We start from the raw sequence: 72,089 nt of genomic DNA, 5'->3' as shown, positions 1-72,089 counted from the left end.
AGATGTTATGGGATCTGGCAATTGTCACAGACTGAACAGTGTAGGCAAACAGGATGGACATAGTTAAAGAAAAGACAACAAGACCATGTTAATTAATATTGCCATACCAGTAGACAGAAACTTTAAAAAGGAACAAAAAGATAAGATTGCAAACTATGAAGAACTCTGCCACAAAGTGCAATGATTGTGTAAAACTAGAACAAAGAAAATCCCAGTAATTATTGGAGCACTTGGAGTGATCCCTAAGGGTATGAATGAGCAGCTCAAGAACACTTGAGGAGTACAAGACATCATGATCCTTTAGAACAGTGTTTCTCAATAACCAATCCATGAACTGGCACCGGTCCCTGAGATCTTCCTGTTACCTGTCAGCTCTGTGTTCTTGGGGAACCAGGGCACAGTGCCCAGCCTGTCTGACTCATGAAAGACCTTTCCCCCCACCCCGCAGCCTCTGCTTAAACCAAAACCGATCAGAAGAAAGACTTACAAAAAGCAATGAAAAGGCAGTGGGAGACACACCTAAACCCCTGGGATAAGCATGACAGGATTAAGGAAACTTCCCTAGCCTCATTTGCATCGAAGATGGGACAAGGAGGCATCTCCATTAGTATACAGAATGGAGAACAGAGATTCCAAGGCAAGAACCGCACTGAACTCTGGGACCAGAAAAGCAGGAAAGCACTGCATGATGGGGGATCTCTGCTCCAGATGCTAGTGAACTCACGTCTGCACACACCCAGCTCAGTAGTTATCAGACTAATTCTAGTAATAAATCCTTTATTGGTATCCAAAGTAGTGAAGCTCTCTAATTGCATTGTGAGCTCCCTCCAAGGAACACTGCCCAAAGCCAGGAATGATCAGCTCCCATTGTCTAGCCCAGGCCTGCACAACTCGTAAAGTGGTGAGCGCCATATTACTCCAAAGAAAATAGCTGAGGGCTGAAACCCCCCGGCCCTGCCGAACCCCCCCCCAGCACCACCCAGTCCCCCTGAAACACCCCCCCCAGCGCCGCTCGCCCCGTGGAAACAAACCCTCCTTCCCAGCGCCGCCCCACCAAAACAGCAGTATTGAACCTTTGTAATATGTTATAGCGGGCTCCTAAGGTAGTATAATTAAGGTAAAAGAAAAATGTCTTTTTGCTAGAAGTAGAATAAGATCTTCCCCCCACTTTGTAATCAATTGCCCTGTTGAATGAATGAGGTGTGAACGAGGAAGGCGTGGAAAGCAGGCACCTCCAGACAGCTGCAACCCTTGGAGAGGGGATGGGAGCCAGACCAGATCAGTAGACCAGGTCAGCCACCAAATCACCGCTCGCCTCCTCAACCTCCCCACCCCCCTGCCACCGGCTCACCTGCCCCCCTGCCACTGCCCGCCTGCTCGCCGCCTCAGCCCCCCCCCCCCGGCTTGCCTACTCACCCCCCCCCCCCACCGCTTGCCTCCGCTTGCCTACTCACCCCCCGCGGGCCGCACAGTGAGCCCATGCGGGCCGCATGCGGCCCCTGGGCCGCATGTTGTGCAGGCATGGTCTGGCCTGAACAAAACAATTTGGTATACTCCCTTATTTAAACATAAACAAATTTAGTGTTCTCCCTTGAACCATTGTTGTTTCTCTACAAAAACCCCTACCCAGGCTCAAGTAAGTGTTCTGATGCCTGGATCCAAAATCTGCATCAGTTCCATTGGGACTTCACCTTCTCCTGACTGATCATACTGAGGGCTCTGCCTGTCTCCAGAACTCTGGACCCCCAGCCACCTGGGACCCCTGATCAATTTAAGCTTCATGGAGTGGTGAGAACCCATCTCTCTCTCTTTCTCTCTCTCTCTCTCTCTCAAGTATAGCCTTCTGACCCTGACTTGTGTGATCAGTTATAGTTTTCTAAACGTGGCTTTTATAATCAAGTTTAAGTTAGATTTAATATTATAACTGTTTTGTTTGTTTAGCTCCCCTATGGTTATTACCTGGCAATAAATAACTTTCATGATTAAGCTGGTTGCTTCTCTCTCTCTCTCTCTCCCCCTCATGGGTGTTTTTTGACTTTCTCATTCACTGTGCAGCAACTCTCCTCGTACCTAAACTAAAAGATCTCTGCAGTGCCCAAAAATCCTGCAGGGTTTGCTGATTAAGTGGGTTACTACCAGAACAATTGTAATGTGAAAGTGGGGATAGAGACGTGCTGAACCTGGGACATATGAGAGTGGCAGCTTGGAAGTGCTGCTCGACCCAGCCTGCTCAGGCATGCTCTATTCCAGTGTGGTACCCATGGCGTATGAGGGTGACAGCTTGGAGGTGCTGTTTGACTCAGCCTGTAGTGTCTAAGGGCATATGAGGGTGACAGCTTGCAAGTGCTGCTTGACCGACCTACTGAGTCCAGGGACATATAAGGGATCAGCTTGGGTGTGCTGATTAACCCAGTCCTCTCAGATGCGCTCTGTTCATATGTGTGTGTGTTCGTCTGATTCTGGAGCTGGAAGAACCCAGCCCTGGGCAACCTAGGTCCTGCAGGATAGCTCCATTGGGAGGGAACTTGCAGCAGGGAGAAGTAGTGCTCCGTATGAGAACACAAGTGACACAAGCAGTACATTGATAGAAGTACAGAACTCCCCCTCCCCCAGAAGAGTAACCCTAATAAATGAGCATACCCCAAAGTAACGGGCAAAGCTGGTAACATTCTTGACACAGTTTAGGGAGGCGGCAAGCCAGTCCCAAGTATCAAAAAGCTTGAGAAACACTGACCTAGAAGATAGTTCTCTTATGCACTGCGAGAATTTTAAGGATAATCAAAGGACAATCAGTACGTTTGAGCACCTAAAATGCATGAATTCTGCAGAGGGTTTAACAAAACATTTGACACCCAAACGTATGGAGTTGCTTTGTGGTCAAGATTTATTGGTAAGTTATGGGGATACATTTTAGACACTAGTTTTGCCCTTTTTATGCTTAAAATTCTTGTATGTTCTGAAGGTTGTTTGTTAAAAAAATCCCCATAATGTAATACTGAGGGTTGATAATTAATACCTAGCTCTCATATAGTGCTTTTCCATTCAGGAATGGTGAGATACTCAGTGACTATTAATAATGTTTTGTGAAGTTTATAATCATAGAATCACAGAAATGTAAGGCTGGAAGGGACCTCAAGAGTTCATCTAGTCCATCCCCCTTCACTGAGGTCAGAGTAAATATACCTAGACCATGCTACTTCAGATCTCATGGAAATAATTGGGAGACTGATGTCATAAGACTACAGCTACTTTTCAGCAGGTGGGACTGCACTTTAAGAGCACTTTTTAGAAAAGGTAAATCTGCATGGGCTGACAAGATCTCTTGAGGCACAGTCATGGGAGGTACCAGTACTGATTGAAGAAAATGGGAATTAAAAGTCATTTGCTCAAGATCAAGCCCTTGGTTCTGCCACTGATCCAGTAGGCAGAAGAACATTTTATTATCAGAGGGAAGAAGGAAGGTTCTCAAGGAAGGTAGTAGATCATTAAAAAAAAATGCTGATCCAATACAAAATGATAAGACTCAATGAGGGGGAAAGACAATAACAGAAAATGTGGAAATGGCAGAAGTGCTAAATGATTTTTTTGTTTCAGTTTTCACCAAAAAGTTTAGTAGCGATTGGATATCTAGCACAGTGAACTCCAGAGAAAATGAGGTAGGAGCTGAGGCTAAAACAGGGAAAAAACAAGTTAAAAATTACTTAGACAAGTTAGATGTCTTCAAGTTGAAAGACATCCTAGAATACTCAAAGAGCTGACTGAGGAGATATCTGAGCCATTAGCGATTATCTTAAAAACATACGGAAGACAGGAGAGGTTCCACAGGACTGGAAGAGGGCAAATATAGTGCCAATCTATAAGAAGGGGAATAAAGACAACCCAGGGAACTACAGACAAGTCAGCTTAACTTCAGTACACAGAAAGATAATGAGCAAATAACCAGGCAATGTACACCTCTACCCCGATATAACATGACCCAATATAACACGAATTTGGATATAACGCGGGAAAGCAGTGCTCCGGGGGATCAAAGCAAGTTCGATATAACGTGGTTTCACCTATAACATGGTAAGATTTTTTGGCTCCCGAGGACAGCATTATATCGGGATAGAGGTGTATTTGCAAACATCTAGAAGATAATAAGGCGATAAATAACACTTAATATGGATTTGTCAAGAACAAATCATGTCAAACCAACTTAATGCTTTCTTTGACAGGGTAACAAGCTTTGTGGATGAGGCGAAGCGGTAGATATGATATATTTTGATTTTAGTAAGGCTTTTGATACTGTTTCACATGAGCTTCTCAGAAACAAACTAGGGAAATACAACCTTTGGAGCTACTACAAGGTGGTGCATAACTGCTTGGAAAACCATTCCCAGAGAGTAATTATCTGTGGTTCACACTCAAGTTGGAAGGGCATATCAAGCGGGGTCCCACAGGGATTGGTCTTGTGTCCAATTCTGTTCAATATCTTCATCAATGATTTAACCAATGGCATAGAGAGAACACTGATAAAGTTTACAGATGATACCAAGCTGGGAAGGGTTGCAAGTGCTTTGGAGAATATGATTAAAATTCAAATGATTTGGACAAACTGGATAAATGGCCTGAAGTAAATAGTGCCGCAGAAAGGGATCTGGGGGTTATAGTGGATCACAAACAAAATATGAGTCAACAGTTTAACACTGTTGCAAAAAAAGTGAACAGTGTTCTAAGCAAGACACAAGAAGTAATTCTTCCGCTCTACTTCATGCTGATTAGGCCTCAACTGGAGTATTGTGTCCAGTTCTGGGCACCACATTTCAGGAAAGATGTAGACAAATTGGAGAAAGTCCAGAGGAGAGCAACAAAAATGATTAAAGGTCTAGAAAACATGACCTATGAGGAAAGATTGAAAAAAATGGGTTTGTTTAATCCAGAGAAGAGAAGACTGAGAGGGGATATAACAATTTTCAAGTACATAAAAGGTTGTTACAAGGAGGAGGGAGAAAAATTGTTCTCCTTGACCTCTGAGGACAGGACAAGACGCAATGGGCTTAACTTGCAGCAAGGGAGTTTTAGGTTGGACATTAGGAAAAACTTCCTAACTGTCAGGGTAATTAAGCACTGGAATAAATTGCCTAGGGAGGTTGTGGAATCTCCATCATTTGAGGTTGTTAAGAACAGCTTAAACAAATACCTGTCAGGAATGGTCTTGATAATACTTAGTCCTGCCATGAGTGCAAAGGATTGGACTAGATGAGCTCTTGAGGATCCTTCCAATCCTACAGTTCTATGATTCTGTGATTTACTCTTTTTATGATTTTGAGTCCTGCCTACTGTATAAAATCAGAGGAGATACTGAAGTCAATGAATCAGAGGAAGTTGGCTCAAACCTGCCAGGACTGAAGACATTGTCTGTTGACTAGATGTATATTGGATAATGTGCTATCATAGAACTGCTAGAGACAATGCTTCCTATAGCGTTTTCCTCTGTTGTTACCTTAAGATCACATTTCCAAAAAAATCCCTGATTCTGCACACCTAACACAGACAGACACCTAATTGGACACACAGTTGTATATGTATGCATTTTAACATTTTCAGCAGATGATGCTTTAGCACATAAAGATATTGTATACCTTAATGAAATCTCCCAAACCACTGTGTGAGAGAAGGAGTTCCCTGTAAGCAAATGCAAATTTTTCGTATTTAAAATTAAAGAACAGGAAAAAAATGTTTAGAATAAAAATTTGATTTTTTTATCCTCAAATATCTCAAAATGGTTTCAATGGTTGCAACCAGTAGCTTGAAAAAAATGATATTTTCTGACGAAATATATGCCCATTTTTATTATGTTGCTAAAGTAACAGGCATGTTACAAAATCCCTGGCCACAGAGTTTATAATAATAATATTTACTGACCTTTAATTATTCCACTTCCAAAAGTAGCTTTTGCCACTTCAATAAATACTGCATGAGTGATGACCAGCTAACTAGAGAGGAATGGCTGATCATTCATCAGCTTTGTATAGTACTTTGTCTCTTCAATCACATCAGAGTACACACTGAATAGGGGAGTGATACCAAAATATGGTTGATAGATGAAGTAAAAGTGTGTTTGATACTAGAAAATATCTTTACGTTCTTTCTCAGTTCAGGTAGATTTTGTTAATAATTATGTTTAATCAGCCAATTCTAAAGGCAGAAGATGTTTAAATGTGACAGAGGGATGGAAGAAGTATTTAAGAATGTTGAACATTGGATTTGAGTGCTGTAATTAATATATCATTTATCAGGTGTTGGGTGCAAAAGGTAGGAATTTTATTTATCATGGCAACATTGCTGGTTTTAAATGGAAGCTGTCACAAATTCAGAATCAACTATGCATCAATCACAGGGCACTAGGGTTTAATTTCTATGCAAAACCCCATCACATCTGTCCTCTCATCTGCACTATACATGAGTCGTTGGTTTTTCCAATTTATGAAATGAAGAAACCCATTAATGTTTTGCAGTCAGACAATAGGTAAATACTAAAAGTCCTTTAAAAACCATCTCAACTACTTCTACCAGTATATCCCCATTATTTACAGGTTATTTGAGCGAAGCTGCTACAGGAAACGCATCAAATTTCTGTCAGCTAAAAAACAACTGTTATGTGAATGGAAAGTGATGAAATTTCCCTGGGGGACTAAGACAATTTAGAAATAGAGTTGCACTGAATACCAAGATTGACAAATGAGAAGACACATCTTATATTCTAGCCAATTTCTACAGATAACAGCATCCCAACATCAAAGTCCCATATAATGAATTAATACAGATTTTGTCACCAAGTAAATAAGAGTAAAGTAGCATCTTGAAGAGCTTTATCTGCTTAAAGTGGCATTAAGAATCCATCATTAAACTCTGATATTCACTGTCCACTACAAGAACAGCTTTTTAAATCAACACCAATAAAAAGAGAGACACTACATTTATATTTAGGAATCAATATATATCTAATTTAAGGTATAACATAATTAATGTATATTATTTTTATAATGACCTAATGAAAAATGCCCCCAAGGTAAAATCCCCCCCCCCCCAATACTGTTGATCCAGAGTTGAAAATATATATCTTAAAAACAAGTAGAAACTCAGTAGAATGTAGCCATTTGAAAAACTGAAGGTTTAAATATCACTAAATTGAGGTTAAGATTCCAAAACCAAACTTAACTCCACTTCTACATGCCACTACACTGTGCAGTATCTACAGAATGCAGATATGGGCCAAGGCACTTCTCAAATGTTTTATAGTCTTAAAAGTAAAAAAAAAAAATTATTTCGTGTGCACATGTTAACTCCCACCTGTAATGTTCCACCACAGACTCTTGGGTGCTTAATCATTCATCTTACAGTATCTCTGAGAGATGGAAAAATCCTGTGAAGGTTCTCGTAGCAATGTATCTACTGGGAGCTTTTAGGGCTGGGTGCAGAGAAGATTTTAAACAAGTTGGCTTTTCCAGCACAATTTGCAAATGTTTTGAACTGGACTAATGGGTCTAGCAGAGCGTAATGTGTCAATAGCGTGGGAGTGTCTTGAGATAAATTTCTCTGTCTGAGGAAATGGGCAACCAGAGCAATTTGGCTTACAGTGATAGACTCAAGGAACTCAATCTATGTAGCTTAACAAAGAGAAGTTGAAGGAGTCTGATTATAGTCTGTAAGTACCTACATGGGGAACAAATATTTGATAATGGGATCTTTAGTCTAGCACAGAAAGGTGTAATAGAAGTCTAGCTTCAGAAGTTGAAAGTATAAAGCTAGACAAATTCAGACTGGAAATAAGGCATACATTGTTAACAGTGAAGATAATTAACCATTGGAACAATTTACCAAGGGTCATGGTGCATTCTCCATCACTTACAATTTTTAAACCAAGATTGGATGTTTTTTTCTAAAAGCTATGCTATAGGAATTATTTTGGTGGAATTATGAATGGCGCAAGCTATATTTATTATAGTAATGATTATAACGTGTTGCAAAATGTAATGTATATTGGGAGACTGGCAACTGAAACAGGAAAGGACGCAGATGCTAAACTACATAATCCTAACTCCCTAAATCTATGGAGTGAAGCCTTCAATAAATTCAAAACTAACTTACTCCAAAAACTTTAGACTTGTTCTACATTGGTCTAGGTGAGCTCTAGTGCTTATGGCTATTGTTTATATGATTGGCTGAAAAATGCTGGAATTATTCACTATGGATTGTGACTTGCACTCACTATGGATTGTGACTTGCACTATGCTCCCATTTAGGGGAGCAAGAGGGAGTCAGAAGCAGGGGTGAAAGTAGGCCAGTCAGGTTGGTATGGCATACCAGTAAGAGTTGGTAAGAAGCCTATTCTTTCCCCCTCCCCAGGGCAGATGGATAGGGAATGGACAAAGTCTTGGCTCCACAGTGGCCAATGTAGCTGATGTGTGTATGTGTGTGTGGGGGGAGGAGCTCAAATTACTTTTCTTCTCTCCACCACCACCCTGGAGCAAGGACAAAGCAGAGAAGGATTTGTGACTCAGATGTGAGGCAAAGTGACTCCTGTATATTCAGACCTTTGAAAACTTATCTGAGTTCCAGTGAAATTTATATTCAGTTCCAGGTGAAGTTTTTTACACACTGAGCCAAGACACACAGGTTTATTAATCCAGACCTTTATTTGAACCAAAAGCATACCTTGCCGTTACAATTCTATAAAAGCAATGAATGACAGATAACGACCAGTTACATTCTCCTGTGGCATAGGCAGGTCATGATGGTTTTATCCTATGATGCTCTGTTTAGTCCCTCACATTCTGACATATTTATGCCCATACTAATTCCATATTCATTAGTTCTCTTCTAATCATCATTAAGCATTATGCGTCTTATATACAGACGCTCCCCAACTTACGCAAGTGTTCCATTCCGGAATGCCTTGCATAACTCGAATTTTGTGTAAGTCGGAAATGTATACCTGACAATTATGCAAAAAAAACCAAAAAACAAAAAAACCACCCTCCTATTTCTAGCTTATGGCACTTTTTCCGTAAGCGCGGATTTGCGTGAGTTGGGTTTGCGTAACCCGGGGGGCATCTGTAACTCATACACTACGTATGCGCAGACTTCAGTTTACATAAAAATAGCTGTCCACACTATTTTCATGTTATCATATTGTCTCTTTTCCGTTTGGTTTATTTTCATTGATCCCATGCTGACGATGCATGCTGACTAGGCCAGTTCCCCTTACTCAGTATAGGGACTTTCCTGTTTTTCTTTAATTGCCTTTTAGGAGTACATTCTGTATATCTGTTATCCTGATAATTTCCTCTGATCTATGTAATATCCTCCAACTTGAGTACATGCTGTGTTTAAAACATCACCTTTATCCTACACAGCAGTTGTAATAATCATTCAGCAAGTTTACATAAGGACAAGTCTGAAAGGCAACCCCCATGTCAAGCAAAGACTAGGCCAAGGGCAGACAGCTTAGCATAAATATCATCTAACCTGTCCAAACCCATAATTCAGAAGTATGGGTTTGGACAGGCTAGATGATATTTATACACAGCCCTGCCCCTTGCCCTTCCATAGAGCTGCGTCTCCGTCTGTACAGCAGCAGCCCCATTGGAGGAGGGGGTTGGGGGGGTGGGGCTGGGGGTTCTGCTCCTTTCCTCGCTGGGAGGGGCAGCGGGGAAAGGAGCAGAATGCCGGCAGCTCCTCCTGCGGCTGTACCGCCCCCAGCCCCGCCTCCCCAGTTCTGTCCTCCGGTGTTCTCGCTGCTGTACTGCTCCTCTCCCTGCTCCAGTTCCAGAGAGCCCTGTGTTGAAGCAGACACCGATTTCTACCTGCAGATATCCACATCCGCAGTTAGAAATTTGTATCCGCACAGGGCTATGCATGCTTTTGGAAGTAACTCTGGATGTTCAGTTGATCAAAGTCTAGTTGATTTCAGATGCTCAGCAAAATCCAGTTAAGTAAGTAGAGACCAAGGAATCAAAACTTCTCCTTTCCATGATGAGATACATATAGTTTCATGAATTTAAACTTTTATTTTTACCTTTAGCCTATATGAAAAATAATGAAATCTTTTCCCTTCCAAAGAATTTTAATTATAGCTCTTATCCAAAACATTTCAGGAACATAAAGAACATTCAGGTAGCCAGGTTTCATTTGACCAGGTAGAGCAGGGGTGGCCAACCTGTGGCTCCGGAGCCACATGTGGCTCTTCAGAGTTTAATACGTGGCTCCTTGCATAGACGCTGACTCCGGGGCTGGAGCTACAGACGCTAACTTTCCAATGTGCCAGGGGGTGCTCACTGCTCAACCCCTGGCTCTGCCACAGGCCCTGCCCCCACTCCACCCCTTCCTCCAAGCAGTGCATGGGATTCTTCCGTCCTAAGTGCGGGACTCTGCACTTGTCCTTGTTGAACCTCATCAGATTTCTTTTGGCCCAATCCTCTAATTTGTCTAGGTCCCTCTGTATGCTATCCCTACCTTCCAGTGTATCTACCACTCCTCCCAGTTTAGTGTCATCTGCAAACTTGCTGAGGGTGCAGTCCACGCCATCCTCTAGATCATTAATGAAGATATTGAACAAAACCGGCCCCAGGACCGACCCTTGGGGCACTCCGCTTGATACTGGCTGCCAACTAGACATGGAGCCATTAATCACTACCTGTTGAGCCCGACGATCTAACCAGCTTTCTATCCACCTTATAGTCCATTCATCCAGCCCATACTTCTTTAACTTGCCGGCAAGAATACTGTGGGAGACCATATCAAAAGCTTTGCTAAAGTCAAGGAATAACACATCCACTGCTTTCCCCTCATCCACAGAGCCAGTTATCTCGTCATAGAAGGCAATTAGGTTAGTCAGGCATGACTTGCCCTTGGTGAATCCATGCTGACTGTTCCTGATCACTTTCCTCTCGTCTAAGTGCTTCAGAATTGATTCCTTGAGGACCTGCTCCATGATTTTTCCAGGGACTGAGGTGAGACTGACTGGCCTGTAGGACCCCGGATCCTCCTTCTTCCCTTTTTTAAAGATGGGCACTACATTAGCCTTTTTCCAGTCATCCGGGACCACCCCGGATTGCCATGAGTTTTCAAAGATAATGGCCAATGGCTCTGCAATCACATCAGCCAACTCCCTCAGCACCCTCAGATGACTTGCATCTGGCCCCATGGACTTGTGCTCATCCAGCTTTTCTAAATAGTCCTGAACCACTTCTTTTTCCACAGAGGGCTGGTCACCTCCTCCCCATGCTGTGCTGCTCAGTGCAGCAGTCTGGGAGCTGACCTTGTTCATGAAGACCGAGGCAAAAAAAGCATTGAGTACATTAGCTTTTTCCACTGTCACTAGGTTGCCTCCCTCATTCAGTAAGGGGCCCACATTTTCCTTGACTTTCTTCTTGTTGCTAACATACCTGAAGAAACCCTTCTTGTTACTCTTAACATCCCTTGCTAGTTGCAACTCCAAGTGTGATTTGGTCTTCCTGATTTCACTCCTGCATGCCTGAGCAATATTTTTATACTCCTCCCTGGTCATTTGTCCAATCTTCCACTTCTTGTAAGCTTCTTTTTTGTGTTTAAAATCAGCAAGGATTTCACTGTTAAGCCAAGCTGGTCGCCTGCCATATTTACTATTCTTTCTACACATCGGGATAGTTTGTTCCTGCAACCTCAATAAGGATTCTTTAAAATACAGCCAGTAATTCCATAATGAATCCATAGCATAGTAAGCATTTGATTATGTCTCGCTTTATGTTCTCAGCCGATGAATTGTCTAACTCAATCAAATCCAAAGGAAATGCTACTGGATTCATTACACTGTCAACACTGGCTTTAAAAACAAATATAAAAGAAGATTTTTGAGCAAGAGTAGTAGATTCATCAACTAGCATAGTGATCTTGGATTTGGTCTCAATTATCTCTGAGACAATTTTTTTCTTCATTTCTCTAGAGACATGCTCTATGATATCACTGCAGACAGTTCTGCTTTGAAGCAATTGCCCCATCTTCATTTCTGGAGGCTGAGAGTTCGAATCCTGCTGCTGGGATTGTGAATTTAGCCAGCTGAAAGGAGCTGGCTTGGCAACCCCATGGTGAGCTCCTCTGGCGCGGCTGTACCATCCCCAGCTCTGACCCCTGCCCTTCCACAGAGCTGCTTATCCTCTGTCTGTACAACAGCCACGCCAGAGGAGCTGCCGGCATTCTGCTCCTTTCCCCGCTGCGGTTCTTGGGAGAGCCCTGCGGTTCAGGGCTCTCTTGGGAATTGCAATGGGGAAAGGAGCAGAACCCCCAACCCCGCCCCCTGCCCTTCATGGAGCTGCGTCTCTGTCCTCCGTCTATGTACTACAGCAGCAGCCCCGCCGGAGGACAGGGCTGGGGGCGGTACAGCCGCTGGAGGAGCTGCCGGCGTTCTGCTCTTTTCCCCGCTGCCCCTCCCAGACCAATGGTCCATCTAGCCCAGTATCCTGTCTTCCAATAGTGGCCAATTCCAGGTGCTTCAGAGGCAATGAACAGAACAGGGAAATTGTTGAGTCATCCATCCCCTGTCATCCAGTCCTACCTGCTGGCAGTCAGAAGCTTAGGGACACTCAGAGCATGCGGTTGTATCCATGGCCATCTTGACTAATAGCCACTGATGGACCTATCTTCCATTAACTTATCTAATTCTTTTTTTGAACCCAGGTACACTTTTGGCTTTCATTACATCCCTTAGCAACAAGTTCCACAGGTTGACTGTACATTATGTGAAGAAGTACTTCCTTTTGTTTGTTTTAAACCTGCTGCCTATTAATTTCATTGGGTTACCCGTGGTTCATATTTTATGTGAAGGGGTAAATAACACGTCCCTATTCACTTTCTCCACACCATTCATGATTTTATAGACCTCTATCATATCCCTCCCTTAGTCATCTCTTTTCCAAGCTGAACAGTCTCAGCCTTTTTAATCTCTCCTCATATGGAAGCTGTTCCGTACACCTAATAATTTTTGTTGCCCTTCTCTGTACTTTTTCCAGTTCTAATATGCCTTTTTTTGAGCTGGGGTGACCAAAATTGCATGAAGTATTCAAGGTGTGGGCATACCATGGATTTATATAGTAGTATTATGATATTTTTGTCTCATTATCTATCCCTTTCCTAACATTCTGTTAGATTTTTTGGCTGCCACTGCACATTGAGTGGATGTTTTCAGAGAACTATCCACAGTGACTCCAAGATCTCTTTCTTGAGTGCTAACAGCTAATTTAGACCCCATCATTTTGTATGTATAAATGGGATTATGTCTTCCAAAGTGCATTACTTTGCATTTATCAACATTTAATTTCATCTGCCAATGTGTTGCCCAGTCACCTAGATTCGTGAAATCCTTTTGTAACTCTTCGCAGCCAGCTTGGGACTTAACTATCTAGAGTAATTTTGTATCATCTACAAACTTTGCCACCTCACTGTTCATCCCCTTTTCCAGATCATTTGTGAACATGGTGAACAGCACTTGTTCCAGTATAGATCATTGAGGGACCCTGCTATTTACCTGTCTCCATTGTGAAAACTGTCCATTTATTCTTACCCTTTGTTTCCTATCTTTTAACCAGTGACTGATCCATGTGAAAACCTTCCCTCTTATCCCATGACTGCTTACTTTGCTTAAGAGCCTTTGGTGTCGGATCTTGTCAAAGGCTTTTTGAAAGGCCAAGTACTGTATTTCAACTGGATTACTATTGTCCATGTGTTTGTTGACACCTTCTGAGAATTCTAATAGTTTGGTGAGGCATGATTTCCCTTTACAGAAGCCATGTTGACTCTTCCCCAATATATTGTGTTCATCTATGTGTTGGATAATTCTGTTCTTTACTATGGTAAAGCACAGATTACTAAAAATGCTACTTAGAACTTACAAGTTTCCATTTATCTTCAAGGCATGTTGAAAACATTAATTAATTATGTTAAGATTTATGTGAGCCAAATCAGATGGGTTTTATATAGTTAAAGCTTCGAAGAATTTACTCGTAAATCACAATTTGTTTCATCACAACAATTTCCAATAAACTATATGTAGGTGGTAGAGCACCAGATGCTTCCTTTGATCTGGGATGTCTTTTCTAATAGCAGCTACAATAATACTCATCAACCATTAAAATAAAATGCAAAGCTAAAAATATGTTTGTGATCGGTTTGCAAAAGCATTGACTAGAAAACAGAAAGTGAATGAGAAAAGGTAATGAGTACAGCCCATCTCAACAACTAATCATGCTGTGAGTTCCATTATAGTGAATGAGGTCTTGGATTCTGTCCACATGGTCATGATCCCAGAGTTAACCATCAGTACTGGGAGGTAAACTGTATTTAGTATCAACAAATGGTGTGGAAAGAGAACTAGCTCTCTAAATCAAATGCAAGTATAAAGTTTTGTTTCAGTCCACTGCCTACCAACATTGAGATGATAATTTATTTAGCATGGCAGGATTTGTTCCTGACCATTTGCCATTATTAGATTTGCTGCTACCTACATGATCGTTTTAGTTAGGACCATTTTAAGCAACCATGAATAATATTACTTACTCAGAGCCATATTGGGCTACGTGTTTTAAAGCAGAGCACCCATTTAAAAGGAATGAGGAGTTTTCCTTAAAAACCAGTGGCATAATTTAGCCCTAGTTTATTAATCCTTATTATTTTAGCTGGAGAACTAGTACTCAAGTTATTAAGCTCAATTCAGGAATTAGTAGATGAAATTCTATGGCCGTTATGAAAATCAGACTAGATCATCACAGTGGTCTCTTCTGGTTTAAAATCTATGGATCTATGACATCTATAGTTAAGGTTGTCCTGGGGTTTCTTTTCTAACCATTCATTTGCAGTAGCTCTTAATTTTTTGAAATCTTCATCTTTCATGCTGAAATTTTCCAGGTTTGGTGTGCGCCTGAATAATTTTGGGAAATCAGACCTAAAAAATCCAGCCATTTTGGGGTACAAGGAGAGTGAAAAGATATTTTTTCCCGTGTTCTAAAAAATATATATATGTTCCTGTGACAATATATTTAACAGGTCTAGCTCCAAAGCAGCTGTCTGTAGAAAGCTGAAATTTGGCATGAAAACAGTCTTCACTGAGCATCAGTGCCTTTGAGTTTGTAGTAGTTCTGATTTGCTGTTATGAGCCCATTAAAATGGAATTTCACACATCTGCAATTGATATGACATTTTAGCAATATTCAGAATGAAGTTAGGCCATAAGGATGGCTGAACTTTTTCCATTAAACCTCTTTTCCATAGAAAATTGGGGTTTTGCTTAAACAAAATTTTTCATAGAAAGTGTCTGTTTTCCTCAAAAAATATCTTCACTGCTACAATGATCAATACCCCCCACAACACACCTTTCAAGATCCATGGATCCTACACATGCCTATCACAACATGAGGTGTATCTCATCCAGTGCACCAAATGCCTGAACAACAACTATGTGGGGGAAACCAGACAATCACTATGCTTTCGAATGAACTCAGAAAAATGATAAAAGACAAAAACACCATATGGTGAACGTTTGTCACCACAAAAAAAAAATCACTCCATATCTGACCTCTCAGTGCTTATCCTCAAAGAAAACCCTCACAACACCTTCAGAAGACAAGCCTGGGAGTTTAAATGCATAACTTTTCTAGACACTAAAAAATCATGGTCTTAATAAAGACACTGGATTTAAGATTTATTACAGGAATTTGTAATCCATTAACCCCTCTTTTTTGTGCTATGACTGCAGGGATGCTAACAGGCCACTTCACCTTGAATGGTCCCTTAGTATATGTGTTAACTACTTATGCTAGACAATCTGTTTCACCTTGTATTTAGCTGTGACACTCACAATACCTTTCCCAGACCAGAAGAAGAGCTCTATGTAGCTCAAAAACTTGTCTTTAATCAACAGAAGTTGGTCAAATAAAAGTTATTACCTCACCCAACTCGTTTCTCTAATGTCCTGCTACCAACATGGCTACAACAACATTGCAAACATTGGAGCCAATATTAAATTATATGAAAAATAATGAACTTTTAATCTTCATGGAGACAATTTGGCAGGTCAATAAGACTTGTGAGAAGAAGGAGCACCCAATCATTTATGCTGTGCTTTAGAAAATCCAATCACTGATCTCACTCTCTTTAAATCATTCAACTGCTTCTTAAAAACTCAAACGGTATACATTTGTAATGTCACCAGATCATATTCAATCTACCTTCATTTTACTTTTGAAAAACAAATTTAAACAATCACCTCTTATTTCTGTGGAATTAAAGTGAATTCTGTTACTGTATGTTAGTAACAATGAATCTGAAATAGGTTTCAATATACAGTGGCAACTAGTATGCTTGGTAGGTTACTGAAATCATTGGTTAAAATCCTACATTGTCATGTTCTACGTATAGGACCTTCTGGTGGGGACTACAAGAGTATCAATCTAGAACTAGTTTGAGGAACATGCAGAATTTTCACCTGGGGAAACAGTCTTCTCAAGCTTTAGTCTTGCTCAGGAAACTTTACAGAATCAGAGTAACCAACATACACTAATAGGAGCAAGGCTTACAATCTAAGTAGCCAATAGACACCTTGACAGTTGGGTGACCAGATTGCAACAGTAAAATATCAGGACGTATTGGGGCACCATCAGCCCCGCCGACACTCCATGCCCGCTCTGCCCCAGACCCCACCCCTGCTCCGCCCCAGACCCCGCCCCACCCTGCTCGGCCCCCCTCCCTCCTCACTCCCTCCCACCCGCTGCTGGCTTACTGCATCCAACCTCACCCCCCCTCCCACCCTCCCACCTCCTCACTCCCCTTCTAGACTCCCCACCCCTGCAGTGAGACAATACAAGTGATTAATGATAATAATCCCTTGAATGGGCTTTAGGTCAGGCCCATAGAGAGTCCTGGCTTTCCCCTAAAACACCCTTCCCTTCCCCTCCCCGCCCCCTTAGTCATGTCCCCTCTTGGTGTCCTTGAGCTCCAGATGGACTTGAGCAGGCTATATTGTTTCCAAATCACAATATACCCTGGACGCATAATCATGCTAGCAGGTTACTACCTGCGATCCCAAGGGAAGATTGTGTATCAGGATTTGGCCCTAAATATCTTGAGTCAGTCACACAAACAAAACCCACAGAGCAAATCCCTACTGCTGACAGTCACACCCCAGCCTGTGCCCTGAGGTCAGGGCAGTCTGTTAGAAATATTTACCTTCACTGGGGAGGACTTTCTAGGAGTCTGTAATGACCCCTCCACTTGTAACTTCTGAGCTCACCCCTTCAGTGTGATAATGTGTCTTTCATCACAAATCCCGCGCTCCGCCTAGGCTGGGGAATGAACTAGAGGCTGAGGAAGCATCCACACCTGAAATTTCAGATTCTACCCCCATTTACATCAGTGCAAATCGGGAATGACTCCACTGAGGCGAGGGCAGTAACTGGAGCACACTTGGAGCCCTCCCTCTGGGATGGAGCATTCAGAAGGAGTTTGCTTGTCAGTAGTGATCACGGAGTCTCCTGTTGCAGTAAAATAATTCTGGGGAGGCTGATTTCTGAAAATTCTGGCTCCCTTTAGAGCAGCCGTCATCTGGATCCCCACTGGAGGTGTCAAGGCCATGTGATTTGTGTGCCTTTGGGAATGGCTGGGGTCAGGGTGATGGGGCTAACAGTGAGGCTGCCGAGTGCTGAGTCAGGTGCACGTCCCCCAGGTGCAGCCCCTGCTCGCCAGTGTGGGTAAGTGACCTGGGCAGCAGCTCAGCAGTGCTCAGCCCTGGCCTGCCCTGGGCGGAATCAGCATGTGCAGAGCTCCAGCAGCAGCCTCTGCAGCCCTGACCCCAAAGCGCCTCCTTTCCCTGTCTTCCCCAGTCTGCACATGCTCTGCTGGGGGTGGGGGGAGGGATGCAGCTATTACCTCTGCGGGGCACCTGCCCCCCTCCCCCGTGCAAAAACAGGCGGGGAAAGAAAAGTTTGGAAAAGGCAATGCTCCGCTTCTAGCAGCCTCCCCCATCGAACACAGAGCCGTGTCTCATTTCAGAGCCGGAGGTCCTAGCCCTTCTGCTGAATCCACGGAGTCAGCCCCGGGGGATTCCCCGCCTGGCTCTGAGTGCGAGCTGCCCTGCCCAGCCCTACTTAGGGGCACCCTGAGCACAGAGGAGTCCCACTCCAGGGCTGGATGACGAGAGCCATTGGAACGCTCCAGCCCTGAAGTAGAACCCTCTAACAGTAAATTAAAGAATGTAAAATAAAACCCTGGATGAAGAAGAGAAAGAAGTTACTAGTGTAAAGGGAGTTAGGGAACATGGGAATTGCCAGACTGGATCAGACCCATAGACCATCCTGTCCAATATCCTGTTTCTGACAGTGACCAGAACCAGGTGCTTCAGAGGGAGGTGCGAGATGTCTTGCATTATGCAGCAGTGGGTTAATCTGACACCAATATTAGGTCTCTTCCCCTAATAGTTAGAAATTGGTTTAAACCCTGAAGCATGAGGACTTACATCTCATCCAAAATGTAGGCCAGCATTAATTATTATAATGCTGGATATTCTTGTTATCTATATTGTTAGGGGTTGGGCTAAACCTTGTTATAGGTCAGGCATGACTGCCACCTTTCATTCAGAATAAATGTAAAGAAGCCATTGTAACCAGGTGGCTGAAACCATAGCAGTAGCATCCAAAACCACAGGCTCAAGGAAACATTGAGTACCAGCTGACTCATGTAGCCCAAGGCTTTTCACATGCAGAGGCTAGGGTTTTGATTGCTGGAGCTTGTTTGTGTGTGCGCGCATGTGCACACATGTGCCCGAGAAAGACAACATAAACTGACACACATTAAACTGAAGCAAAAACAGCCTGGAAGAGTCTAAGGCTATGTTTACTCTGGTGCACATACCTGAGAACTGAACTTGTTCATGCAGGCACAAGCCAGCTAAACCTGTCCTAAGAGTCCACATTTGTTGTACTGGACATGCATAGAACACTGCGTACCAGCGTCCACACTGCTGCTCTGCATATGGGAGTTTAGCACTACCATTTCTGGGGTCATATCCCAGTGTTCTCTGAGTCACTGGTGTATTTGCGGTATTATGCTGAAGTCCTTCCCGCATCTATGTGTGGAAAAACATTGTTCCCCACCTTCACACATGTACTAATGGCACTTCTGGATCACATTATCCCTCACTTCTATCCTTGCAAAACTAGGTCAAAGTCATGGATCCATTGGATGAACTGGTCCTGCCGCTGCTCCTTATTGTCAGAGAAATGCTTATGCAGTGGAATAGGTACTGGATGAGACACTGTATGGCATTTCAGCAGCATTTTCTGAGACATTGAAGACTTCAGGCCTTGGTGTGCGAGGATAATTCCTTTAGGCAGACTGGATATGTATGATGAATGCCACTATTGCCACAGAATCCCCTTGGTTTACTGTTGCTTCTTGTACAGGACAACTAGCCTGGTATGGTTGGACAACCAGTAGTAACTGCAGAACTTCAGCAAAAGGAAACAGACTTTGTGAAGCTATGAGAGGAGCTAGCACCAACCCACCAGGCAATGTTCCCTTTACATTTTCTTTTAATTGAGAAGGATACAAACGCTATTCACCACTACATTTTTGTCCTTGGGCAAACCCAAACTTTCCCAAGGACAAAATGGGGTGGAGGACAGATGAGGGCTGTGTACAAGGGAGGTGGTCACCCCTCCCCCCCACCACAAACAAGTTGTGTGTGTGTGTGTGAGAGAGAGAGAGAGGTGTGTATGTCTGGCTTATGTGTGTGAGGGATGTGCAGGGTGTCTGTGTGGGGGGACAAGAAGGGTGTATATAGGGGGGACGAGGAGAGTGTAGCATGTGTGTGTGGAGGTGAGGGGTGTGTAGGACTATGTGTGTGTGGAGGGCTATGTAGCAGTGTATGCTGGGGTTTGGGGGATGAGGGGTATGTTGGGGGTGTTGGGGAGTAAGGGGTGGGTGTGTAGGGGAGTGTGGGGGGTGGGTAGGGTTTGTAAGGGGGAAAGGGGTGTATAGGGTGTGTGTGGGGGGAAGGAAGTGTGTGTGGGCATGAGGGGTGTTGTGGTGAGGTGAGGGGTGCGTAAAGTGTGGTGTGTGGGAGTGTGTGAAAGAGAGTGTGAGTGAGGGAGCGACGAGTGTCTAGGGGGGTTGTGTGTGGGAGATGAGGAGTATGTAGGGGTGAGTGCATGGCAGGGGGTGAAGGTTTTCACGGGCGGTTGCCCCAGCGTGGCATCTACTTAGTAGCATACACTAATCCCCATCCCTGCCATGTGCAGCCTTAGGAGCCCAGCCAGGAGCCTGTGCTGGTGGGGAAGGGTGTCAGACCACACCTCCCTGAGCCAGGGGTTTCAGACCCCCTTGTCGGGAAATCCCAGGAAGGGGTCAGACCACAGCTCCCTCTCCCGCTGCCTCTCAGCAGCAGCAACCACTGCATCCCTGGAAACCAACTGACAGGTGGATGGGGAGAGGGGAGCAGGTGGCTGGTGCTTTGGCCCCATCAGGCTGCAGCCTCTGTGGATGTGGGCTGGCATCATAAAGCTCAGCCTGGCTCCTCACCTGAGCTCCTGCACAAGGGGTGCGCCAGAGCCAGTGCCATTTCCTCCCGTGAGGAGGCAGGGCCACACATGCCTTGTCACTGGCGGGGCAGGAGAGACAAGCACAGCAGGGCCACGCCACTTCCCTGCTGAGGCCACACAGAGGAGACATGAGCAGCGCAGTGCCTGACCTGCACAGTATATACAAGATGGCTGCATGGCCACATGTGTGCGCAGCTTACAGGGAACATTGCCTGCAGCACCAGAACACTCGACTGAGGGAAGCCATACCAGTACAGAAGTGGGGTGCTATTGCCCAGGGGAAGCTGGCTACCCAAGACAGCTACAGGTCCATAGCAAACCACTCTGGACTTGGAAAGTCCTCTGTTGGGGTCATAGTCATGGAGGTTTGTGAGATGATTAACACTTTTGTTTACCCACATGAGGTTGGCATAAGAAATGTGCCTGAAATAATAGTAGGCTTTGAGAGGATGGGGTTCCCAAACCGTATTGGGGCTATCAATGGCACTCATGTGCCCATCATTTGTTCGCCAGAAGGAGCCAAGTGAGTATGTGAGCTGCAAAGGATACTATTCTGTTGTTCTGCAAGGTGGTGGACCACAGAGGGCAGGTTCATGAACGCTGAAGTGGGAAACATGAGAAAGGTTCATGACATCGGGGTGCTGAGGAGATCTGGTTTATATTGGAAGGGAAAAGCAGGGTCTTAATTTCCCAGAAACAATACTGTCATGAACAATGTATCTGTTCCAACTTTATTTTGGGGGACACCACATACCCACTCCTGCCATGGCTCATGAAATTGCACCTTTATGGCAAGGGGCCCTGGAAAAAAGGAATTCAGTTTCAAGATCAGTAGCTGCTGGTTGGTGGTGGAGTGCGCGTTTGGTAGGCTCAGGGCTTGGTGGTGCTGCCTACAAACCCATGGATGCCAGTATGCCTAACACTGTTTGTAGGATCATAGCCTTCCCCCTTAACTAGACTAACATCATTAATTAGAAATTGTTATTTTCCTTTAAAATGAAGACTATAACACTGGGGCTACTCGCCCGCCCCCTATCTATCTCTCTATCTATAATACCTTACAAAAACATTTCAGGGATTGGGACTTGTGAGAATTGGAGATCTTCTACCTTCATGTAGGGTTCACCCTGGGTATTATATTGACAATCACATGAAAATATTTAGTTATACTACATAACCAGTTATTTCAGCTGCTTAGCCAGTTGGTCCCCAGCCTGTAGCAGTGCATGGGATTCTTCCTTCCTAAGTGCAGGACTCTGCACTTGTCCTTGTTGAACCTCATCAGATTTCTTTTGGCCCTATCCTCCAATTTGTCTAGGTCACTTTGCTGAGGGTGCAATCCATCCCGTCATCCAGATCATTAATAAAGATGTTAAACAAAACCAGCCCCAGGACCGACCCCTGGGGCACTCCGCTTGATACCGGTTGCCAACTAGACATTGAGCCATTGATCACTACCCATTGTGCCCTACAATCTAGCCAGCTTTCTATCCACCTTATAGTGCATTCATCTAATCCATACTTTTTTAACTTGCTGGCAAGAATACTGTGGGAAACCATATCAAAAACGTTGCTAAAGTCAAGATATATCACATCCACCGCTTTCCCCATACCCACAGAGCCAGTTATCTCATCATAGAATGCAATCAGGTTGGTCAGGCATGACTTGCCCTTGGTGAATCCATGTTGACTGTTCCCAATCACCTTCCTCTCCTCCAAGTGCTTCAAAATGGATTCCTTGAGCACCTGCTCCATGATTTTTTCCAGGGACAGAGGTGAAGCTGACTGGTCTGTAATTCCTCAAATTCTCCTTCTTCCCTTTTTAAAAGATGGGCACTATATTTGTCTTTTTCCAGTCACCCGGGACCTCCCCTGATTGCCACAAGTTTCCAAAGATAATGGCCAATGGCTCTGCAATCACATCAGCCAACACCCTCAGCACCCTCGGATGACTTGCACCTGGCCCCATGGAGTTGTGCATGTCCAGCTTTTTTAAATAGTCCTTAACCTGTTCTTTCACCACTGAGGGCTGCTCACCTCCTCCCCATACTGTGCTGCCCAGTGCAGCAGTCTAGAAGCTGACCTCATCTGTGAAGACCAAGGCAAAAAAAAGCATTGAGTACTTCAGCTTTTGCCACATCATCTGTCACTAGGTTGCCTCCCCCATTCAGTAAGGGTCCCACACTTTCCCTGATCTTCTTCTTATTGCTAACATACCTGTAGAAACCCTTCTTGTTACCCTTCACATCCCTTGCTAGCTGCAACTCCAATTGTGCTTTGGCCTTCCTGATTACATCCCTGCATGCTCGAGTAATATTTTTATACTCCTCCCTAATCATCGTCCAAATTTCCACTTCTTGTAAGCTTCCATTTTGTGTTTAAGCTCACTGAAGATTTCTCTGTTAAGCCAAACTGGTCGCCTGCCATATTTGCTATTCTTTCTGCACATCGGGATGGTTTGTTCCTGCACCCTTAATAAGGCTTCTTTAAAATACAGCCAGCTCTCCTAGACTCCTTTTCCCCTCATATTAGCCTCCTGAGGGAGTCAAAGTCTGCTTTTCTGAAGTCCAGGGTCCGTATTCTGCTGCTCTCCTTTCTTCCTTTTATCAGGATCCTGAACTCGACCATCTCATGGTCACTGTTGCCCAGGTTGCCACCCACTTCTACTTCCCCTACCAATTCTTCCCTGTTTGTGAGCAGCAGGTCAAGAGGAGCACAGCCCCTAGTTGGTTCCTCCAGCACTTGCACCAGGAAGTTGTCCCCAACACTCTCCAAAAACTTCCTGGATTGTCTGTACACTGCGTTATTGCTCTCCCAGCTGATGTCAGGGTGATTGAAGTCCCCCCATGAGAACAAGGGCCTGTGATCTGGAAACTTCTGCATGGCTGCTTGCCTATTCTGTGTCTTAAGTGCCTACCACTATTCACACCTGTTTGGCACCGTGGCTAACAGGTATACTGGAAAGTGTTTAAGGTGAGGGTTTCTGTCTGGGAAAAATGCAGCCATTGTGTCAGTGTTTGTTCTTTGTCTCAATTCACAAGCATTGGAAACCCCTCTTTGCAGGTATCCTGGAACATGTGGAAGGTGTGGGGTAGGGTTGCTGCAGAGAAGTGGCAGTGACTGTGATTGCTAGTTTTTTTCTCTCCATTTTTTTTTTAGTTAAAATCCAATATGTGTGTGGCAGGGCAGGAGTGAAACCCCTTGAATGCCCTGCTAAAATTCTGGCTAAGCCCTGCTTTCGGTCAGAGAGGCCAGGGGCAGAGGCTCAAAGCAGCCAGCAGGGAGCCCAGCTGCAGGCCCTAATGAGGGCTGGCTCACCGCAATAGACTGAGCTAAGCAGCGACAGCTGGGCTGAAGGCTGGGAGGGCTATAAAAGCCCTGAACAAAACTCAGTTGGGAGGCTAGCTTAGGAGGGGACAGGAGGCTACAGCTCTGTCTCCTCACCACAGGAAGGGAGCCTCAAGGGCCAAGAGACCCTGGAATGGGTTAGAAAGGGGATAACTGTTGGAGGATAAAGGGGACTGCACGGTGGCACTGTAAAATAAAGCACAAGGGTGAAACACCAGAAGAAGGCGTGAGAACCCTTATTTTACCAGCCTAAGCACAGGGCGAGAAGGCAGAAACCTGTGCGGACCCTGTGACAATGTGTAATACTGAAATTACAAAAAATGGCCATCTGCCCTTTTCTTAGTATGTCCAGGAAACCAGTTATGTTGAAAACTTTGAGAGAGGTTAAAAACATTTTCACAGTGATCTCTGCAAAATTTTCTAGACCATACAATGATATGAGGTAGAAAATTTAAGTCACCTTCAGTACCCAACAAAAACATCAGTGTTATTGGGGTGGGTGTTGCAATGCACAGAGTGAAGATGCCCAGAACACATGGGGTACGACAATAGCACGAGTGTGTTTCATTTCTTTACAGTTCCCCAATTTTCTGCCCATTATAGACAAGACAGTGTTTTGAAAGTACATCAGTACAGTACTCATACTGGAACCATTAAGCAATGCAGTCATTGGCCTAACTGCACAGATCTGGAATCCATGTGGTACCTGAATACTTTTAAAAATGTGTTCATGTACGAGAAGGTAAGGCCTGAACTGTCCCTACACTGCAGTGCACAAAAGAGAAATTAAAGTAGAAAGGCACAAGATTAAATGTAGCGCTGCACTTTTTCACCAGTCACAGATGCAGTGATATCAGTGATTGAATGGGGAGTTATTTGTGCAATCGTATAAGAACTCTGCTTTGTATCCTTGATGTTATTTGATGCAAAAGGGGAATCTACGGGTTTATATGTGAAACTCGTATATGGTGATTGTGTTCTAATCATTCCCATGAATGGCATTACTGCAACAGAGAGTCCTGTGGCACCTTTAAGACTAACAGATGTATTGGAGCATAAGCTTTCGTGGGTGAATGCCCACTTCGTCGGATCCAGACTAACACGGCTACCCCTCTGATACTTGACACCTTGAAAACTGAATACAGAAGTTATGGAACATGGCAATATTACAAGGTTTTCCCAATTATGGTGCATTACAAAGCTGTACAGTGAGGTCATTGAGTTGATTTCCTCATCAACCTTTACTGTATTGATGGATTTTTCCTACACTTTTGTATATGGGGGGGAAAGGTGTGGGTGGGAGAATAGGGTGAAATGTTATGCTTCTGTTATTTGAGGGGCAGACTTTCTGAAAGGGCATCAGTATGGGGATATGGTTTTTATACAACCTCTTTCAATGGAGAAAAAAAGAGACATACAATCAAATGAAATTGAAATTTTTATAAAACTGTGAGGTAGATGGTCATGCTATTCAGAAAGCAGTAAGTGGAATAAGTACATGGATGTCAATATCCAATTCCGTGACAACTTGCATAGGACATCACATATTATTGATGTCCCACTGGCAACAACCTATGCGTGAAAGCTACATTTAAAACAACAACACCACAGAACACTTTTCCAACATTAAAAAAATGAACTGTGAAGTTTGCATGCCCCAAATGTACTGTCTGAACATTTATCCTGCTCCTCAGTCGAAGGGAATGCTAGGGCTGCTTGGCTTGTGCAGCCATGGTAGGAGTGAGGGGTTTGTTCCAAATTAGGGTTGTGGGGCTGGTAACTCCAGATAAATTGGAGAGGGTTCAGAGAAGAGCCACAAGAATGATTACAGGATTATAATACCTGCCTTATAGTGATAGACTCAAGAAGCTCAATCTATTTGGCTTAATAAAGAGAAGGTTAAGGGATGACTTGATCACAGTCTATAGCTATCCACATGGGAAACAAATATTTAATAATGGGCTCTTCAATCTAGTGGAGAAAAGTATAACACGATCCAATGGCTGGAATTTTAAGCTAGATAAATTCAGGCTGGAAATAAAGTGTATATTTTTAATGGTGAAAGTAATTAACAATTGGAACAATTTACCAAAGGTCCTGGTAGATGGAGACATTGCTGACAAATTTTAAATCAAAGTTGTATTTTTTTGTTTTAGCCATATGCTCTAGGAATTATTTTGGGGAAGTTCTATGCTCTGTGTTATACAGGAGAGAGCATTTTGTTCTCCCACTGAGCAGCTAAGGCCAACATTTCCTTGATAGGGCTCACCCTGCCTCTGGGTTTGTGGCTATGGGGTTCCAGTCTATCGCCACTTATCTCATCATCTCTAGTAAATGGGAAAAAAAATATATCAAGGGTTTCCTTAAGCAATGGGTATGACTTATTTGGGGTTTCTACCACAACCTGTGTTGGGGTATAATTGAAGGAGGAGAGAAGGAACTGAAGAAGAGAGACATTCTTTTATTCAGTCCTATTTACTACAATATGGTCAGGTTGGTTGTAGTGGTGTATGTTGCTGAAGTGGGCAAATAAAGGAAATGCACATTGTCAAGTAGCATTGTTTCCACTCTGTGTTTTAGATTTCCATCACTCTGGATGGATTAAATTGGGAGATCATTGTTCCCTTGATGAAAAAAATCAATGGCACATTATTATTGCTTATATGCAGGTACCTTGCTCGTAGATCCCTGTTGGAAAAGGCAGAGATGCAGGCAATAGAAGAATACCCACCATATTGCTGTGCTGGGATGTGATTCGCATCTCTATTTAAAATCCTAAACTAAGATGCACATTGTCTTTTGCCCCCATGAAGTAGAACAGGGTGATAGGAATAAGAATCTCCCATTTGTATCTACCACGTCCAGTCAGAGTCACAGTCCACGCTGCCCTGAGAGCAAGAATGGCTCCCAGCTAGTGCTGCTAGTGTTGCTAGCCTCTCTGATAAGTCTGGGGGAAGGAACAGGGCCACAACACCTCCTGAATATGGGCCAGTGCCCTAGCAGAACAATGGAGCTCTCAGCAAGTTCCAGGAAAGTATTTCAGATCATTAGTAAGAAGGTTCATTTGAGAAGTACCTGCATCTTATTAAACAAAACATCTATATTTGTTTTTAGGTTTCACCAAAAATTGACATGCACTGAAGGGGTGGGGGAGAGGCAGGAAATCAAGATACAGAGAAAATTATACGATGATTTACTTTTCTTCCCCACGTTAATATTTTTCTTACCTTTTTTTCAATCAGTTTTTGTGTTAAGAAACCTATTTATCCTCCTCTAAAGTGGTAATTTAATTTCATCTAACCAGTTTACTTTGCAGGGAGAGCTGCTATAGTTCCCTTGATAAAACTAATAATCATCCTGGAGTGAAGCTCAGCATCATGTTTAAAATAGACAGGTTGTGTAATAAATAGAGAAAATAATAGAATATAGATTTCACAGTTAAGGGTCATCCCTTTAATTAGGAAGACTTAGTACCCTTAGATAATGGGTGACAAAGAGAAAGGGAACAAACCACATATAGCTTAGAAATAGCTTATAAATCTGTATAGCCAAGCTGTTTGGCTGATTTATTTCTTCTCCAACCCTCTATGTTATGTTAAGCAAGTCACAGACTTCTTGCAGACTACAAGCTTTCTTGGAAACTTATTTTATTGCTGTCCTACATTTCCACTTTTATATTGATTCTCAGCCATCTTTTAAAAATTGGCTATATAACATATACACTGTAATTGCCAGACAGCAGGAGGCTGAAATTCTCAGCCTTCTAAGCTACATGACTGTGCTGTACTAACAAAATACCCAATGATCCTATACAATCAAATCTGTCTAGTACCCAAAAAGTGTAGGTTAGATTGTAGGTTGAAGCACGTATGTCTGATATATAGAAAGATTTTTGAAGAAATGATAACTAATATTTAGTAAAGTTGAGCCAATAGTTGTCTTTGAATAGATGGTGAATTTTTCAACTTTGTTAATCATGACTCACACATTTCTTTAGAGAATAATTTTTGGTCTGCAAATGGATCACAAAAAATTCATTGTGAATATTCTGTTCATTATGTTGACTAGTTTCAATAAAGTCACACAATATTGTTTTTGTTCTTAGATTGGTTAGCAATACAGCATTGATTGTGAAAAATGTAACCAAATGTACAATTTGAATATTGTTTCAGCAAATATTTGGGCATCCTAGCTTAAAATTTACTCACGAACATTCATGCTAACAAACCACAGGCACTGAATGTTTGCAGAAAGTGAATGAGAAAGGTCTGAGAACACGGTCAAACTGAAAATCACTTGTGAATTTGAATGACTATTCTTAAAATTTGTACTGCAATATTCACTTTGATCTAACTTTTAATAAGTTTGTCAATGTGTGCGAATGTTGTACAATGGTGAGCGCTTTCAGTTGTGGTTAACATATAGTAACGCACCATCTTGCAGTGCCCATTCATACGGCATGTTGGCTTTTCTTGCTTTAATAGCTATTATAATAGCTTAAACTATAGTTTAAGACAGGAAGAACTTTTTCTGTTTAAATAGTTCCATGATTGAAAACCAGTGTAGCTCAATAATTATTACAGACACAGAATTGAGTCAGAATGTTTACATGCCTTCAGCTACTTCCATGAGATACATTTGTGGCACTTTTGCAATGCAAATGTGTGTTAGGCTTGCAGCCCTGAGTTGTGTTTCATGGGTGTAGTGTAGTGGTTTAGTAGCCTTATGTTGATTCACAATATATATTTGTAGGAACACCGATTCAAGATTTTTTAAACTGTCTAAGATACAGCTGAGCTTCCCTTTTTCCATGTATGCAGTATGAGCTAGTACCTCAGCTGGTGTAGCTCTGCCAGATAAGGATCTGTTCCCATTTCTTTAGTAAGCAATTTTTTATTCGGCATATTTAAGTAACAATTAGGTTTTTAAAAGTTGTTTGCGCAGCATGTAGCTTTGCTGTCACCAGGGCAAAATAAGGAGGGATTCGTGATTCCTACAGCCCCTCACATTGCTCCAAGGGAGGAATTAAACAGCTACTACTATAGACCAGTCTATACCAGTAGCAATTTTCTTCCCCTCTGCAATTGCTCAGCTGACCTGCCCAGCATGTTAGAGGCAGCGGTGCCAAGGCTATTCCAACTCCAGACCCACCTGAGTGAGAGGGTGTGACAGTCTGTACCGCTATGTTCACCCCTTTTACAAGATTATGTACATTTTGTACAAAGCACACCATGTAAGGGAGTTCAAAAATTCCTGATTTGCTAATCATTATTGTCCTGGTAAAATGTGTGGCAACATTATATGTAAAGATCTAAGATTCCACTGTATAATGTTACCAAGACATGTTCCAATATGTTCTGGCAGGCAGTCTCAGACAAGTTCCCCAGAGACAAAAGGTTAGCCAATGCCTCAGCCAGGTGCCAATGAGACCAAATGGACCAGCACCTGATTAAGTGTCCATTCTTCAGCAGAAGAGAGGGTGTGGGAGGAGGATATGGCTTGGTCACAGGGAGGACACTGGTTTCTGGTTATTTCTGGCAGCAGGCAGTGCTCCACTGCTACTCCCAACTCACCCACCACAGTGATGAAGAATCATTATGCTGCCCTGGCAACGAACGATGAGGAATCGCGTGCGAAGGTGGAGGAGGAGAAGCTATGTACCCCTAAAGCTGGAAGGATCGCAGCCCACTCCCAGGAGGAAACAAAGGGAGTGGTGGCTAGTGGTTGGTGACTCTCTTCTGAGGGGGACAGAGGCACCGATCTGGCAGCCTGACATGGCATCCCGGGAGTTATGCTGCCTGATAGGAGCCCATATCTGAGACATTATGGAGGGATTGTCGAGAATCATCCAGCCCTCTGACTACTACCCCATGCTACTCACCCATGTGGGAACAAATGATACTGTGATATATGACCCTGAGCAGAGTAGAAGTGACTACAGGGCTCTGGGAGTAAGGATGAAGGAGTTGGGGGCATAGGTAGTGTTCTCTTTGATCCTTCTGGTCAAGGGTAGGGGCCCAGGCAGAGACAGATGCATCCTGGAGATGAACTAGTGTAACTAGGAACACTAAAATTTGGGAGACCTGAGCTTGCAATTCACACAACCTGCCTTGCAGATATCCCCAGCCCTCAGCTGCCCATCCACTGAGTCCCTGAGAATACGCTTCATGTGATTTTGGGTGAACTAGATGCTGCCCCATTTCCATATTTTACCTGGAGTCTCGTGGGGACTCTGGGTTGTTGGTTCTACTATCTGTCATCTCATTTTTATGCCATCCCCAGGAATGAATGTGCCATGTTCCCTTTCCTGCCTGAAGCCAGAAGGGATTTCCTGTGCCTGAAGTGCAAGTTGGTGGTTGTGCTGGAGGAAAAGATTCTTGGATTGGAGGGGGAAGTTGAGACATTACTGAGAATCAGAGAAGGTGACATGTAGGGAAACACCACTACCTCAGGTTCAAGGAAGAATGGAGCTGTGCACTAAGGAGCTGGAGAGAGAGGAAGTTAGAGAGGAGGCCTGGCAGTTTGTAATCTCCAGAGGCAAGAGGTCACTCTGGCATTCTACGCGGCTGGAGACAGATGAGAATAGGCAGGCTGTGGCCACTGGAGAGAAGAGAAGCAGGAGGAATTCCTCCCAGCTAGAAGATTCAAATCTATACAAGGTCCTCAGCATGGAAACTATGGAAGATACCTCTCAGGATTCAGCAAGTCTAAGGGAATGGAGAGTTGTGTGGAACACATGTGGATGACAGCTCGGCCCAACATGTAAGAAAATCAAGCTTGTCTGCAAAGAGTTCTACAACTGTCCAAGGAAGACTGATGATCCTTATTGGAGATTCAATACTCTGAAGATTCAAAAGAACATTCTGCCAGAGACAGGCGGACAACAGGACAGTATGCTGCCTTCCTGAACCTAAGACATGAGATGTCACTCTAAGACTAGATAGGCTTCTGAAGTTGACTGGCAATGATGATTCTTATTGGCACTAATGACCCTGCATCATGGGATAGCTCACTGATAATAAATGACTTCAAGGAATTCAGAAGTGTATTGAAGAAGAAGGATGTCCAAGTGATGTTCTCTGAGATCCTTCCTGTCCCATGAATGAAGGAAAACAGAAAGCAGAAGATTCTGGAAGTGAATCACTGGCTAGGTAAATGGTGTAGGATGGAGAGTTTTGGTTTAGTGGAATATTGGTCCACCTTCTGTGGAGAGAGAAGGCTGTATAGTTTGGGTGGCCTTCATCTCAGTAAAAGGGGAACCAGTCTCTTTAGGGACAGGTTGTCTAGAACAGTCAGGAGGGCTTTAAACTAATAGCAAAAGGGGAGGGTAAAAAGAGGGAAGATATGAGCATTCAGCACAAAATCGAGATTTGAGAAAAAAATTAATCAAGAAACCAAAGGACATGAAGAGAAGAAATTTTTGAATTGCCTATACACCAATACTGGGAGCCTTGGTAACAAACAAGAGGAATTGGAATCACTCATTTGTGAGCATAAATTCAGTTTAGTTGGTATTTTGAAACCTGGTTGGATGATTTGCACAACTGGAATGTTAAAATCAATAATTATAACTTATTTAGGATGGATCGAGTGGGCAAAAGGGGAGGAGGAATAGAACTCTATGTCAAAAATGGCATAACCTGTTTCCAAGTCACTGATAACTCGGAAGAAAATGATCTTGAATGCTTATGGTTAATGCCCTAACAGATAAAGCACAAAATGGGGTATTAGCTGGTGTCTGCTACAGGACACCAAATCACGCTAGGAAAGAGGATGATGGGCTCCGTATACACCTATTGATAATGTGTAGGGGGAAAAAACCCTGTGTGATTGTGGGGGATTTCAATTTGAGTACATATGCTAGCGGTCTCATGCTGAAAGTACTAAAAGTTCCTTGGAATTTCTAAACATTATAGATGACAATTTCCTAACACAAAAAAATGTTTTAGCCAACATGGGGGAATTCTTTATTAGAACATGTCTTGACAGATAAAGAAGAACTGATCACATAAGTAAAAACTAATGGTAGCTTAGGTACCAGTGATTATAACTTGATCACATTTGTAATGTGCAAGCGTAATAAAGTCCAGACTAATAATATATATGCTTGGTGTTTTAATAGAGCCAGTTTCATAAAGCTGAAAACAATTATGAACCAAATCACTTGGGAGGAAGAATTTAATCAGAAAAAATGTGAATGATAACTGTGATCATTTAAGAACTCCTTACTAGATTCCCCAAAAAGCCACAATCCCACAACTGAGAAATCAAGTCCCACTGGTTAAAAAACTAACCTGGTTTAGAGGGGAAGTGAAGGCAGCTATAAAAATATAATATGTATAACAAATGGAAGAAAGAGGAAGCTGACAGTAATGAATATAAATCAGAAGTCAGGAATTGTAGAAAATTGAGAAGGGAAGCAAAAACAAACAAGGCAAAAACTATGGCCAGCAGAGTTAAGGATAATAATAAGTTTTTAAAATATATTAGAAAAAAAAAAGAATCCTAACAATTGTATTGGTCCATTTATAGATGGAAATGATAGTATTATCAGTAATAATACAGAAAAGGCAGAAATATTCAATAAATCTTTCTGTTCTATATTTGGGGAAAAAACAGATGATAGTCTCATTCATATGATGATGGTCACACTCTTTCCATACCACTAGTATCTCTGAAGGATGTTAAACTGAAGCCACTAAAGATAGACATTTTAAAATCAGCAAGCCTTCAAGGGTTCTAAAAAAGCTGGCTGATAAGCTCTCTGGACTATTACTGTTAATTTTCATAAGTCTTGGAGCACTGTGGAAGTTCCAGGAGACTGGAATAGGGCTAATGTTGTACCAATTTTTAAAAATGGTAAATGGGATGACCTGAGTAATTATGGCCTGTTAGCCTGACATTGATCCTGGACAAGTTAATGGAGCAGCTGATATGGGACTCGAGTAATAAACAATTAAAATAAGGCAATGTAATTAATGCAAATCAGCATGGGTTAATGGAAAATAAATCCTGTCAACCTAACTTGATATCTTTTTTTGGTGAGATTTCAAGATTGGTTGATAAAGGTAATAGTGTTGATGTAATATACTTAGACTTCTGCAAGGCATATGATTTAGTACTGCACAACATTTTGATTAAAAAATTAGAATGATGTAAAACAAATATGGCACACATTATATTGATTAAAAACAGGCTAACTGATAGATCTCAAAATGTAATTGTAAACAGGGAATTGTCATTGAATGGGTCTGTTTCTAATAGGGTCCCACAGGGATCAGCTCTTGGCCCTATGCTCTTTAACATTTTTATCAATGACCTGGAAGAAAACATAAAATCATCAATGATAAAATTTGCAGATGACACAAAATTTGGGGGAGTGGTAAATAATGAAGAGGACAGGTCACTGATTCAGAGTGATTATCCTTTGGTAAACTGGGTGCAAGTAAACAACATGTTTTTTAATATGGCTAAATGTAAATGTATACATCTAGGAAAGAAGAATGTAGGCCATACTTACAGGATAGGGGACTCTACCTGGGAAGCAGAGACTGTAAAAAAGATTTTGGGGTTGTGATGTATATTCAGCTGAACTTGAGCTCCCAGTGTGACATTATGGCAAGAAGAGCTAATGCCATCCTAGGACACATAAACAGGAGAATCTCAAGTAGTAGTAGAGAGGTTATTTTACCTCTATATTTGGCACTGGTGTGACTGCTGCTGGAATACTGTGTCCAGTTCGGGTGCTCACAATTTACAAAAGGATGTTTATAAATTGGAGAGGATTCAGAGAAGAGCCACAAAAAAGATTAAATGATTAGAAAACATGCCTTATAGTGATAGACTCAAGGACATCAATCTATTTAACTTAGCAAAGAAAAGGTTAAAGGGTAATTATAGTCTATAAGTATCTCCACAGGGAACAAAATATTTAATAATGGGCTCTTCAGTCTTGCAGAGAAAGGTATAACACGATCCAGTTTGCTGGAAGTTGAAGCTAGACAAATTCAGATTGGAAATAAGGCATAAATTGTTAATGGTGAGAGTAATTAACCATTGGAACAATTTACCAACTGTTGTGGTGGATTATTCATCACTGACAATTTTAAAGTCATGACTGGATGTTTTTCTAAAAGATCTCTAGGAATTATTTTGGGGGCGTTCTATAGCCTGTATTATACAGGAGGTCAGACTAGATGATCACAATAGTCCCTGCTGGGCATGGAATCTATGAAAACCAGTGTGATATGATAAACTCTGAGGCTTGGTCTACACTTACCCCCCAATTCGAACTAAGGTACGCAACTTCAGCTACGTGAATAACGTAGCTGAAGTTCGAAGTACCTTAGTTCGAACTTACCTCGGTCCACACGCGGCAGGCAGGCTCCCCCGTCGACGCCGCGGTTCCCCCGTCGACGCCGCGGTACTCCTCTCGTCTAGCTGGAGTACCGCAGTCGACGGCGATCACTTCCTGGTTCGACTTATCGCGTCCAGACAAGACGCGATAAGTCGAACCCAGAACTTCGATTCCCAGCCGCCGAACTAGCGGCTGGGTGTAGACATACCCTGAATATCTACGCTCTATCATCTGTCTTGGGGGAGGGGGGAGGGATAGCTCAGTGGTTTGAGCATTGGCCTGCTAAACCCAGGGTTGTGAGTTTAATCCTTGAGGGGGCCATTTGGGGATTTAGTTGGGGATTGATCCTGCTTTGAGCAGGGGGTTGGACTAGATGATCTCCAGAGGTCCCTTCCAACCCTAATAATCTATGATTCTTAGGTGACACCCATAAAGCTTATCAAGCAAATTTCTAGGGTTTTTTATCAAGTGCTACTGCCCTTATCATTTAGTGAAACTATGCTCCAAACAGGCCATTTCCTGACACCCTCCCAAGACCTTTGTTGGACTGAGGAACAGTGGAACTATATGGAGACTCCTCAGAAGAGGGAAGATGTGGGGAGAGTAACCATTATTCAAAGAGACCTTGGTGAAGGAAGCACTGGAATTTAGTCCAATTGATCACAATTATTTTGGAAAAGAAACTACAAATTAAGGAACCATTCCTGCTCCTTGTAAATCTTTTGGAACTTTTTGCCATGAACAAGGAAAAGCTCTATCCATTGTAGGCCAGATTTAACCCTGCAGCCTTGACTTACTTATATGCAGTGCTTAATTTGTAATGAAAGGGGAGCTGGGGGTCAAGCAATTAGGTGCCAGGGCTCAAGCATTTTTTTTTTTTTTACTTTTATAACTGACACGGCAAACCCAGACGTGCTGGAGTAATGAACTGCCAAGTCTAGAGGTGCCGGGGCTCAGCCCTGGCATAAATTAAGCACTGCTTATACATGTATGTGGATGTCGTTTATCTAGGGACAGAAGTGTTGAACCAAGAGGTTGGAATTGTCCGCCAATATTTTTTCATCAATACACTTTTTTTTTCACCAATCAGTATTCCCAGATCTGTATCTAGCTTCCAATTTAGTTCTCTGTAAACATCTGGTGAAGTAGGCTCCTTGAGCTGTGGAGAGCATGCTTGGTATGTGACTCAATGGTTACAAGGGAGTGATCAAAATCACATCCTTAAAAATAAGAATATGAAGTGTATATGTGGAGTGTTGTGGTATAGAGATGGAAAAGTGAGGGCATTATCATAGAAATGTAGGGCTGGAAGAGACCTCAAGAGGTCATGTAATCCAGCCCCCTGCCAGGGCCGGCTCCAGGGTTTTGGCCGCCCCAAGCAGCCAAACAAAAACAAAAAAAAAGCCGCGATCGTGATCTGCGGCGGCAATTCAGCGGAAGGTCCTTCGCTCCGAGCAGGAGTGAGGGACTGTCCGCCGAACAGCTGGACCTGCCGCCCCTCTCTGAAGTGGCCGCCCCAAGCACCTGCTTGGTAAGCTGGTGCCTGGAGCCGGCCATGCCCCCTGCACTGAGGCAGGACTATGCGTACATAGACCATCCATGACAGGTGTTTGTCCAACCTCCTTTGGAAGCCTATTCCAGTGCTTAACTATCCTTATCGTTAGAAAGTTTTTCCTGATATCTAAACTAAAACTCCCTTGCTGTGGATTAAGCCCATTACATCTTGTTCTATTTTCAGTGGAAATGGAGTACAATCACTGTTCTCTTTATAACGACTGTTAACATATTTGAAGACTGTTGTCCCCTCCCTCATCAGTCTTCTTTTCTCAAGACTAAACATATCCAATATTTTTAACCTTTCCTCATAGATCAGGTTTTCTAAGTCTTTCATCATTTTTGTTGCTCTCCTCTGGACTCTCTCCAGGTTGTCCACATCCTTCTTAAAGTGTGGCACCCAGAACTGGACATAGTATTCTGGCTGGAGCAGCACAGTTATCTCCTGTGTCTTCAACAGGACATGCCTGTTAATATACCCCAGAATGATATTAGCCTTTTTCACACTTGCATCACAATGTTGACTCATATACAATTTGTGCTCCACTAAAACCTACAGATTCTTTTCAGCTGTACTACTGCCTAACCAGTTATTCCCCATTTTGTAGTTGTGCATTTGATGTTTTTCTTACTAAGTGTAGTACTTTGCAATTGTCTTTACTGAATTTCATCTTGTTGATTTCACACCAGTTCTACAGTTTATCAAGATCATTCTGAATGCTAATGCTGGCTTCCCAAGTTGTAGCAACCCCTCCCAGCTTGGTGTCAATCACAAATTTAAAAGCAATTATAAACCTCCACTCCACTATCCAAGTCATTAATGAAAATATTGAATAGTACTGGACCCAGGACAGAGCCTGGTGGCACCCCACTAGATACATGCCCCCAGTTTGACAGTGAACCATTGGTAACTACTGTTTGAGTATGGTGTTTTTTAACCTGCTGTACACTCAACGTATAGTAATTCCATCTAGACCACATTTTCCTAGTTTGCTTATAAGCATATCATGTGGAACTGTGTTAGAAGTGTTACTTTAATCAGAACATATCACGTTTACAGCTTCCTCCCATCCACTAGGCCAGTAACCCTGTCAAAGAAGGAAATTAGGTTGGTCTGGCAAGGTTAGTTTATGATAAATCAATGCTGGCTATTACTTATGTCTCTATTATCCTCTAGGTGCTTACAAATCAATTGTTTAATAATTTGTTCCAGTATTTTTCCAGGTATTGAAGTTGGGCTGACTGGTCTTCGTCAGTCCTCTGGTACCTCCCCCTTCCTCCATGAGTTTTCAAAGAAATAGCTAACTGTTCTGAGATAGCTTCAATTAGTTCCTTAAATACAGAAAGATGAATTTCATCAGGGTCTGCTGATTTAATACATTGAAATACACCTCTACCTGGATATAACGCTGTCCTTGGGAGCCAAAAAATCTTACCGTGTTATAGGTGAAACCGCGTTATATTGAACTTGCTTTGATCCACCGGAGTGTGCAGCCCCGCCCCCCCCGGAGCACAGCTTTACCGCGTTATATCCGAATTCATGTTATATTGGGTCACGTTATATTGAGGTAGCGGTGTATCTAAATATTCTTTAATCTGTTCTTTCCCTATTTTGGATTGAAGTGGAGGAGCTGCAAAGAGCCTGGTGGGGTTAACATAATTATGTTACGGGTGTTAACATAATTAGCATGCAATCAGCAAACCAGTCTGGTGTCCATTCTCCAGAAGGAGAACAGGTGTTGGTTTTGGTGTTGGTAAGGCAGGCAGTTCTGTGCCCCTACTGCTGAGCATCTTGGCAATCATAAACTGCAAGGTCCCTTTTGATTCCAGCTGATGTTATGTGGTGTGGAGAAAAAAGTGTCTGGCTCATCCCTCGGAGCTGAGTGGGCTCCACATTACCTCTAGTGTGGGGTTGTGAAAATGCATGATTGAGCTCTGTATGTCCAGCATAAGGTGTAACTGGCCTTGAGATCTAACACAAACCTTCTCTGTCTCCAGCAAGCTTCTCTTTGTTGATTCACAGGTAGTAGCTGGAAGACATTCAGGCCCATAACAACAACACTGTGCAGCCTGCTTGCTCATCGGAAATGGTCAACAAGTAGTATCCTGCTACAGAAAATACTGCAGAAGTACACGTCTTATCTCCCTACAAGTTAGCACCCTCAGTGAGTAAGAGTGGCACCTTTATCACTGCCTGATGTGCTTATTTTCATAGATTAAACACACATCTGTTTTTTTGCTGCTATTGTTAGTTAAATCATAAAAAGTAAATACTCTGGGGTAGAAATATACTCCACCTCCGAATTTCTCTTTGCACATATTGTACAGAGTGGGTTTTTTTCGTTTGTTCACATTTATTTGAAAATAACTAATGATCTTGGACCTTTTCTAGTCACCACGTAGACTGGAAATATTTGTTTTCAGAGAAACACATCAGATTTTTATTTCTGAAACAAGAAAACCTGTCTCAGTTCACCTCATGCACAGACTTAATGCACTCTACAACAATAAAGTAGTTGTTGATTATTGCTTTGCACAGTTGTGGCAGCCTCATTAGTTTCACTACCTAGATTGAAGTAGTTTCATACCGAATTAAAAATATAGGTCATTCAAAGGACTAATGTTGCTAGTTCAGCCTGCAGGAATTTAATCCTCACCTGTATCCAGCAGTTTATAAACCTACTAAGTCAATTCTTTATACTCCACCCAAAAGCAGAAATTCATAATGGGAATAAATTATGGATGTCGTTCCAGCAATAGCAGTTAAGCTACTGCTGGTAGGTACATGTGACTAAAATAAATGAACCCAACATTTATTGCACAGGTACTTTTTCTAGGATCTATTCTGGAACAGCATACATAGGATTGATGTGGGTATAGGAAACATCAGCTGAGCAAATAACTTTAAATCATCATCCTTTACTTTGTATTATTAGCAGACAATGGGCTTGATCCAAAGCCCAGTGACGTCAATGGGTGTCTTTCCACTGACTTCAATGAACTTTTGATCAGGCTCAATGTTATCTTTGGGACAGAATGTAGAAATCCAGTTGAGCTTGGAATAGGAGGATGAACAAGTATATAGGGAGTAATTTCTTCTGGACCCTAGCTGATAATTGTTTTCTGCCCTGGAGATTGAGGACTGTGAGTTCTGGAAATGTTATCTTACCTTAGTAAATATTGCCAGTGTAGTTACACTAGCTAAACGTCTACAGATGTCTCATCATTTTATGTGCTGCTTTCTCTTTCTGTAATCAGAATTTTCTGTAGCACCCGTCCCTGTAGTATCCAACTGCTCGTAGATGCTGTTTCTCTTTTGATTTACTCTCTGTTAATAAAAAGCACTCCTCGGTTGTCAAAAGCTTAAGAGCAAACATTCATATATTTTAAATAATTGAAGTACTACTCCTTGAAGTTCATTTTAATGCACTTTTGTTTTTTTCTGCATTAGACAATAATAACTTTTCAGCCTTCATCAAGACATCTGTGTTGATGAATGGCTTATGAAGGGTCCTCTTCATATTGTTTTGAACTTACCTGATGTCTTCAAAAGGAGATGACATGCTTTCCTTCCATTTGAAATCCATGTATGAACAGTCTGTTATACAAAACAGCTAAGACAATGGAACACAAATGATTCATTCCAATGTTCTTTCTGATGGATACAACAGACTATGAACTGGCCTTGCCATAAAAAAGAATTTGCGTCAAACAAATAATGAATAGAGTCCTTAGACAACTGTTGTGGTATAGTTAATGGTCTCATAATAAAAAGTTAAACAAACGTGCAGTGTGTCTAGTGCTGTGTGAACTGGAAAATGGTTACTTGAGGTAATTACTTGTTTAATTTCCTTACACTTGCATAACGAACAATTTTAAAAAAAATTATTACCCTTAGGAATCTGGAAGTTTAGACCACAACAAATAAACCCACTTATTTCTTACTAGAGATTAGAGGAGATCCATATAGATGCTGAAAAGCTTTTTTGTTTTCTTATTCTCTCAGGGCTTGATCTTGCATCATTGCAGTTAATGGGAATTTTGCCAATGACCTCAGTTGGAGCAAGAGCAGGCTCTCAATGAATATATCAGTGTGATATTGAAAAAATAGTAATGAAATAAAATAATAAAAAAGAAGAGGACCAACAAAATCAAGGTCTTGTCAAGCATATATTTTAATAAAGTTAGCAAGCCATTAGAAGCATTCCAAAGCATGCCCACAACTCCAAAAAGGAGAAGGAAATGTGTGTCATTTGGGCCCTTGGAAGAAGGGAGGTGATTTGTGGGTATTACTGACTGTATTGGGGTTGCACAATTTCACTGAGAGCGCCACTTTTGTGAACTGGAAATTTATTATGTGAGCTGGTCAAAATTTTTTGGCAAAACAATTTGAATACGTTTTGATCAGCTGCATTATTTACCAGTATTTTCTTGCAATTAACCATAATTCACTGTATTTTTAAGGAATAAAAAATCTTTAATTTCAGAAAATATATTTTGATTCCTAATTCACCCGTCACATATTCTGCATTAGAGCATCCTATAATCTCAGTATAAAAAAGACAAGGAACATACAAGCTACATAAAATATATTTGACACATACAATGTATAAATCAAAGCTAAATGGAAAAGATAAATGTTTTATAGAATGCCTGATCTAGAGGAATTGCTGGCATGACAGCCAAATGGAAAGGCATCACACTAGCTTGGGGCCAGATATCCTTTACCTAAAAATTGCAGAGGGTATTGAGGTTATAGCAAGTAAGGAATCAGAGCCAATTCCTTCTCTGGATAACAGGTAGCCGCTGTAAATGCTTAAATAACAGGACAACGGGGGAATTTTGAATTAAGGACTAAACCAAGCTTGTTGATACTTTCCATACAGATAATAAATCAGAGATAAAGGAGCCACGAAGGCTTATCAACAGACAGTTTACAACAATCCAAATGTGAGATAATCAGCACAAACAGTGCACCGTGGAAGAGGTTTGAGGAGCTGGGCCAGTGGAGAAGTCATTTACTGAAAAGGAAGAGCGGTAGGAAGTTCCTCTGGTTCATCAAGGCTGAAATCTGATGCCACCACACAGCAGTACCTATGGAGTGCCCACCAAATCCGCTTCTTGCTTAATTCTAACCCCAGAACTCTTTAGGTTCTCAGTCACTTGGAAGGGATGTGGAGACCAGTTTCCATGACTGCAGGGGAAGAGAAGCTTTTTGGCTAGTCTGGAAATTCCCAGTTTTCTTCTGTGTTGGAGTTTTTCCTACTTCAGCAAAATGAAGTGAGAAGCTGAGGTGGTAACTTTATTGCTGTCAGCTTGAAAATTCTGAGCACAGAAGCCAATCAAAACAGAGACACTATGGTAACCAGAGTGGAGTGATTTGAATATTTTCAGTATGGTTAATGAGAAATATTCATACTGTGATTTTCCTAATCCTGGTATTAATAAAGGACCGTCAGCCAATCAGAATAAATAAGTTTGCAAGATGTTTGGATATTAGAGTAACAGTACTATAGCAATCATGCAAATCAGACATGCATAACCAATTAGAGTGCAGAAAACTGCATGAATTGGGAAAATGTACAGTTATGTATTAGTAACTGCACAATATCTCTTCTTTCTAACAGGCTAAAGCAACTCCACTTTGGCATAATGCATTATAATTAAACTAGCTTTTCAAATTAATGAGCCATATCAGATACAATCAAAAATATAGCATCAGTATGTATAGAACTTGTTTTAAAGGCACTGAAAGCATGCTAAGTACTACTACTATTTGTTTTGCTACGACGAGTGTAATACGCTACTTTTATTTTTAGCAGCAGAAAAATAATGGCAGGTGCGCAGCGGGCAATGTCAAGCAAGAGTCGTACTTTGCTACAATATGGGTCTGTGTAATCTTAACTGTGCTTGTTTCTGGAAGTGAAGCAGAATGAGTTACATAGATAAGGGTGCAGTGGGAGTGGGCTGGTGGTGATTACGTCTACTGATCTTCAGAATGAAAGGTTTTGCAATAATGAACAAAATTTAATGGACCATTTCAATCTTTTTCAATCACACAGTTCAAGTTACTAGTGAAATGCATATTCTCCAGGGACTTATTGCTCATTCAGTTTCTTAATGACTTTTGCTCCACCTATCAGGAGATTTTTTTTTCTCACAGAGATGAAATTGCAGCAGTACAGCGAACATCAACAAAACAAATGGGATTGCACTTTTTTTGAGAGTGAAAGAACAACAACAAAGAACTGAAGAGCAATTAAATGAGCTCCTGATGTGTTGAATCATCTTTACATCTAAATCACACTTTTGGATCACATTCAGAATGGGACATCAACTTTTGTTTGTTTATTTCATCCATCCTGGGAGATCCCACAGCTGAATGATTATGGAGGTGATGCTCTCAAATACATTTAGAGATTCAAGGGAGATCAGTGCAAAAACTCCCCAGAAATTCTGTGACTCGGTCCTAAATATTGATAATCTATGTCGGAAATCAATTCTTTCTGGTGAAGCATAAGTGATCTTTCCTAGCTGCTTTAACTTCAGATAATGAGTTTTTAATGTTGAAATCATTATTCCTTTTAAATTCTAAAGTTACAGGACAAAGAACAGCTACAGGGATATATTGGAACATTTCTTAAGATAGTTACATTAGTTCTGCACACATCCAGGCTTAATGTCAAACAGAAAGTGGGTCTGACCCTGCACACACTTGCAATGGTAGTCCTTAATCACTGGGGCTAGATTGTTCAAATGGCACCTGACCCACAGGAATGGGTGATATGTAGTTGCACTGCTCCAGAAAACTCCTGGAGATCCCCATTGCTTAGGGAAATTGCAGACTGCTATATCCCTTCATGAGGGGTAGCAAACTATCCCCAGCACAGCCAATCAGCTCTGCTAGCTGATATGTAGAGACTGCAGAGCCATGACTCCTCTTACTTCCCATGTCAAGGGGTGTAGGAGGGAGTGGTCCACGTGCTCCCTCAAACACAAGGTCTGGATTTCTTTTGGTCCTTTCATCAGCCCCACAAAGAAGAAGAAAAGGTTACTACCTCCCTCCCACCATGTATCTGCACAGAGACTGGAACTACAGTAGCCACCCTAAAGTCATCAATAGAAGCCAAGCGAATGTCCCACAGGTGTAAAGATTAATTATGTAAATAGAGTTTTTATCATTGGGCCCTTAAGGCCAAATCCTGTGTGGTATGTTGTATTCTTCAGTCCTAGTAAAGTTAATAGGAATTGAGGATGCTCAGCACTTCTCATAAAGCAACCAGGCCCTAATTCTATGAGTTTAGTACATGCCTAAGTGCTTTGCTAAATTGGGACCTCAGTGCCTGGCCAGTCTGAGCTCTTAGTCTGTACTGCATTTTCCTTTTAACTTTTCCACCTCACACAGTTCTCTCTCCTGATCAAACCACAGTTACTGATTAGCCAAAACCTGTAACACAAATAGCTTCTATTGATTTTTTTATAATGGTTCTGAGAAAAGAATGCTCGCTGACACATGAAAACTGCAAGAAAATTAAAATAGTTAACAAGAAAAATATGGCACAATATACATTTCCATCTGTGTGTGTAGTTGAAGCCTGAGATAATACCCATATTATCAGATATTTGATTGTTTTCCCTACAAAAAGATTGTGCAAAATTTCCTTGGAGGTTTCACAACAGAGACTATGTATAACATACATAGTTTTATTTTCCTCCAAAGATTTACTATTATGCTTCAGGCTACATTGCAGCTTTCAAAAGTTCTGTGCAAAGAGTGCCTCCAAAGCATTGCCTTTTTTGAGCATTTTGTGCCTTTGAAATATCTTTAGAATTATTAAATTGATCAATTATTCCTCCTCCCTCTGCATATGAGTTTTAAAAGGGGTGGGGGGAAGTGTGGTGTCCCCTTGCTCCAAGACTAATTGTGTTGATTTTGAAGGCATGTACAAGTGAATTATATCTGGCATTCAGAGATGAAAGGAACACATACACCCAATTATTTATAGACCTTAGCTATCAGACCAAATAATTGCATAGCTTAATTCAGGTCTCCTCCTTTCATCCCCAAGTTGCTTAGCCTAGGGAATTGAACCTTAAAGTTTCATATTCCATTTCTGTTCTCCATTTAAACTATCAGGATTTGGAACCCTGAGCTACCAAGAGTCCACTGGCTCTGTAATGAAACACATCCATCTGCCGTAGGAATTTTATGCAACTGCATTGTAAATATATGGAAAATAAACACACCTAACCCCCAACCACTCTTAGAAATGTCTGAAAAGCAGTGTTTTTAAGCTAACATATTATGCTAATTTTTACACCATAACTGCTTGTGTGCTGAAGGATCAGGATAGGAGGCGATTTATTTTATTTTGGTAATTTATTCATAGCATTAGTGAGTTACATTTGAAGCCATGTCTTTCCTTCCACCCTCTTAGCGTGAAAGGCCAGTTGATTTGCAAAATGTTGTCCAGGTTAGCCAAATGCAGTTTGTTATTACTACCAGAGTTCCACTCCTACCCCTACATGCCCACTTCTTTCCCTCCTGCATAGGAAGTGGTGTAGCAACCTGGAGACAGTTGTTTTCCATGCCCTCCCAGTAGGTTCTGGTGATGAGGGTAGCCCATACAGGGGTTAAAGGCAGCTCCTTGTTCCCCATTGCTCTCCTGTGCAGACACATAGCAGGGCTCATCGCCAAGTCCTTAATTAGTAGAGATTCAACAATCCCAAAGAGATATAGTCTATCATTAATATTATACTACAGATCTCCATTTAGATGCCACAATCAATTTGTGTATTTAAGTTTATCATGCCGTTTTCAGTAAGAGACTCCCTGCTTGAGGGCCTGACCCAAAGCACATTGAAGTCAATGGGAGTCTTTTATAAACGTTTATGGGCTCTGGGTCAGGCCCTTAGCAGCTCCACCTTTATCATGCAAGCTGTAATGGAAAGTAATTCAATTTAAAAGCAGCTATGGCTTTTAAAAAAAGATACTTGGTATTTCTGACAAATGATGTCTGTGTGTTGTGATGAAGTCTAGTAGGTAACATATATAGCAACACCTAGCTATGCTTTAATTTCAGTTCTTTCCCTCCGTACTCTAGAGACAGTCAGCAGACACACATTTTAATGTCAGGCTTCTTCTTCTCTCCCACATCAGTGGATAGCAGAGGTTAAAGGATCCCTGCACAAAGGAAAACAGAATACATCTTCTCAGGTTATTTTAGCAGCCTGAGCATCTGCTGCTTAAAATATAGATCAAAACTTGTTCTTCTGGAACAAGTCCACAGAAATGGCTTTTCCAGAGACATGACCAATATGGCAGCTATTCTCCCCTGGATAGCAACTGTATGCATAGTTTCTATAAGCCTGGGAGAACCTACCAGTGGGAAAGCTCAAACATAGTAATGTTGACTATGAGTTACACACTAAAATGATTTGAATTCCTTGGTATTTGTAGCCACAGTGCATTATTTGTAAGTTTTTCAATTCCAGCTACACACTTCAGAAGTGCACTGACCTAAAAGTACAATACTAGCGATGTCATCCCAATCTGAATGCTATTCTGGACTCATGCTAACATTTTACACTGTTCAGGGAATAAAAAAATAATGATCACACCTTCCAAACCATAGGCATTCAGAAACAGCACTCATGTATCCTGTTAACCTATGCTAGGCATCATTTGCCAGTAAAATTCAGAATATTTATGTTGCTGAAAGTATGTTCTCAACAACTATTAATACTCTAAAGACTTCTAGCCTCACAAAAAATTCTTAAAACACATAGAGGTCTCTAGAGCCAGATTCATCCACTCTCTGTTGAGTTAAAATCAAGGTAATACAACATTTTCTCTGCTTGGTATCACTTTCCAATACTGTGGACCATGGACTAGAAGTTGTTTTTATTTATTTGAAATGTCAAATATCCCTAAGATTTTTCCATATACATAGTACACTTATAGACTATATATAAAATACATATATTTATTGATTATTACCATTTCTTTAAGTTTGTAAATAAAAAAGTACCTATCCCCAACTCTAGATGCCTTTTATAGTAATTGACATAATTAATACACATACAATCTCAGTAATATGTCCCGCATACATAGTAACATAAGGAATCAAAAATACCCTATTATTATGTAGAGTTTACATGCTGGGAAAATCTCTTAGGGATTTTTAACATTTCAAATAAACAAAAAGAATTAACAACAATACTCTGGACAGATTTCAGTGTTCATTCTGGCCATGATGTACATATCACCACACAACTCTTAGTTACTCATAGTGTCTTCCAGTTCCTTGTTATTTTCTTCAGCTTCATGGAATCTCCTTCAGTGTGGACCATCCCATCACTCTTGACCACGTTCTTATGTATGCAGAGTAGATGTCTTTGGTTCTTGCCTATTGAGTTCTGTTCCTACCTCTCAAATTGCATTTGCTCCATCACTACTACACCATAACCATACTTCAAAAGCAACCCATAAGATCTTTACATTTTTCAATCTACATTCATTCTCTTTTTCATCTTCCCTCTATCTAACTCCCACTCCCATGGCACAGAGACTGCGATGTGAAAAGATCAGGGACTTCTGATGTTGTTATTGACTCTACCAGTTGCCTTTGAATTCTATTAATCATGAGGTATTATTGACTCATCAGCTGACTCTAGTAGGACCCAGCCAGGCTTGTCTTGAATGGTTTAGTTATTTTCTTTTCTGACTGAAAAATCCCAGGGCAGTTTGGGGTTATTGGTCTTCCTCCCCAAGGGCACTGTCTAGTGGGGTTCCACAGGGCACCAGCTTTTCTCCCCTCAGTTCAGTAGGTACATGGGACTATTAACAGGGATAGTGAAAAGGCATGGGTGATACCCAGATTTATATCTCTTTCACTCTCAGGCCAGTGCATGCTGTCAATTATCCCGTTTAAGACTGGGGCATGGACAAGCACCAACTGGGTGCAGTTCAATTTGGATAAGCGTGGTGTGATGTTGGTGGGCTAGGGAGAGCAACTGGCAGATATGCTGAGGATTATATTGTCCCTGTTGGGTTAGGGTGTGTGTTTGCCATCTGTCAATTGAGTTTTCAGTTTAGGGATTCTGATTAGTTCATCAGCTGCTGCTGGATGGTCAGGTAGCAGCAGGGGCCAAGACCGCATTATATGATTTGCACCTTGCCAGGAGATTGACAATTTATTTGAGATGGAGACTTGCTACCATAATTTCTGCCTTTGTAATCTTAAAATTACATTGCTACATGTGCTATATAGTAACACTCTTTAGAAACTGAGTTTGATGCAGAATGAGGTTTGTCCTGGCCATGTGGGAATTACACCAAGTGCTCTGTGATCTGCATTCACTGCCTGTGGGTTCCCAAGTAGAGTTTGATATCTAAAGCCCTAAATGACCTGGCATCTACTAATTTGAGAGACTGCCTCTTTTCCTGGGACAGACTTCTATATCTGCAATCAGTGGAAGAATTCAAGCTAGAGCTTCCTTGATTTAGAAAAGAAAGAAGGGTCTTCTAGCAGAGCGTTTTCCATGAGGGCGCCTCCATGTTGGAGCTCAGTCCTTCCTCCGGATGTAGCCTGAACTGATTGACCTTCAGGAAACCCTGGACAGCTCTTCTATTTTCTAAGGCTTTAAGGATGGAAGAAGTGTCTGAGGGTTGAAATGCTCAGTGGAATTGGGTTCGTTAAGTCAATTCATGTGGCTGGTTATTCTACTGTGCGTGGGGGATAAGCTGCTGAATACATATTATATTATGTAAATTGATATAAAAAGCCCCTAGAGCAAAGGATAGGCACTGTCTCCTCTTAATTATTCATATATCTAAATAGATAATAATGAATAAATAATAATTTTTGATGCTCCCTTATTTGCATGTGGCTTTTTGTTGTTCAAGAAGTCTCATCAGCCATCTTATTTGCTTGTATTTAAATGGTCTTGTTCAGCAGTTTTGGAACAGGTTAAATATCTGTTTTAAAATAAAAAAAATTCTGGTTTGGCTTTGGGAACTTCATGCAACACTCCATTTGACAGCAGGATCTGAGCTTGTACATTCTGCTACCTTGACAATGAGTCTATTTTCACGGATATACATTTATTACTTATTCAGTTTTCCCAAATGCGGCAGTATGTTTAAAAAGCATAAGTGAATTTAACTTGCACGAAATGTACTAGATTGGCAGCCTTGGATATTAAAATCTCTTATCCACAGCAGGGACAGTGTTGCTGCAAGTGTATCTATCCTGCACTTTAACACTGACCAGCAAGGATAACTTTTAAGAGTAATATGATAAGCGCTCCATGTAAAGGTGTGGACAGAAGAAGCCATTTGCAGTGCCTACACATTCTTGCACGCCATCTACTTGCACCATATGTATTCACTATTTACATATATACAAACCTTTCATTTAGAGAGCACTCCTAGAACATAAGAGACTAAATGAGTGTTTGGCCTTTCTGTTGATAGTGCAGAAAAAGTGCCAGTTATGATGTATGCACCTGTCTATGGGGGAAATTTAATAAGGCAGTGACTCCTTTAAGACAGGTCAAATACACTCATATCAGATGGCCACTGGTCTGGATTAGAGCATATAGCATAACTATGTTGTTGTTATTAATATTATTCTGCACATAATATGAGGCAGTCTGTCCCCCAAAGAATTTACAATCTAAATAGAAAAGCTAGATAAAGGGGGTGAAAAAAAGAAATATTATTATTCTCATTTTACAGATAGGGAATGTGGTGCAGAAAAATTAAACAATTTGTCCAACGAAATCTATGGCAGAGCCAAGAATTGAGCCTTGATCTCCTGAGTCAAAGTCCAGTCCTTAAGTACAAGAGCAATCTTCTCCTCTGACCCTAGAGATCAAAGTCTTTGTATTCCATTTCTAATACCCTGAGCCTTGCCATCTCCCTGAATAGTACATTTTGAAAAGTGCTACATATCATTTCAGGAGTTGATAAATATCCACCTTTTTTAGTAAGTCCTATCCCCTGCATAGTGGAACATCACAGAATAACTTGTTGAAAATATTGGGCAATGAAGTAGTAATAGCAAAAAGGAACTAAGAAATCATGAATTTTGCTTAGTAATCAAGCGAGTTGGCCTTTAGCCATCATGCCACTTCATCATCATCCTGTGTCTAGAGATCATACATTGGCAACAATGAAATTAGTGATGGGTACCCTCAAGCCCTTTCACCCCCCTCCGGGGAAGAGCTGAGAAAGAAAACAAAGGAAATTAGCTGTTGCTACCAGCTAATCAAACAACATTCACAAACCTCTTAGGACACCAAAATCCAATCCTGTTCTTAAAAAAGGTAAATTTTATTAGAAACAAAAAGGAAGAAAATACATCTGGAACGTAGGCTTTTGCTAGATTTTAAAAGAGCAATTCCAAAAATTAAGTACCAAGAATAGCTTTCTTGGGGTCCAGCTTAAAAGTTACAAGCAAACAAAAACAGCTGGGGTTTAGCACAGAGGAGATCCACAAGCCAAAATAAATAAATAAACCTGATCACATCTATTTAAACATTCCCTGTCCAATGATTTCTTCTAGGTATGGAAAATGAATTTTCATACCTGGTTCAAGCCTTACGCAGCATTCCTGCTTATAGCATTGCTGCTCTATGTCTCCTTCTCCGGAGAACAACTGACAAAGGGGAAGGTTTTTTTTCCCATTTAAAAAAGTTCTAGCCCTCCCCTTGGCTCTTTTGGTCAGGTGCCCACTCCTTTTCCTTTACCTGGGGAACTTTGTTAACCCTTTACAGGTAAAGCAAGCAGAGGACAGCCACCAAGAGGGACTTTATAGCTAACTGGCTGGCTGGGTGTCCATAAAAGGGAGCTATCCCCCTTCATTTATCACAGTAATCATTAAAGCTAACATGATTCTGGGGTGCATTAACAGGAGTGTTGTATGTAAGACACAGGAGGTAGTTGTCCCGCTCTACTTGGCACTGGGGAGGCTCAAGCTGGAGTACTGTGTCCAATTCTGGGCACTACAAATGATAAAAGGTTTAGAAAACCTGACCTCTGAGGAAAGGTTGGAAAAACTGTGCAAGTTTAGTCTTAAGAAAAGAAGATTGAGGAGCAACCTGATAACAGTCTTCCAATATGTTAAGGGCTATTATAAAGAGGATGGTGATCAATTGTTCTCCATGTCCACTGAAGAAGTAATCGGCTTAATCTGCAGGAAGGGAGATTTAGGTTAGATATTAGGAAAAACTTTCTAATTTAAGGGTAGTTAAGCTATGGAACAAGCTTCCAAGAGAGGTTGTGGAATCCCCATCACTGGAAGCTTTTAACAACAAGTCGAACAAACATCTGTCAGGGATGGTCTAGATTTACTTAGTCCTGCCACAGCACAGCTGGTTGGACTTGATGACTTCTCGAGGTCCCTTCCAGCCCAACATTTCTATGATTCTGTGATTAAAATTGGTTATATGACTGTATGATTTGCCCCTGCCTTGGCTGGTGCATACTCATTTTACACCTGTGGAAAGTGAGCAGAAAATACCACCATTGTGATTTGCACCACTTTGCACAGGTGTAAATGATGACATAAGGTGGAAGGCAATGGACTATCAGGTTCCCTGAGCCAGTTCTTCATTGCAACAAAGGAGAGTAAGGCAGTGTAGGTTTTCCCCAGTCCCGGAGCCACTCTATACTAGGTTGGTCCCTTGGTGCATGTAAGATTAGGTGAAAGGCTAAATAGCTGCTATGACAGTTGGGGATTAGCAGGGTGCAGGGGAAATTTGGCTGTGGATTCTATGCTAGCAGCTGAGGGGTGAGGGTTTAAAAGGGTGATACAGAAATTCTAGGCTGTCCAAGAATCCCCATACACAAGGGAAAGCCTCCACGCAATTGACATGGCATGGGAAGCAGGGCCGGCTCCAGGCAGGGCCGGCTCCAGGGTTTTGGCCGCCCCAAGCAGCCAAACAAAACAAAACAAAAAGCTGTGATTGCGATCTGCGGCGGCAATTCGGCGGGAGGTCCTTCGCTCCGAGCAGGAGTGAGGGACCGTCCGCCGAATTGCCGCCGAACAGTTGGACGTGCTGCCCCTCTCCGAAGTGGCCGCCCCAAGCACCTGCTTGGTAAGCTGGTGCCTGGAGCCGGCCCTGGCTCCAGGCACCAGCTTAACAAGCAGGTGCTTGGGGCGGCCAAGGGAGAGGGGTGGCACCTGTGGCAATTTGGGGGCGGCAGGTCCCTCACTCCAGGGCCGGTTCCAGCATTTCTGCTGCCCCAAGCAAAAAAAAAAAAAAAAAAAAAAAAAGCCGCGATCAGCGGTGGCAGTTCAGCGGCAGGTCCTTCGCTCCTAGAGGGAGCGAGGGACCTGCCGCCCCCGAATTGCCGCAGGTGCCGCCCCTCTCCCTTGGCCGCCCCAAGCACCTGCTTGTTAAGCTGGTGCCTGGAGCCGGCCCTGCCTCACTCCCTCTAGGAGCGAAGGACCTGCCGCTGAACTGCCGCCGCCGATTGCGGCTTTTTTTTTTTTTTTTTTTGCTTGGGGCGGCAGAAATGCTGGATCCGGCCCTGATGGGAAGGACCACTAAAGAAGCAGAACAAAGAGACCACAGTGCGTCCCAGGAGCAGGGCCAATATCTTTATAAGCAACTTGAAAACAGATCACCTTCTATTGATCTTAAACCATATTTAACATAAAAAAATGCATCCTAGCATTAGTATTGCTTCTTTCAATGGAATCCTTGTATTTATAAGAATGATTAAAGTGCCTTTTTGTATTTGAACAATAATCTCTATAAACTGGAGATAATAAATCAATATAATTTGTTACCAAAAAGAACAGGATAAAAAAGGCTTCTGGGGAATCTGTTCAGTATATGCCATCTAAAGAGGAAGGTTTATGTGTGTGTGTGTGTGTGTGTGTGTTTAAATTTGATGTATAACTTATTTTTTTGCTGCTGAATTTCTACTGTATCTGCTGTGTTGTCATCCCCTGTTAACACTCTGTTGAAATCAATAGACTATTAGACGGTTGGGACATACGGTGTACAAAAGAAAGGACCCAAATTTGCCGCCCTTAAAATTAGAAAATATAACAGGACATAGTCACAAGACAGCAAGAAATGGATGGACTGAACAGCTTTCATCCAACCTGAAATGTTACTCTGTTATGTTTAGCACAAAAATATATTTAAAAATGTGTGTTCTTTTTAAATATTCCAAAATCTTTTATAGGAGCTTGGAAAGGTATCATTTCCCTTCTGCACCATTACACTATTCTTCATGATCCAGGAAGGATCCAGGAACAAGATACAAATCTATAAGGTCATAAAATCTGATTTCATTTTGTCTCCTTTTCAAGTTGGCTGGGGTATTTTTCTTTTGGCGATGACAACTCCTCAGCTGAGCTAAGTTTCTGGTCACTTTCTGAGCAACCTAGTCCCCTGATGCATTTTACTTTAAAACTCTGATTCTGATAAATGCTTAGGCTTAACCTATTTGAGGATAAATAAGACTTCTCATTCCAAACCCTCACTAAGTTGAGACTCCCTAGCCTGTAATACTGAGAAATGGGGCAGTGTTTCCATCCCAGGCAGAGTTTTATTATAGAAATCTGCAAAGTGAATGGAAAGCAGCCCACACAGTATATAATCACCACTTGTGAGCTTCCTCTGTGAGTTATTAAGAATAAAATGATTAGGTTAGTGACTGTGTGTTATGAACAATTGTTCACTTAATCATGCATAACCTGTTTTAGGGGTGTGAATAGGTCTTTGTGCTGAATTAAATACTTTGCATATAAATGTCATGAAGAAAGCATCCTGATGGAGTATTATGGGATAATAATTTCGGTATTAGAAATGAGAATTTTGTTACATAAAACAAAACAACCCTTTGGCTTGTAGGAGTCCACAATAAGCAAGAGCGCTGCAACAATCTTGTGTTTGGTTATCTACTTTTTATTGCTGGAGCAATGCTATGGCTAAAGGAAGGCACTAACTCATCCTGTTAGCTCTGCCCCATTATCTTACATACTTCATGTTGGAACTGGAAATACCTTCAAATAGAAATTTATATGGTAGCATTAAATAACTTCAATCTCATTGTATTTCTTCAAGGATGAACTGTTCATATACAGTTTATATTTAATAGCCTTCAGAAATATTCTGAAGAGCCAAAATTGGGTGTGGGGCTGATGTTTTTTATAGTTCCTGTAGTTGAAATGAAAGTTCTTAAGAAGAGCCCCAAAAAGTTCTGTTAAACATGACATTTTATGATATAATGTTTTGTAAGCTGTATTGATCAAAACTATTCTGGCAGCAGAAATGGAACAACAAAGTAATAGCCAAGTGCTTCCATACAACCAAATAATGGCATAGAGTCAAAAATGAAAAGCAAGACAAAGAGGCCCTAAGAGATCACATAAAATGTGGTATTGCAGAATATTAAATCCACTGCAGATAAACCAGTAGCATATGAACAAAATTAAAACAGACAGTCTGAGGCTGCAAGCTGGGAAACATTCATTTGTTTCTCACTAATGTTTCCCTAATGGATAGTTCTAATGCATGATGGGGATTTACTTTTAAATTATGGTTATTTCACAACTAACTGACTGGCTTTCCTGTCCAGTCCAATTGACATAAGGAATAGGGTACTTGAAAGATGAAAATTTTTTGAGAGAGAACTTTTGTGAAATCACTCTGAAAGACAGCTTCAGGTTGAGATTTGTGTCTTGTTTTTACCTTGGACAACTATTTGGATCACAAAAATTCTTTAAACAGAATTATTGTAAGGATAGTCAGTTCTCTGGGCTTCTGAGACTGAAAGTGTCTGAGACAACAGTGAGTCCCCAGTCCAGGAGTGAGTTCTACACAGCTTGACCCCTGTGATCCTGTGACGCCCCAGTGACTTTAACAAGGTTCTCTGCATGTGCAGGCGTCCACCCATCTGGAGCTTAGTGCAAGACAAGGGCCCAAAGATGGATTAATTTTATGATCCCTAAACAGTGCACCAGTTAATTGTGCAAATGGAACCTGAGGATGAGAATTTCTTCAGAATAAATGAGGTGGGGCAATTTACTAATAATACCATGGCACTGAAAAACAAAGCACTAGCAAAATAATCTTAGGCCCTGCAAAGATGTAGGTACCGGTATGTGCTTAACTTTATAGAGTTGTTATCACTATAATGATTTGCATTGCAGTAGCACCTGGGAGCCTGAGTCATGATCAGAGCCCCATTGTGGTAGGCCCCTGTAGAAACACTTAAAGAGCTTAGAAGACTAATTATTTAAGAACTGGGGTTTGCATAAACTCTTGGTAAATTAACATGTAACAGCAGAAAATATTTAACTAAGCATAAGGCTCACAACTTACAAATGAAGGCCTTGATCCTCTATTGAGAGCCACGTGAGTGCTCCTCTGTGCCTTCATGGAGCCCCATTGACTGCAGGAGGTCACCTGCAAGGCTCCCAGTGCAGGATCAGGTAAAAATATGTTCATTTTATGCTTGGAGAGACTCTCCAGTCCAGCTAGCCCATACTGTGCCTTATGGCTGGTGCATCTCACTATTAAATAGGACTAAATAAGACTGTGGCTATTTAATAGATTTCTTTCCCCATTAGATACAAGCAAATGGGAAAATATTTTTACAAGAGCAATCTACTGATTACTCATATAAAATGTAGACTCCAAATCCATTTTCTAGATTTATTATTGTCTGCCAAAATTGATTTGGGGAAAAAACATTCTAATAACCTCATGTGTAGTTAGCAATTTTCCATCTCATTACACAAACCCTTGTCTCTTATTACAGTGAAACACATTTAAACGAATACCTGTTAAATGAATAGACCTGTATAAAGCATACAATGTTTCCATCCATCTAACCCAAACATATATAGGATTGTAGTAAAGCCTTTGCAAATTCACACCTGACAAAGAAATGTGTTAAAAGATTAAATTGCTAGTGCACCACAGAGTGAAACATAATAGAGATTGGACCTGTTAGTGTAACAGACCAGTTAAGTGAATATATATCTCTGTCTATTGAACCAAAACAGCCTTTCTGGACACCACATGGCCATATTATAGCCCTGATTCTGCAAGGTCCTGAGTTACTCCAGGAGGTACTCTACATCTTGCAAGATCAGGCCTTTAAAATGTTTGTGTTTGTGTAAAATGGCTATAGTAGCACTCATCAAAGTAGAGGGACTATTAGCACTGGATACAACTAAGTTTGATATAAGACATGTTACATCATGTCTTATATCATCTTCCTGCCTAGCTCTGTCACTGCACATCAGTCCTGACCTCTATCACATATGAAATTGCAGATCTGGGTCTCTCTTGAGAACAGACAATCAGAGCAAACTGTGTGTTGAATGTGATTTGGCGGAAGGTCCACAATAGACTAGGATAAGGCCACTAAGCTAATTTCTCCTTTGACCCAAACTGGGATTTACACTCCAGAGTCCAGAGGTGAAAGATAATGCATTAACGCCTGTCTCTCTTAATACCAAAATGTGTGCCCAAAGCCACACACTTCAGTTTCTGTTTGGATATATGTATGTGTGTGACTTTGTTATCAGATTTACTGATGGGATGAGACGAGACAGGGGAAACATAGAACACCCAAGCAGTACTTTTGACAGCGATTTTTTAAAATCTGTGAGCATTTTATTAATTATTAGGTATTAGAGAAGTCAGGAAGAAAGAAAAATAACTTTAGATGCTGTTTATTGTCCAAAGCTTTTCTAAAAGATACATTCTCCAATTTAAACTAGAATTAATTCAGCCAAGTCCTATGGCCTGTTGTTATACAGTAGGTTAGATTAGATCACAATGGTCCCTGGTGGCTTTATAATCTATGAACCTATGAACTGAAACAACAGCAGTTCAGAGTGGTTTACACAAAATAATTTTTTGTTTGTTGAGCATTTTGCAAAGAAAGTCACTGCTCCAAGGAGCTTGCAGTATGTTACTTCTGTGGAACACACTGTGTTTGACACTAGCCAGGGAGAATGAAAAATGTTGCGGTTCTAAATTCTAATGATTCTTAGACAAGTTGGACAAATTAATCCTACACTCACCAGATCATGTTAGATTGTCATTCCTATTTTTGGTTTCCACAAATATTATAATAAAACTGTAGTAGACCTCTAGTTATTTAAGTAATGCTACAAGATAGCATCCAGTTATTATCTTACATTGAAAACGATCACATGAAATGGACAATAATTAGGGAATTTTAATTAGCCTCTTGCCCCTATACAGTAAAGATTGTGGAGTTTGGGTCTGCTACTTTCCCCAGGAGGCTGATACTTTCTGTTTTTAGTTCAAAGTATGGAGTGATTCATGACTTATGTTACCAATGTGGAGGTTTGCTCTTATGGCTTCCAGTGCCACTCACCCCCCTGCCTCTTTACTGTTCACTTATTGCCACAGAATATTTCCAACGACACAGGAATATTTTATCATTCATTAGATTTTGTAGCCTATCACATTCCTTCAGTCCAAACACCCAAACCAATGAAAGACAAAAATCAAGACACACCCAAGGACACACCCAAGGATGCTGTAGACTAAAATGCATGTCAGTGATAGCATCTTGGCCCTGATCTACAATCCCTTTGTGCTTTTGTCTTAGATTCAGGTGGACAAATTAAGTTTCCTCTGCCACTTCTGATATTGTTTGGGGTTTTTTTGAACTGGAGGCCAGGTAGTCTTCTTATAGCTGATGGCATGATGCCAACAAGGCACTCTTCCTTGTTTTGGTTTGCTGGATGCAGCAGTTTTTTTCAGGGGGTAGATGACATATACATGTAGTTTCCTCAGGAAAGCTAATGGCTGGGCTTGGGATAGAGATAGCTGAATGCAAATACCCTTGAAGAGTGAGGTTTTCCTTTGCCTTGATAACTCAAGGGAACTTAACTAAAGTAAAAAAGAAAAAGATTAATAGATATATATATCTAACACAGATAAAAAAGAAATCAGTGTCTATTTCAATGTAGAAATTGTCCAGATCAATCAATATGAAAGTTAGGGAGCTGAGTTTAGAGCAAAAGGTGACACACAACTGGTTACGAAGAACTTCTGAGTTTTAATCCTGGTTTTGAGAGAACCTCCCTTTGACACCTCAAACTATCTGCCTTTGTTTCCTCAGCTACATAATGGGCATAGTAATACAATTTAACTGGAATGCTAATACTAAAAGCATTGGAAAAATTCCCCATGATTGTTGTGAGTAGGATTAATTACCTCATCTGCCTTGTCTCTCTTAATGTTTGCAAAACAGTTAATGCAGAATACCATTGTTTTATGAGATCTGTGGTTATTCTACCTCGAGATTATATGCACAGTGCTGTCCCATGTGGTGGACAAATAACTCCGGAGGAGTTGCCAGATTTTCCTATTCAGTGATTCAAAGATTCAAACATAGTGGCCACAGTTTTAAAGTCACATTAGAAAATAACCACTATTCTAATACTGAAATAACATGCAGTAGCTACAGCTAATAGAAGGCATTTTATAAAGAAAGTTTATTAACAGAACTCTCACTCATTCCCCATAGCATATCTGAACACAGACAGCCCTTTCTAAATGATTGTGATTGATCTGAATCTGGGAACCGACATCTTGAATTCCCTGCATGTAGGATTTTTATAGCTCCCATTTGAACCCAAGAAATCCAGGCTGCTTTCCCTGTATAAGTATCTAAGACACCCCCTTAAATACCTAACAACCCACCACAAAAAAGAGAGAGAGAGAAAAAATAATATAATCAAAATCAAAACCAAAATCCCTGCCCCAACTAGAGATTTGATCCCTGAAAAGAGAAATGTCAGAAACTCCATGAAATCTGCTAGGGACTTTGATATTGCTATTGATTTTACACAAAAGGTGCTCAGTTCCTATGGTGATGTGTAACAGTATAAACCTTAGATAGATAGATTAGATAAGATCTGACTTTTAATATGGCAGCAGTGAACAGTCTCTATTTAGATCCATTCTCCCCCTTTTGGACCAATGTACCATTCCCTCAGTTACTTGGCACATCCTGGGAAACTTGCTGAGTAAATGAGGGAATGGTACATTGTCCAAAAGGGAGCAGATCTAAATGGACACAGTGCACTGCTGCCATATTAAAATTCTAGAAGCAACAGTATTAACACTGCTTTATCCCAATGAAAACTGTTACACGACAGTTTTGTTTAAATTATTGAAAAGTCCTAGACACATAATAGTGCAAATAAAATCAGATAGGAAGAATGATGTGCACAACTCTTTATCAAAGGAAGGGTTGAAACTCACTATAAATCTCTCCATATCCATTGCAGCTCATAAGAGCACAAGCTATTCTGAGGTTTTCTAAGGGAGGATCCATATCAGCTGTAATACTTAGGGAAAAAAGGAAGTAAAAATGGGAGTTTTATTCTTAATTCTGAATTTTCTGACATTTACAAGCCAGACTTTAAAATTGTTTCAATATCATTACTGTCAGCACATTTCCTTTGTGGTTAGACTTCCAGGCGTACATCCTCTCTGTGGTGCCCATCTAGTGTAAAGTAGATGGATTCCATCTGCAAATGGCCAGTGGAGAATTCCCTTTGCTGAGGGTAGCTCCACACTGAAATAGAGCTGTCAGAGCTTGCTTCTATGTCATTCTCAATCCCCATCCCAGCATTGTGTGCGGCAGAAACAGAGTAGAGATCCACTGAGCCAATTCTCCAGTTGCATAAATGAGAACATCCCCCTTGGCTCCTCTAGCTACCAGTGGGGCCAGGCAGCTTAGAATCAGAGATCAGCTCCCTGATGCCCACCCACACAACCTCTGTGCTAGCAGTCTCTGGTGATTAGAATAGTCAGGGCCTGGAAGATGGAAAAACGTAATGGTGGGCTTGAAAACAAAAGCGTTAGCAGTGTTGCCATATAAACTATCTTTGGCTGATTTCAGATCTAACACCCCATTTAGATGAATGAGGAAATCTACATCTCTGTTAGGACCTGATTCTGAGTAGTGGTTTGGGTAGCACTTCTTCATATAAATGATCCCATTTATGTCAAAGGGAGCAAGACTGGTGGACGTTGCTGAAGAAGACTTGGAAAAGGGGAGCAGAAAGATGGGATTGCTGGAGTAGGTCAGGGGGAGAGCATCAAGGGGAGTGTGGAGGGGAGATTCTGGAGAGGGTCTGGTGGTGGGAGAACAGTGGGACTGAAAGGAAAGGTTGTTATTCCAAGAGTTGAGAGGGAAAAGTGGGACTTCACAGAAGGAAGCCTTTCCACTCCTCCCCTTTCTTGTGCATGCATCTCATGTACGTTTGAGGTGGATTTTTGCACACACACACACACACACACAGAAAGGGTCAGCAATCAGATAAGGACCAGAAAAGAATTGTTATGTTTAAACATTGCATGATTTTTAAGCAAATCTCACAGGAGAAAGGGGTGTGCATGTTGGGGATGGGTCTGTCTTACGACTTTTGGGCTCTCATGGTTGACAATACCAAATATGTAGGATATAATTCTGGGTTTAGCCCTTCAGGGGTCCCTTGGGCTTTCACTTCATCAGAGGCAGATTGTTCTGCAACATGGTTGCAGAATCATGACCTAAAAGGGAGGAGAAAGCCTGTATGTAGGACACAGTATAACTTCCATTCTAAGGCAAAAAGTACAACTTTTGGGATAGATGGAGAGCTACAGCAAAACTGGAAAAATCTTAATTGTATCTTGAGTTTTTCCAAAATATGGCACAATAGGGCCCTGTGGGCTGTTGCCTCAGTGCGTCAACGACCCCTTTGGTCAGACAGGGCATTGCACAGAGTCTATGTGGATCAGCAGGACAATCAGTTGCCTTTCTTGTCTGAGTCTCTCTAGTCCTATTTTTGGAGGCAAGGATGTTAATTTGTGTCCCACTGGGGTGTACAGTCTTCCTCTTATGTTTGGCAGGGCTTATCTGGTCCTTGCCCTCAAGGGTCCTGGAACCTCTTTGGTTCTTAAATTCCTGGAAAGGAGTACATAGGGGAACCCAGGCCCACCCATTCCACTGGTTTCCAGCTCAGGGCCCTTAAGCCAGGAAGGCAGCATCCATCTTCAACAATTCTCCTGCTGTTCCCTGAGCTCCTTCCTACCTCCCTTGGTTCTACTGGCTTCTGCAGCCCATGCCTCTGGTCATCCTTTTTTTTGGGTTGTTGTTACTCGGGGGGGGGGGGGGGGGGGGCTTCTTACCAGCTTGCTGGCAGGACCTTCTTTCCTTGGCCCGCTTGCTCCTCTGATAGCCGCCCTGCCCCTCTGCCTCTCAGCTCTTTTATTCTTCCAGCTGCTGTGAGGCTGACAATCAGCGTTGGCCACCAGTTCCTGCATTAATCAGCATGGGGCATATAAACTGCAAGACAGGCCCAATATGCAACAAACGGGGGTCTGTGCAATGAACCACCTCTCTAGTCTTTTAAAATGTGTTTCCCCTTGCAAATATTCAACAGCATTAACGTCCTTTAGGGAATAATGATCTGAAAAATTGCAGCTAAAGAGATTTTCAGATACAAGAGTATAAAAGCATCACAAGCAGTATGGGAGCTTTTCTCTCTCTCGGTCTCTCTCTCCCCCTCCTCTCCCCCCCACAGGTTTCAGTACTTAATATGAACATTTTTTCTAATAGAGAAAAATATGTTCTAAAGCATAAACCTTATTTTTAAGTCCTGAGCAAATTTTTACTGCCTGGTTATCAATTGCCAGGAGCAGGGAATTGTGATGGAAACACCCCTAGCTATTTAGTTCAGTTAGTGGTCACTGATCCGTGCGTGTATGCACACACACATACGTTAAAATAAATGTAGTCAAGCAGAATAAAACAAATTTCTGAAGACCCAAAGCTGAGGTAAGCTTTCTAAGTAAAAAGTCAGTTTGATTAAGGAATCAGACCATCCACTGCCTGAAGAAAAATGTTTGTACCATATATTATATTTCCTCAGTGTCTACTGCTTGATTTGCAAGGTGGAAACTCTAGTAACTCAATAGAGAGGAGGTGCATTAAGACAAAAAAGGCAACAAAATATTTATTAACTTATGCATTTGCATTCTCTGCAGCCTGAAATTAAATCTTCCTAGGCAGAAACCTTCAGAGTGCCCACAGTAAGGCCCCAGTTTATCAAGGCACATAAACACATGCTTAACTCTATCTCTATTTATGATCAAAACCACTTTGGCACATGCTTAATTTTAATCATGTGCTTACATGCTTTGATAAGTAGGGATGAACTTAAGCATATGCATAATGGTAAGTAGATGCTTGAATGCTTTGCTGAATAGGGGCCTATTATGCCTGATCCAAAGCCGATTGTCAATGGAAGTCTTTCTGTTAACTTCAATTGGCTGTGTATGAAGACCTAATGTAGCAACTTTACTAGACTGTTGTAAATACCAAATTGTCTTAGAAATACATTAGATTTTGCATTTTAGCTTCATATATCTGTTTCATTTTTGTTTGTTCTTGTATGCGTTCCTATTTGTTACCAATGCCATTACGATAAGAAACTGAAAGGCATTTCACGTAAGAAGAATAAATAATATTTGATTTAATTTCAGTTTGTCACTTTCTTTGCACAGACAAAACTAATTTACCTACTGAATGAATTGTTCTTGGTGAAGTGTCCAAGTGATGTTATGTAAAACCAGGATGACCACTAGGAATGCTCTTTCCCAGAGAGTAGTGAAGGCATGCTAGTTTTGTAGCTGTCTCAGGAACTTGCCTCGTATCCTGCAAGATTTCACAATTGTACATATTCTTGAGAGTTGTCATTGACACTGCCAATATTTGTCTGGGATGACAAAATACCTAAATAGATATAGAATGTTTTTGTATTATCTCAGTAAAATGGTGATGTTAAACTGACCTCACTATCTGAACTTATGTTACTGGGAGTATTGCCTTTTCCCTAGAAATAACCCTTCTCTTTCTCCTTTGTCTTGGATCAAGGCATTCCAGTGATGTCTAACCAAAGCGTTCCAGAACATGGAATATTTTTCCTCTTTTAAAATTACCTAGGAAATGTAACAAAAAGCATTGTCCAATGAATATTAATCTTGAGCACTCCACAATTAGGAAATGCCAGAGTTTATCTGGGAATAGAACTGCTAGAAATGCTGATTCATTAGGGCCCTGATCCAACTTCAACTTGCATTGAACTCAATGCAAGTCTTTCCATTGATTTGAGTGGCAGATGTGTCAGGTCCTAGCATTGTAACTTCAATGAACCTGAAGCATGAAGCCTTTGAAGTACTATTTCCCAATAGCATAGGGCTAGTGCGTAAACAAATGCATCAAGGGTAATAATATATCCGTGGGTTCTAAGGACAACCAGAACAGGCAGAGGCATGTTAGGTGGTCAAATACTATAGTAATGGGGGCCATATAAGAACCTAAGCCAGATACATAAAATTACAGTATAAATAGAGAAGAGACTGTATTGCTTATCTGGTTTGTGCCGGCTGTTGGCCGCATGTGTTCTTTTAATTTCTGTAATGTGCTCAAATTTTGTGTCACAGAAATGGGTACAATATAAAGACATTAAATAAATAAAATGGTGTCCTCATAGAGGTAGCTGTAGTTGAAGCTGCCTTGTGCCAAACTAATAAGGTCAGATGTACACTAGGAGTTCTCTGTCAGTATAACTATACTATACCAATATACTATAACAGCAAAGAGCTCCTAGTGCTGACACAGCAAAATAAGTCTACAGGAGGGGCTTTTGCCAGCACATGTCAGTCACAAATCACACCTCATCACACCCTGGACCAACATAGCTATGCCAGCAAAAGTTTGTAGTGTAGACTTGGCATAAGTTTAAATAGACAGAATGACATAAATGTAGACTATTCACAAAGGCCACAATTAGTTAAGCACATGCTAATATGTTTTGCTGGATAGGGATGAGTTTAGTCATGTGTTTAAAGGCAAACACAGTCTTAAGTGCTTTGCTGAATCAGGGCAAAAATAAGTTATTTTAAAGTAAAAATCATATAGCTGCTTTAAGTGGCAAAGTTAATTAGAGCTCATCTTATGCTACCCCTCTCTACTCAGTGTTTTTAAATTGAATAGTCAACAATTATCTTTTGAACCCCTTCTGCCAATATTGAGATGAGTGTATTTAATCATCTAATGTCAAATCTTCATTTTTTGTTTGATAAATTTTCTGCGTATAAATTCAGTTTCATATTCACAGTACATCATTTTTCAATAAGAAAGCTCTGTGAAATCTTTCAAATTAAATAGAAAACAAACTGGGTAATGTACACTACCACCTGCCTGAATATGAAGTAAGAGTTTAATGTCTTAATAGGATATGGGACTGAAAATACAGAGTGTTCTTTGTGACATTTAATTTACTCTAACAGCACTTTTAACAAATGTAAAGCAAATAGTCCAAATCTTAGATAAAGAATGGCCCAACTCCATTAAGACAGTGAATCCTCTATCTGTCATACACCAATATAAAATTGTCTCTGACCTGAACAGACCTTGGAATATCTTATATTTTCTGGTGTGAATTCCCTAGGTATCTAATCTAAGTGAGTAACTTCACTCCACACTTGTCCCTCCTACCCTTTCCCCCCCTGCTCTGTCCTGCAAACCTTCTCACCTTCAATGTCCCCTCTTCCTTCACCTTTCTTCCTTTCAGCTGATCCCCTCCTAACCAACCTCCCCACCATAACAATAAATAAATAAATAAATAAAAATAGAAAATAAAACAGATTAAACAAAAGAAAAGAAAAGATAAAAAGACTTGTGGAACTAACATGACCTTTGCTGCCATCAGTTTGTTCATTCTGCTTGTGTGTTATATCCCTTCCCCTACACTGTGACTGTCTTGTGCATTTACACTATAAGCTCTTTGGGGCATTGACCATTTACTAATCTGTGTTTGTAGAGTGCGTAGCACAATGGGGCCCCATTCTTGGTTGGCCTTGGGCTCTACCGCAATAAATATGATTAATAATAATAAAGGTGTACCTTCTGGGATCTTCCAAGGCAAAGTCACACCATGAAGATATTTGTGCTGAGGCGAAATACAATAGAACTTCAAGTTATGAACACCTCAGGAATGGAGGTTGTTAGAAACTCTGAACAAAATGTTATGGTTGTTCTTTCAAAAGTTTATAACTGAATATTGACTTAATACACCTTGAAACCTTACTATGCAGAAGAAAAATGCTGCTTTTAACCATCTTTATTTAAACGAAACAAGCACAGAAGTGGTTTCCTTACCTTGTCAAATCTTTTATTTTTAATTTCCCTTTTTATTGTAGTTTACGTTTAACACAATATGGTACTGTATTTTTTTGTGTATGTGTGTCTCTGTTGCTGCCTGATTGCATACTTCCGATTCCAAATGAGGTGTGTGGTTGACTGGTCAATTCGTAACTCTGGTGTTCATAACTCTGAGGTTCTACTGTAAAAGACATTTAAGTATTTACTTTACCTGGGTATTGTGGTTTCCCTCACTGGCATCTGTCTATAAGCATGTGGATATCCATCCATGATAATTAATTATGTGTATGAGTTGTTCCTCCTCTAGGAGGAGGGGGATGCTAATGTAATTCCTCTGGTTACCAACCCTTTGCTGCCACCCCCTGGAGACATTAGTATATACTAGTTCAAACTGGACTCTCTAGGGATCAGTAGACAAAGACAGGATTTTTGGATAAATAGCCTGGTTTTAAACAGGTTCAGGGCCTTTTTCCAGGTCTAGCAAACAGAGAGGACCTCTGGTCCATGGAGGGCCCCAATCCTTAGGGAAGACTTGGAAGGACTGGGCCTACAGAAACCCCATAAGAATGGGTGCTTGTTCTGAGCTGAAGCTGTGATGAACTTGAACCCATAAGGAAACTCCTTGGATGGGGTTTTGAAGGACTGCTCCTGTCAGAGTCTATGTTAGGGTTGGAGTGATCTCTGGTAAACGTATTAGAATGTGTGTAGGTTCTTTTATTGTTTTAATATGTTTTCTCTGTAGTGCTTTTACCTTAAGAATAAAATAGGCTTGCATAGGACCTGGTAACTTATAACTGTTAGCAATCATTAATCTCCAAAGAGAAAGCAAGAGAATTTTACTTAGGTAGCCTGTCTTTGCAGGGAATAACACAGTGAAGGCAGGGAACTGTCCAGCATGGAGATACCCTGGTTAGAAGTGAAAGAGACATGTGTCTCCACCCAAGAGAGAAAATAGTCAGCGAAGCCAGAAGCTTAGAGTGCGTGCCCTTGCTAGACCATAGAGGGGGAATACAGGGCCAGTTGCCCTGAATTGGGACAGCATATATCCAAAGGACACATTTTTTCACCTTAGTGTTTTTCAGACTGTGCTCATTAACTGCTGTGAGGAACTATTGTGGAATGGGTTATTTTTAATTGATTATTGTATGAGATTAATAGTTAGGGGGAGAAGTTACTTTTTATGGGGTTTGAGTATTGAAATGGCTTCCATTTCTATTGGTTCACAGTTGTCATGTGGCATTTTATGAATTCCTCTACTTCGCATTGTAAAGCTGTAGTTAATTTGGTACTGCTTAGTGGCAGTATCTTCCATTGCAGAGCTCAGACCCTTTGACATAATTTCTTACTTGTCATTTAGTTTTGAGGGTTTTGTTGTTTATAATGAAAAAATAGCACTGAGTGAATTGCATACTGAGAGGTACTGTATCAAAATAGCTGACTGACACCATGAAAAGATTCCCTTGAGCCCTATTCGCTCCTCTTTGCCTTCTCCCCTGATATCCCATCACATGTGTGTGCAAAGGGGAAAAGATGGGATGGGAACTTTTTACTCTAATTGTCTTGCCCCTCAAACCGGAGTCTAGAACTGATCAAAAATAGGAAAAATATCATGAAAAAGTTGCCCATTTTTCACCATAATTTTGAATTTCATATTCAAATTTTTATTTCATGTTCATATTCCATTTCAGCTGGAATAGGTGCAGAGAAGGACCGATGATGATGATGATCAGGGGAATAGAGAACCTATTTTACAAGAGGAGACTGAAGATCTTGTCTTATTTAGCCTAGCAAAATGAGAGCTGAGAAGGGCAATGATTAAAGCTGCGAGTTTCCCACTGAGGTCACAGAAGTCACGGATCCCGTGACTTTCCAGGACCTCCGTAACTTCCACAGCTGCAGCTACCTGCTGACCCCTCTGCGGCTGACCCCAAAGCTGCCCGAGCAAATGGCCACGGGGCCCGCTGCTGGGGGCGGTCCTGGGGCCAGCCACTCGGGCGGCTGCTGGGGCAGATCCATGGCCAGCCGCTTGGGCGGCTGCTGGGGCAGACCTTGGGGCCAGCTGCACTGGCCGCTGCTGGAGTGGGCAGCTGGCCCCGGGCCACCCGGGCTGCCCTGGAGGCCTTTGGAGCAGCGGTCCCCGGGACCTCGGAGCAGCAGGCGGTTGGGGGCAGTCAGCCCCTGCTGCCAGTGCAGGAGCAAGCTGTGGGCCCCTGGGACACCCCAGAGCAGCAGTGTCCCAGAGCCCCCTGGAGCAGCAGCGCCCAAAGGCCCCAGGAGTTGCTAAGTTTTAGTCGGGGGTATTTATAGTATAAGTCATGGACAGGACACGGGCTGTGAATTTTTGTTTATTGCCCATGACCTGTCCATGACTTTTACTAAAACTACCCGTGACTAAGTCTTAGCTTTACTATGATTTCTCTCTACAAATACATGAGGGGTGTTTACACCAGAGAAGGAGAAGAGTTATTTAAGCTAAAGGCCAATGTTGACATAAGAATAAGTGGGTATAAACTTTCCATGAATAAATTTAGCCTGGAAATTAGAAGAAGGTTTCTCAGCATCAGAGGAGTGAGATTGTGGAACAGACTCTCAAAAGGAATTGTGGGGGCAAATAATTTAATTAATTTTAAGATAGAGCTGGATATATTTCCGAATGGGATTGTATAATAGTATTGCCTGTGGTGATCAGGAGGTGTGTTTGGCAGTTCTTGGAGTCCCTTCCAGTTCGTGTCTTATGTTCCTAAAATCTAATACTTCAGGGCTTCAGATGGTCAATTGTAGGCGTTAAGAAGGGAATTCTCGCACCCCTTGAGGTATTCCTTCCCGCCCCCTTCTCTGAAGCATCAGAGACGGTCATGGCTGAGGATGGGACACAGGATGGGGTGGGCCGGCGTGTTAAGGTGGTACAGATGCTTGACTGGAGGGTCTTATAAAGAAATGTATAATGAACTATGTTAAATAAATGTATATTAAATAATGTTAGAGAAGTAGATATTATATATTTAATAGTGCTATCAGAAAATGTAAAAGGGAATTTTTCTGCTTTCTGTATGTCTTATTGACACAGCTCTCCAAACTCTACTAAAACAACTTCAAAGGTTGTAAAAATCAGAAAACTGCTTTTGTGTTTTATCTGTACTGGATTTTTGGTCTGTGTAGATAACAGGGCAAAAGCAAACCAGACAAATGTGTGATTTACTGGCCAGGTGTAGACCTCTCTAGTAAGACAGGCTAGGGAGGCTGGACACTGACTGGACAGAGCCAGCTAGCAACTTAAAGGGCACAAGAAACAAATGAGTAAGAATAAGACCACAGTTGTAAGAAATAATGGAACATATGAAAGCAATGAAAAGACAGCTGGATTGAGTAAGGAGGAGGGTAGCAATGGCTAAAAAAGGTAGCTAAGGAGGTACCAATTAGTCTTTTAGCGGGAGAAGTAACAATGTATTAGACGGATTTGGGGTTAGTTATGATGATGAGTGTACGAGTATATAATTAGAATAGAATGTTTATAGATGAGGTAGTTTTGATAATTTGTGCCTGTATGTTTCAAGACAAAGTATAAAGGACGTGTTGGTGCAATACAGGGCACTCTCCAGATCGGACCAGCATGAAGCTGATGATGACAGAAACAGCCTACCTGTGCCCCAGGACCGGGTTACTGATCACTGCTATACACAGCAGCCTTGCTTTAGGCTTAATTAAGGTGGTGATATCAAACCCCCAAATTTTCTTATTAAAGCTTTAAACTAGCTACATTTAGTAATTGGTGTGGACTGTGCTTTTCATCCAACAGTCTCGCCCGCCTACTCAGGGTCTAACTGATCACTGAATATGGGTTTGGGAAGGAATTTTCCCCCAGGTCAGATTGGCAGAAATCATGGGGTGCAGGTCACTTGCCAAGATTATATGGGTATATCTCACTTAACCAATTCCCTGCCACTGCAGGGACCTCAGGCACTGAGGAACCTTGGTCCCTCCTGTTCTCTGCCTGTGGTACATACTAGTTTTCTCCAGAGAGCGTTAATACTTTGGTCTAATTCTGGTTGTTGGGCTTCATGTGGAGGTGGCTGGGTGGTGTTTAGTGGCCTATGACACAGGAGGTCAGACTAGATGATCTGGTTGTCTCTATGACTGATAAGTCCCCATAGCTGGTTGAAAAATTGGATGAATTATTTGTGAAAATTTTTGTGAAAAATGAATCCCTTTTTCCAATCAAAAAATGAAATTTAGAATATTTTGACCAGTACTGCAAGTCTGTGGAGACTCTTTAAAAATAACAGGAGTACTTGTGGCACCTTAGAGACTAACAAATTTATTAGAGCATAAGCTTTCGTGGGCTACAACCCACTTTACAGCCTCAGATGTAATGTAATGGTTAGGAGTGTTGCCCATATACTGCTTAATCTGTTACAATTGTGCCCTTATCCTAAATAATGCATGAGATAGGATCTATGTAGAGAAGTCACAGAATCATGTGTGGCTTTTATGGGCTTTTCCTTTGGGAGGAGTGTTTTAGTCCAGTAAATGGGTTAAGATATGAATGATTGTTAACACTTTGCTTTTATTACCTACCTGCTTATTGCTTGGCTGTCGTTACGGATCTATTTTATAATGTAAAAGCTCTCTCTCTCTCTCTCTCTTTCTTTTTTCTAAGATAATTAATTACTATAAAGAGCTCAATATTAAAATAAATAATTGAGGTTTGTCTGTTTTTATATTTTTATTTTATACAATAGGTAGAAAAGAGGCTGCTAGCTGCAGGGAATTGACTTGGCTTCTATGACCACTTTCCTATGCTTCAGCTGCAAATGAAATGATGAATACAGTTTCTATTAAGCAGAAACCCCATGAAATTGGTAGTTACAGATTCCAGCAGTTAGTTTGGTGGAGTGTTAATGATTAGTTACTTCTCTGACAACATATTACTCTTGATAAAAAACATTTTTTCAAGGATTAGTGTGTAAGGTAATCATCTGGCTTCCTTTTCTTTTTAAAGTGATGTTGATATTATAAAACCAAACTCCAATGGAACTGCAAATTCTGTGGGTTTTTGCCATTATAATTATATGCTGTATTTGTCTAGCAAATACTTACAGATAATTGCTGCATTTGTACTTTCACAGGTGGGCTGCTGAATGAAACACAGAGTACTATTACTGAACAAGGTATAACAAAAGATTTCAGCAATAAATTACTGTATTTGCTCCAACCATGTATAAAGGCAATGTTTCCCCCCATCACTTTGTTCATTCGGCAGTTTTCCTGTGGCCAAAAGGTATTTTTACACAGGAAAAAGAACAGACAGTGATCTATTAGAAGAAGATTCCATTGGTTATGTGCAATCATGATCAAAGAATGCTGCTCTCATATTACGTTTATTAAAAAACTTTATTTATTTATTTATTTATTTTATTTAGGATAGAAAGTGTTACAGTTTTCAGACCTCAAGCTCACTGCTTGAATCTTGTTTGGGGAATGAGGAATGGCTCGCCACTTCTGCAGGTCTAAAGCTTGCCTCAGCAAGTTTCTCAAGAGTCCACTGGCAGAATCACATTATCAGAGGTCACGGAAGATGCTGCTCCTGACAGTATGTATTACAACAGAGACTCATCATTGTGGCAGCCATAATTTTTATTACCATTACTCACAATCGGTAAGTTCCAAGAGCATCCAGGTCTAATCCTTCCTCCCCCTCAGATTTCTGCCAGTTCTCTTATCTCCAGGGTTTCACAGAAAAACTGACCTGCTAAATTAGAACAGAGAAGTCTAGTAGATTTATTTAATTTTGAAAGCCTTGTTGGCAGAGTCTTTACACTTTGTCGTGAAGCAACTTCTACATCCAAAGAGCATCTTGATGTGATGCTATTGTGCCCATCAGTTTGTACTGGTGGGCACAAGCAGGATTCTCAGCTCTTGAAAGTCCAGGGACTCCGGGCTGCTGGCCTCGTGCTGCCCGGGATCCCTAGGGACAGCTCTGTCTGCCATTAGGGAATTTTTTCCCGAGAACCCACTGTAACATTTCACGAACCCCAGTTTGGGAACCACTGCGTTAGGGTGACCATACATCCTGTTTTGGCCAGGACTGTCCCTTTTTTAAGCCCTGTCCCAGCCGTACTGACTTTTTTTTCAAAAGGAGACATTTGTCCCATTTTCTCTTGCCGACTTGATCAGTTGGCAAGAGCAAACTGGACAAATGCCCACTTTTTTCAAAAAAGTGGGGTGCGGTATGGTGCGGAGGGGTTGAAGGGAGATGCCAGCCCAGGGCTGGGGTGTGGGGGGAAGCAATGTTCCAGCATGTGGGGCCCCTGAAGGATTCCAGTGACCAGGCAACAGCCTCACGCGGGGGGCTGGGGGGTGGGCACATGGCACAACAGCCAGGCAACAGCATCGGGGGGTGGGGGAGGGTCCCTTGGGCAAGTGGCTGGGGGTGTCCCGTTTTCTCTTTGGGGAATATAGTCACCCAACAAGTTAGCCTGAGCCCTGTGAGCCCAAGTCAGCTGGCATGGGGCAGCATGGGTTTTCAGACACCTGATCTGCACGTGGACAGAGAGGCAGATTCCTGCAACATCATGCCCTGATGCTAAAGGAGTGCTCTAATGGAGAGTGTGCATCAAAACACATTAACTTCAACTTTCATCAGGTACATTAAGCTTCTGATGATGGGTTTCATAAATTACAAATTACAGCATAACAGCAATTTTGCCGGGAAGAGATAATGTTAATTAAAAATCTGATTCTTTCACAATGTTTTAGCATTACCTTTCATATGGTACAAAAGTCTTTACTGAGGACATAAAAGCAACAATAAATACTCAGTTTTTTAGTCACTATTTAAGTTACTGAGTCACTGAACCTGTCTGGTTCCATTTCTGTAAATACTACAGTATATGACCTACCTTGACCAATACATTTTACAAGCTAGAGCCATCCATTAAACTTGTGAAATGGCTTTGCCAATACAGCTTGTACAAGAAGCTAATAAGTAAAAAAACAGGTTCTCCTATAGGCTGTCGTAGCATTTCTTGCCATGATTAATACAAGCAATGGTCTGTTTTGACTTTTCAAAGAACTGATAACTGAACAGAAACAGTGATCCTAAGGGAATGCAAAGATTTACATCTAGTTTATACCACTGTCTGGAGTTTCTATGCAAAATATGCTTAATAGCTATATGATTTATTGCTTTGATAAAAGGCACTAGAAATGCGTGAGAAACAAATATTAATATAACTTATTAAAAATGCAGACTGAAAAAAGCATGCTGGCTATGCATGATACTGTGGTGATGAATCATAAGGAATAAGTGAAGCCTAATCTAGAGTTTTGTACCACCGGCTATGTCTCTATATCTAAGAAGCATTTCAGATAAAAATAACCGTACTCTTCTCTTACCAGAATTAGTTTAGTAATAATCACTAAGTATCTAGAACACAGTAAAACTCATTCAGAAATAGGTATATAAAATTTTCCAAACAAGGTGCATTCCACCCTTTTTCCTTAAAACTCCAGGCTTTGAAAAGTATACACACACATATAAACCCCTCCAAGAGTGCTGACAAGAAAGATTTCATTAGTATTCAGCTGCTGCTGTGTTTTGAGAATGCTGGTGCCCTGCATCTAGTTTAATTCTGTATTATTATTAGAGATTTTTTTTTTAATTTAGGAGCATCAGCTGGAAAGAGTTGGATAATTACAGCAATCTCCAATAGAAGATCATGCCTATTCACTGCTGAAAAATGGTCATCTATTTATCAATTATCAACTATTCTGTCTTTCTAATCTAAAATTAATTTGTGCCCTGTTTCTATTATTTATAATTTTCTGTGTCATCAACTACTCGGCAGATTAACAATACCTCTTTTCTTTCAGGGAGTACTTATTATGGGAGAGCTTTTGTATTCATCACACTTTAAAATGAGGTTATTAATAATTACATCTTATTACATCTGTTGAATCATAATTTAATTTTTAATTACTAGAC

This window comes from Emys orbicularis, chromosome 1, assembly GCF_028017835.1.
Source record: "Emys orbicularis isolate rEmyOrb1 chromosome 1, rEmyOrb1.hap1, whole genome shotgun sequence".
Taxonomy (NCBI): domain Eukaryota; kingdom Metazoa; phylum Chordata; order Testudines; family Emydidae; genus Emys; species Emys orbicularis.
The sequence above is the reverse complement of the archived record's forward strand: the minus strand, read 5'-3'. Positions refer to the sequence as shown.